Source organism: Rhamphochromis longiceps, linkage group LG23, assembly GCF_057381845.1.
Source record: "Rhamphochromis longiceps isolate RC_006_pf linkage group LG23, R_longiceps_female_GT1.1, whole genome shotgun sequence".
NCBI lineage: Eukaryota > Metazoa > Chordata > Actinopteri > Cichliformes > Cichlidae > Rhamphochromis > Rhamphochromis longiceps.
In genome coordinates this window covers 20,761,857-20,833,945 of record NC_140578.1, presented here as the reverse complement: position 1 = coordinate 20,833,945, position 72,089 = coordinate 20,761,857, and the positions used below count along the sequence as shown (strand labels likewise).

At 40.8% G+C, this 72,089-nt stretch overlaps 1 protein-coding gene across 1 annotated transcript; it reads left to right on the top strand.

The window, feature by feature from the left end:
* The first annotated feature begins 47,548 nt into the window (after positions 1-47,548).
* On the top strand, positions 47,549-49,327 carry LOC146641826 (E3 SUMO-protein ligase ZBED1-like). The gene is made up of 3 exons (XM_085398224.1): positions 47,549-47,834; positions 48,226-48,854; positions 48,944-49,327. Exons 1-3 carry the CDS (start codon positions 47,549-47,551, stop codon positions 49,325-49,327), a joined length of 1,299 nt encoding a protein of 432 aa, XP_085254350.1.
* The last annotated feature ends 22,762 nt before the right edge of the window (positions 49,328-72,089 follow it).

Sequence of the window (72,089 nt, the reverse complement as noted above, 5' to 3'; positions counted from 1 at the left end):
TGAAAAAATGAATGAATGATGATAAAAATTTATTTTACCATCGCTTTTCTGTTATAAACTACAGGAAGTATTTGGGTGAATTAAAATCAGTTTTATTCATCAACAGAACATATAGAAGAATAACAGAAATAAAGAGTATTTCATTAAATCAAAATTATAAAACAAAAAAACTTTTAAAAAGAAACTTTTAAAAAGAAACTTTTAATATATTAACATATAAAATTTAATAAAATCAAGTTCAATTGCACATAAAAATAAAGCTAAAGTAAATGAATTAAAAATTAAAAAACCATAAAATGGTAAATATCTAATTATATATTATATAAATATGCAAATATATAATAATGCAATTATAGAACTTATCAGATCCAGCTTTGAGCATCACAAAAACAAGAGAAAATACAGGGAAAAGAAAATAAACTTCAACAAATTGAAAGATAAAAAGTAAAATGTTTTAAACTTCAAATTACAATCGGCTATATCAGTGCAACATCAGACTCAATAAAATAAAATTACCGTCTTTCTGGGCCTGTCCATGGTTCACCCCGCCTCTCGCCTCACTGTATCTTGTATTATTGTATGGTCTTTACTCTCCAACATAAAGCACTTGGAGGCAACTATTGTGATTTGGCGCTATAAAAATAAAACTGAATTGAATTGATAGGCTCCCAATCACAGATCAGTTCACATTCTCGAGTTGAATTTTAGAATGGATTTGTTTTATTTACTGTCCTTCACTTGCTGTTTCCTCCCTCTGACTGTTTTTCCAGACTTTTTTAGTTGGAACTCATTAAGGTTTTTGCCTCCAGGAGAGTCCGTGATGCCTCTCATGTAAGACCTCTTGAATAGCATCAAGGTCCATTTTTCCAGTCTTTTTGAAACTGACAAAGATGTGTGTAGTTAAATGGTTGAAGAACCTAGACTTCAACCATTTAGAAGAATTTATGACTCTTGCCCAAACCATTTAATGCTGTTTTTCTGTTCACATTTCCTTATGATAAATTTGTTTTCAAATGTCATTCAAAGTGCTATGAAAAAAAGTGGTAAATCTAACCTGTGGGAGCCTTGATGTACTAAATTTAAGACCTGTTACATCAGGGGTGTCCAACTCCAGGCCTCAAGTGCCGGTGTCCTGCAGGTTTTAGATCTCACCCTGCATCAACACACCTGAATCAAATGATTAGTTCACTACCAGGCCTCTGGAGAACTTCAACCCATGTTGAGGGGGTAATTTATCCATTTAAATCAGCTGTGTTGGATCAAGGACACATCTAAAACATGCAGGACACCAGTCCTTGAGGCCTGGATTTGGACACCACTGTGAAACACTTGCTTCAGTGATTCAGAGCTCACTTAAGAGCAAAAGTAAGCTTTTACATTTGTTGGAACAAACTTCTGTTACATTTCTGCAAGACTTAGGAATTCAAAGCTGAAAATGTTAGAAAATGAACAAAAGTAATGTAAATATTTCCATGGTTAACATACTAGGTGTCACGGCGAGTGAGGTGAGCCGTGTGGAGGAAATGAAGGAGGATCCAAATGCAGGCAGTCGTGAAGGTGTAAAGGTGGTTTATTGAACATGAAAGTAAATACAAACGGCAAATGGAGCTAGAACTAAACTATACTGGGATCAACTAAACTACAGAGCACAAACCTTAACGAGAACGACCAGAAGACACTAACAGCGGACAGCAGGGAGAACACACGGGTGAGACATGGTGGAAACGCAGATGAGGCAGGGTGGTATACACAGACGAACGAGCAACTACAATGACGGAGGACATGACTTAAATACACCCAGAGAAACACAGGGGAATTACACACAGGTGGTGGACACAGCTGGGAATGATCAACAAGACGAGACAGAGGTAAAACTGAACACACTCACATGAGACCCAGACCTTCACAATAAAACAGGAAATGAGAACGCCACACCAAGACGCAGACCTGACACTGAGAGACAGACAGAATGACACATGGAACCTGAACTAAACTAAACGTGAGATACAACCGAGAACAAATCCTTAAACATGAAACTCAAATAATAAACATCATAATCATCATCATCATAAACACAACAAGAGAACAAGAAAACAATCCCTGATGCAAACTAAAACCAAAACATAATAACCTCAAACATGGAATAACAAAAACATGAAACTCCACATACTGGGTCCAACGGACCCAGACCCGTGACACTAGGGTCTTGATTTGCTTTCATCTTGACAGACTGTCATCCTGACTGAGGCGAAGACCGTTAATGCTAATCAGGACTTAGCTGGTCTTCACAGGCTGTGAATGAATGAATTCCTTGACAGATGATTACTCTGTGATAAGATTTTAATGGCTTAATGTTGTAGCTATTAATCTGCTAAGAAGCGTCTTTGTGCTGATTTGATCAGCAGGACCGCCTCTGGGACGCATCAGTTTAATTAATCCCCAGGGTGTTGTTCTGCAGCCATATGACCACGACAACAGCATCCAACACGTCACTGCCACACCCCTCAGTGCTGCAGGATGGACACATCTCATCACTTATAGTCAAAGGAGATGCTCCAATGGGAGCATTTTAGTTCAAAAAAGAGTATGAAAGGGTTAAAGAATGGTCCTTTAGGTTTAATCTTATAATCCTGTCAAACGGACCCAACTCAGGCAACCCACAAATTCAACCCATTGTTGTATATGACATAAAGCCTGTTTTTCACTGTTCAAGAACAAAAACGTGTCAAATGCTGAAATTTAGAAATTTTGTCATCTTAAAAAATACTATTTTTATTAAATGGAAACTGTCTTGTGTAAATATGCAGTAACATTTTCAAATTACATCTTGCATATTTTAGCAAGACAGTGGCAAACTATATTCTGTAACCATCTAGAGTTACCTGACAGGTAAAAAAACAAAAAACAAAAAATAAATAAAATTGTTAGAAAGTAATGTTTGGCATTAAAAAGAATCCATCTTAGTATCATCATGCACATAATGTTTATTAACCCTCAGTGGTCTCAGCCATCATAGCTCAGAACCCTACAATAACTCTAGTTTTTGGAAAATGACTGAAGACTGAATAGTTTCTAATGTGTGTCAGTTAGAGAACAACTCAGAGACATTTTTTGATTTCCTGGGGTTAGAGTTAAGGATATGGTTGGGGACATCACCAATGATTACTTATGATTATGATTACTGTCAACCTGACAGTATCAAAATGACAAATGGTCCACACTAGCAGGATGGTGTTTTGCATGGTCTTGAGAGGGGTCGGGAAAAGCGTCCAGAGTCTCCAAACCAAGCACGAGAAATCTGCATACAGAGAACAAGAGTTAGCACGGAACTTTCACAGACAGAGCTCAAGACTGGCTGAGGCTAAAGTAGCACTGACGAGCGTTACTCAATAGTCCAGCGGCGAGGTGCTCTCAGTCACTGCCTTAAGTAGCGGGAGCAAACAAGGTGAGGAGCCACAGGTGATTGCCTACAGGTGGTGGAGGCCGGGAGCTCACAATGAGCTCCGCCCAGGCAGCGAGCAGATAGAGAGGAGAGAGAAAAGACAAAACATAACATGTAGCCACACAGGGCCAGCCGAGCAGGCACGGGGACCATGACACATACTGTCTCTATATTCATTAGGAAGAAGATTAAACTGAGTCTAAATCTTTTCAGCATCATATTCTTTGTCTTTTACTCTCGACACATGATTTCCTTTCCTCCTTGACGTTTTTGTTTCTTTGTACCCTTCCTATGCTTTTTGACCCTTAGTGAAGCAGAGGTTAGTGCCTCCTCAGAGGCCTTTTACATTAAGAGATATTAGAGGACCAGCCTAGAAGAAAGTAATGACCCACTTTGAATAGAGAGCCACAGTTTAAGAAACTGATCTTATCTGTTAGATTTGGCGACTGTAGAGCAATCTGGGCCATCGCATTAAACACAGGAAGGATTATCCGTATTCAAGGACCCTTATGCTTTCACATATGACAACAACAAGCACAAGCAAATAAACAACACGTGCCCCATCTGTGTTTACAGTAAAGCGCAATATCTCACACCTCTGCCAGAAGAAGACAGTCATTGATGGATTTGCTCAAAAAAATCAAACTACTTATTTATATTATTTCATTAAATCTTAAATCCTGAAATCAGTGCAAGGTAATGATTAAAATAGGTTTTAATCATCAATAGGTTTTAAAAAAAAATCTTAAACTGGTTCTTTTCTGGATCAGATATGAAAGCCAATAATTTAAGACCAATTTTGGGATTAAACATCCAGGTTTGAACTGTAATTTAATATTTTATAATGAAAAGCAAACGGTGAGTCCTCTGGTTGTAAAAAGAAACCTAACTTGGTGCATTAAAGTCATGGTTTGGGATTTAAAGCATGAGGTTAAATATTCATATTTTAAAAAGCTGAGCCCAATAACATTGCAGAACAATCGGCTCCTAGCAGAGCACAAACTCCTTATAAAGACAGAAATATAGCTATAGCTAACCAATATTGGATAGCTAACAATTTTTCCAGGACAGCAGGTAGATAATATTAGCAGAATGAAAACAATCATCTAAGCCTGTGGGGTCAAATGTGTACATGACTGATACTGGAGTAATGTTACAGTCAACATAAGTAGGACAAGTACTATTTTGCTAATGACAGTGTTGGCGAGAAAGCAAGTTAAGGTTAGCCTGATAGCCACTACCCTGGTTACAAAGATGAATTGCTAGCTATCACATACCAAAAGGCATTATTCAGTCAAACTCTCTGGCTGACCTGGTAAATTAGATGACCATTTTCAAACTACTTCATTTTACTTTAATGACTTGCAAGCCAGTTTAACCTCCTATGACCTGACATCCACATATGTGGACATCACATTTTGGGATGTCTAGACCAAAATAATAAATTCTGCTCTACAAGGGCCTGACATCCACTTACGAGGACATCATACTGCCACTGTTCTATTGACATTTTAAACATATGTCCTCATATGTGGATCTAATGTTTCTCAGAAACAAAAAACAGGTAAAAAAAAATAAATAAATCTGAAAATTCATTGTTTTTACATTCAGCAGGTCCCAACATGCCCAGATGTCAAAGAGAAATAAAAAATGCATGCTATGGAAGATTTCAGGTCTTAGGAGGTTAAGATAGTTTTCTTAAAGAAATTACTACTAAATTGAACTGAGACCAGTTGTGGTTGAAAAACCCTTAGACATCATGATTTTGTGTAAGCTTTAAATGCAGGCAACATGTGTGTGTGTCCCTCCTCTCAATGTTGAGATAAAGACCCCTTCGTGCAGAGCGCCTCGCCTCAGGCCCAACAAAAGCCTCTAATGCAGATTTAGATTTTCAATCCTGTGCTGCAATTCTGCTCGCATTGACAGGTCAACAAACATCCAACAATCTGTTCACCTCAAAAAGATTTGTCCTTCCTCAACTCCAATCACTCATTACCTTGGATTGGAGGAGGAGAAGGAGAATGGAAGGCAGACTGAATAAAAGAATAAAGAAGAAGGAGAAAAGGAGCTGATTTTGAGTGGTAGAAGTAGGAGGGGATCTGTAGAGGAAGGAGGAGGAGGCGATGAGTAAAATCCTAATTACACGTTGGAAAAGTCTGGAAGCCGAGCAGAAAAGTGCCCAGCTTAGAGGCCTCCTGTTTGTTGTGGTAATTATTGTAGCCTGCAGACTGTAACTAATCCATAATGCTCCTAACAGTGGACAAGCCGCTTTTTAGGAGATCTTTAACCAACGCACAGCCGTGTTTGGACAGTGCGAAGGCTGCCTCTATAATCAGGATGGTTGTCAGTTTGATTCCCCATGTGTCTGTCTGCATTTTTTTGACCCCGTCAAAGCCAAAAATTTGCCATCTCAGATGTTTATTAAACAAGAATGGAGTCTTATTTCTTTGTGTTGCTTTAGTAGGTACATTTAGAAACAGGACTTGCTTTTTTCTACAGGAACTTTAGAAAATATGATAACAGACATCATTCCCAGAGGGATGAAATACTGCCATTTTGTTAAACTTGGTCAGTTGAGACTGGCTCTAAAGTGAGTCAGTCCCCATAGACTCCCATTTTAAAATGTGCAACTTTACAGCAGAAGAAAACATGTTCACAGCTTCCTACAAAAAGCATTTGGTCACTTCCTATCACTTTTATAGGGGTGAGAGGGGATTATGAATAAATTACTTGTTAAACTTGTGTTAAGGCTTAAATTTAGCATGATTAGGTGTGTGGCCTCTGTATAACAAGTGGCTGAAGTCTGCCAGGCTTAACCTCAGCTAATTGAACCCCCTAAACTATACTTCTAGAATGTTTGAACTGATTTGTGTGATTTGGTAATAAATAGAATCACATCATCCGCATATAGTGATAGTTTGTGCTCAGTCTGTCCAATTTGGTGTGTTTTTCATGCAATGGTCTGAAAAATAATACAGTTTTCTTTGCAGTTAATCATTTTAAAAGATCATCCAAGAAGTCTGTGATCCGGTTTATGTCTGTCACTTCCTAAATAAGCTAGCAAGTCTGGCTTTTGGCCATGAAAGGACAACTACGGCCTTGATCTTGACCTTTAGCACAGTTTGGTTAAAGACTCCTTTGGTCACTTTTGTTAGCAAGTTTCATTAAATTGCGATAAATACTGCAGGAAGAGGAGAGATTCTTGTGAACTGTAAACAGATAAATGGACAGCAGACTTGTTGTCATGGGATGAGCTTACTGATTCTAGAAGGTATCTAAAAAGGATACAATATAGCCAGGAGATCCAGTGAATGTAGCTATTATTTCTTCAGAAAAGAAGCTGGGTCCATGGTGGACACTGAAAATATGAAAAAAGACTTTCAAAGTCTTCAAGGTTTCCATCCATTGCAGTGGCAAAACCTTTCTGACCAGCAGAGCAGCATCTGAGCACCAGGGTCTGGCTGGCTTCATCGTGTGTTTGAGCAGTTTTCATTTTCTATTGTTCTACAACAGTTTTCCATTAGGCCAATTTTGGGATGAGCTGCTGCCAAGTTGCCATTAGCAGAGAGAATGCAGTACACAAGCTGAGACACAGAGCTCATGCTACAAACAAACAAATCTGACAGTGAGCTGGTTGTTGGCCTGAGAGCAGGAGTATATTCTGGGATACTGGGCAGACTAAGTCAAATTCCACCAAGCCAGGAGTTTGAATTATCATAATTGGAGGCCACAGCAGTACATAGAGAGGGGTGGGGGGGTGAAGGGGAGCTGGCAGACAGTTCAAAATGTGATATTATGAACACTGAGTGCGCAAACAATAGGCGTGATGTATGATTATGCATGACTCTCCTGTGGGGTGGAGAAGGAGAGTCCAAATCTGGCATCGGTTTCCTTTTCTTTGTTGTCAGTTTTCTTTTTCTTTTTTTGAAGAGTGGGCTTCCACTCCCCCCCAATCGATGGTCTTTCCAGCTCACTAACCATGAAACCCTCATGTGGCTTCAAAGGTTACAGAGGATGCACTGAAGAATTACTGAAAATTTGTTCTCAGCTCCGCCTTCTTTGTTGTCATATTTCCGACAAAAAGGAAATTAGTGACTTTTCTCACTCTGCATTCAAACTGGGAAGTGAATCCACATCAGTGTGATGCCACTGACCAAAACACATATCCTCCTCTGGTATATTTTTTAGGGCAGGATCACATTAACACATGTTCAAGCTGGGAGGAAACCGGGGGATTTGAGGAACCATCTGTTAACCAAAGCCTTTGGGAAGCACACTAAGATGATCTTAGGATATTGTTCTCCCCAGGTGGGAATGGTAGGGGCTCCGCGGGGCCCCTTGCGTCCAAGCAAAAAAAGGGAGGGAAACGGGGAGATTAAAGATGCCATAATCTCATTTTCATTCATAACATTTCAGGTTAGAAAAGGCGAAATAACAGAACATAATCAGAACTGGACTTGTCTCTCACGTCACATGTTTTGAGTTTGCCCAACTTTAAAATCATCTCCAGAAGCAGAAAACAAGGGGATTAACTACATTTTTAAGCATTGCACACGCTCCAACGGGAGACTGCTCACAGGTCAGGAAAGAGAAAAGAAGAAAATGGTGGGAGGATTCATGTGATCGGGCCGCATCCACCCTTCATCACCTGCAGGAAGCTCTAGCACAGGTCATCTAGGTGGAGGTGTCTAACAATTTGAGTTCTGCTCTACTGTGAAGTCGTGTCCTGTCCAAGCTCCCAATGTTAGATACATGCTCCTTCCACACAGGAGTAAATTCTAAGAATGAGAACAAATAAAAAACACAGAACTCTATTTTTTTCCATAAGTATGTGGACACTGTGGTATGCGGATGCACACATTGCAGCCATATGTGATAGTAGCCAAGCTGTAGGCATTAGTGCATTGCCTCCACTCGTGTGGTTTCCAGCAGATGTTGAACCTGGCAGTAGATGTTGGCTCCCATTCAGAAGCAGAGGAATTAGTGACATCCAGCACTTGTTATTGATCAAGTTCATTACAAAGGTTTTGGATAGGGTTAAGACTGGAAATCTGTGCATGCCAGAGGAGTTCTTACAAGGTGTGATCATTAAAATAAACACGATTAAATTTGCATCTTCACCGATTAGAGATGAGGCAAGGGTAAGGGACGTAGACAGTGTTGCAGGGTGGCTAATATCAATGGGGCTGAAGAGTTGTTGTGTTGTTGCAGGCAGGAGCTATCTGTCCACAATATTTCTTCAACCTTGAATCAGAAATTTCTAAATTGCTGTTTTTATTTTAGAAATTCATGTATAAACTGCAAACCTGCAACTTGCTTTACGAATGAATCAAATTAATCTAACTTTTTCCTTATCATGATGATGCCTGGGAACCTTTTATATTGGCATGTTGCCTACATCTGTGCCTAATGAGCCGTGATGGAGGACAAACATGACAGCTTGTTGATGATAATTCGACCCATCAGTGAATGCCGGCATTGTTCCCGCTGCCGATTTACGCTGTGCGTCGTTTCCAGTTCACTTCATATGTGTTTCCTGAAACAAAGGCTCATGTTTATTTGCTCACCATTGCTGGCTTAATGCATCGATTGTGCTCGGGTACTGGGTGTTTGGTGATAAGCCCCTCCCTACCAGCATCATCCCCCCACTACCACCGCCACCACAACCTGCTGCAGCCAATTATTTCATTATTAGGAGAAGAACGCCACCCACGCTGTTCACTGCCACTTTTCACAGGGTTTAGCCCCAATAACACCAACAGAGCTCCCACTTTGATTGAGTTTCCCACCAGTTACAATCCTTAATACCAGACAAATAAAATTTATATTTAAAACAACCTCTGAAAGTACATTAAATATACATCACATACAATGAGAAAATACACGAAATAATAATATTGATAAAATAAAACTAACCAATAATCAGTAAGATTTAAGAAGTTCAGAATAAACATAAAATATTAAATGCCTAAAAAACATGTAGAATAAAATTACAAATGAGTTATGAACATAAATTTAAAAAAAGAATGTCAGAAAAGACAAAGCAAACAAAACAGATCATTTTAAGCCTGAAAATAATGGCAGGTGTTCACACCTAACCCCAAAGTTCAGCCTCTGGCAGCAGAACTCATGTCGTTCAGGTATCAGAGTCATGGACAGGTGGAGCATGGCGGTGTTGTCAGCCGGCCATCCTGCATCCTTTATGATGGCAGCATATGAAAAGCGATACAGTGAGCTCATCAGCATGAAGGCTGGGCCGTCACAGGTGTTCTGTCATCCCTGACGTCTCCACACCTGCGAGGGCACCGAGGCACCGACACCCTGCTCATCTTTTCAGCAGCACCTGTCAGCGAGCTGAGACCTTTTCAAAAGTCTGCGCTGCTCCTCCAACTGCCCGACAACGTCTATTGTCTGTCCCAGCCCACCTATTCAAAGCAGGGTGGGGGACCTGTCATTAATAAAAGCTCGCTGTCAACCAGCGAGGCCCTCGGTCGCCTCCACCACTTCCTCTCTGAGGCAGGAATTCAGCTTACAGTGACATGCTGCACAATTGGAGCAGGAGGGGGTAAGCAGGAAAGGAAAAAGGGAGAAGAGGGGAAGGAAGACCAACATATGTTACAACAAGGACCGATATTTAGATAAAGAAGAGCTGAAAATATGAATATTCATATGTGCAAAGAGGGTGGAGCTGATGATGCGTTCAGTGCTCTCTGCTTTGGTTTGAAAAGAGATGTTTGAAGAGGGCCAAGTACCTGAAGACAGAAGTCTATTTTGCACAATATAAAAGACATGCAGCTTTCAGACTGTGTGAGATGGATTGTAGGGATGGGAATACGGCTTTACATTGATTTCATGACTTGACATCATAAATTGTGGGTTAAAAAATCTTCATGTTAATAGTGCAATACATTAGACATGGTCAAGGCAACCTGCTGAAGTTCAAACCAAGCATCAGGACAGTGAAAAAACTTGATTTAAGAGTCTTTGAACATGGCACAGTTGTTGGTCTAAATATTTTAGAAACTACTGGTCACAACCTTCTCTAGGGTCTACAGAGAAACAGTAGCTCAGATAACCACTAGTTTCAACCAAGGCATGGAGAAGAGCATCTCTGTATGTACATATTGTACCCTGAAGCAGATAGACTACAGCAGCAGAAGACCACACTGGGACCCACTCCTATCAGCTAAACAGGAAACTGAAGTTACAGTTTACTCAGGCTCCCCAAAACTGGACAATGGAAGATTGTAAAAATGTTCCCTGATCTGATGAATCTCAATGTCTGCTGTGACATTCAGATGATTCAGATAGAATTTGTTTGGTGTGATGGTGTGGGATTCTTTTTTTTTTTTTTTTTACACACTTACTACCAACTGAGCATCATTTAAACATGAAAGCGTAGCAGAGTAGGGTTGATGACCATGTCCATCCCTATATCAACTAGAGATGGACCGATCTGATATTTCGTATCGGTATCAGTCCGATACTGACGTGAATTACTGGATCGGATATTGGAGAGAAATAAAAAATGTAATCCGATCCATTAAATATCAAAAAAGCACCTCACAAAACTTGCTACATAACCGTAGCACGTGGGAGCAGTGTGCTCACGTGATAGAGCAGCTGTGTATATTTGCTACCAAACCAGCATTTCATCTCAGAGGAAGTGATCCCAGAGAGAAGTAAAGCAAGTGTGTAAGCTTAACAACCGATATATGGAGCGACTGCCTCTCTCTCTCCTGTTGCTACTTCAATCATGAAACTGCTTAATGATCAGCTGATCGGCTTTTCTGTCGTGAGTCCATCTCTCTTGTTTGTTTTTGGCCCACTTTGCACCAGAAAGAGGAAACCAGCGGCTGAACAACAGCAGCACGTTTAAGCTTGATAAGCTGTTGTTAGAATTTATTTAATTACTTTCTACACCAGGATCTTTTTCTACGTAGCTGACGGCTGGTAACTGTGCAGGGGCGGCACTAGCAAAGTTTAGCCAGGGGGGCCGATAGGGCATTAACAGGGAAAAGGGGGGCACAAAGACATACTTTTCTTTCTTATTGTCATTTAAAATGTCTAGCTTTTAATAAATAATTATCAGAATCTTACACCCAAAGTTTTAATCTGATGTAAACTGTATAGAAGTCCATTACTGTATATAGTAACTGTTAAGTCTAATATACCCTAGTAAGCTATAGTACTTTTTCCTTTGGGAAGACACCGTCTGTGCAGTCTGCAGTTCTGTTGAAGAAAGATGTTGAATCTATTTAATTATTCTTGAAAAATAATTTATTTCTGTGCATTTTTTTTCACACTGCATCAAATTAAAGTTGATTGTGTCGATTAAGCATCATGAGGTGGAGGGTGGGGGATGGTTCCCTATTTTGTTTTGCTGGGAGTTTGCAACCCTATTAGTTAGGTTGCTTAATATTTCTGCTAAGTACTATGTAAAATACCAGAATAGGGAGGATGGAATAGGTTTAAGTTTATTAGATTGATCAGTATTGCTGAACTATGAAATATTTTGGGTGCAGTGTATTTTTTACATACAGGTATAACAGAATAGCTTTAGTGTTCTTGTTTATTTAAACTTGAGTATGAACTTATACAAAATGCAGCAAGATATTTAAAAAACAGTTTTATTGATTGAAAAACACACTATATCAGATTCATATCGGTATCGGCAGATATCCAAATTTATGATATCCGTATCGGACATTAAAAAGTGGTATCGTGCCATCTCTAATATCAACACAATGTACTCATCTTCCTATGGCTGCTTCCAACAGGATAACACACCAGGGGTCCGTTCTTCGTACCTCGCTAAGTAAGTTAGCTGGATTTGATTGTTGACGATTTCGCGTGATCCTGGATCATCCGGGACTTGCTGTCATAGCAACAGAGCCGTAAGCGTAAACCTGCTCGGGAGCAGGTTTACTTTATGTAAACAGGATTAGATCGCGGCCACGCAGGTATGTCCGCTTCATGTATACGAAAGCAACAGCGATATTTTACCACTGTTGTACCATAAATAAATAACATCAATGTAACTAAAGATAATGCAGCACTTGATCCTTTTATTGATGTCACACAGATACATACAGGTCATTTCCTAAAAAAGGGAAATGTACTATTAACATTCTATTACATGTATGTGATTATTACAGATGTAATTCATATTTCAGAGTAGTAATTGTAAATTACTTCGTGTAATCAAGATGAGACCACGGCTATAAAAGCGAAGGTGGATTTGGGAAGTCTGTCGCAGCCATGTCCTGTCCGTATACGCGAATCACCCATTGCGGAAGGTGCAAGATTGATAAGGAGAGTCCTCAGAATCCAGCATATATTGCGGGATAGACAGGATCCTTTAGCTCAGCGCGACAGTGTGCTCATTGAGAGATATCGATTTTCCCGTGAGGATATTATTTACTTAACCAACTTGTTGACGAGGGGGTGCAGGACCACCACCTGTCTTTTTTTGCTCTGCCCTTTTCTTGGTTGCTGTTATAAACAAACAAACAGATTATTTCAGGGTCTCTTTCCAAGAGACTAAAAGCAATATAAGTGATAAATATTACCATTCTATAGAATATTCTTATATTTCACTTTTACTTGTTCCCATGTTCTAGTGGGTCCTGTTGTGGCTCTAATGTGAAAGGGGATATAACATAACATATTATAATATAATATAATGTAATATAATATTGGATAATATAGTGTGATATGATAAATCTACCCTACCGCCTACTGGTGTTGGCCAGAGGGGCCGATGGCACGATATGGCAGCCTGGCTTCTGTCAGTCTGCCCCAGGGCAGCTGTGGCTACAACCGTAGCTGCCTCCACCAGTGTGTGAATGTGAGAGTGACTGAATAGTGGCATTGTCGTGCGCTTTGGGTGCCTTGAAAAGCGCTATATCAATCCAATCCATTATTATTGTTATTATTAAATTACTTACGAGTTTAATTTGTCAGCAACTTTCTGCCAGCCCTCTCTCCTTGCTTTTGCAGCCTTTGCAGTGTTCCCTTGCGTTCTGATTAAACTCTGAAACTCCTGAGATCCCTCACTCAAGAGTTCTTGCTCTGCTGCCGAAAAATACCGAGCGCGCTCCTTCGACATTTTCGCCGACCAATCAGAGGGTTGCCGATCAATGTTTCTACTATCGATGCGTAGCCCCTTTTACGACACCCAGTGATCTCACATTACTTCATCCAGCTGTACTAATCGCCAACAGCAGGTGTGTTCGGAGAACCGGATTAGCGAGCTCACGGTTAGCGCGATGATTTGGTCTTGGATGTGTCATTTGATCTTGGATGTAGTAAGCGACGTACGAAGAACGGGCCCCTGGTAACAAACAGATCATCTCAAACTGGTTGCCTGAACATGACAATGAGTTCAATGTACTCAAATGGCCTCTACAGTCACTAGATCTCAATCTAATAGAGCACCTTTGGCATGTGGTGGAACAGAAGATTCACATCGTGGATGTGGATCTGACAAATCTGAAGCAACTGTGTGACACTGTCATGTCAACATGTTCCCAGGACCTTGTTGAATCTGTACCATGAACAATTAAGACAGTTCTGAAGGAGGTTTAATCCAGTAATAACAACATGTAAATAATAAAGTGTCCAGTGAGTGTAAAATTATATTATTTCTGCACACAAAAACCAACAGCCATCAAAAATAGAAATTTAAAAGAAGGAAAAAATTGGAGTTATAAAGCAGAAAATAGACCTACCTTTTGCTGAATGTGTACATACTGAACAACCTAGTCAGGGTAGAAGAAGGGAGAGTTTTCCATATTCAACCACTTTTAATGGTTCTTTCTCTAAACCTAGCCAGGCTATAGGGTTACGGTTTCTTTTATACCTATTTAACCAACTGGTGAAAATAAGTACAAACTAAACAAAGTTCCCAATGTTCCCCTCCAGCCGCCTAACATGCACTTTGTAGGTCTCTAAAACAGTACCATTATCTCCTGATGTGCATCAAAAAACCAATGCAATAAAACATCCTGGGCAAAATCTGAAAGCCAAAGATTAAAACACAGCAATATCAGAAATGGGTCCTCAGAGTTTGACTTTAGGATCAAAGTAACCACACAGGAAGAAAAGCTGACCCATCCATCAACCCTGACCTCCACCCTAAATACCCCTTATGACTGTGTAACAACATCCAGCTGCTGTCTCCAAAAGACGTAAACAGCCCCATGTTCTAGTGTATGAAAACGTAGTCATGCGGAGGTGTTAAAGTGACAGAGGTCTGCAACAACCGCAACAAGAAGAGTCAACGTCACCAACGCTGGTTTCCCACATCTTCCTCAAGGCCATGATGTCACTGGGGCGGGGTGATCTGAGGATAATAACGAGCTCCATCAGCTCGAATTTGACGTGAAATACAATGAGGATTAACACACACATATACATACACAGCTCCATCACACTGACCACCCAAACCTTAAATTCACGCTAAAGTGAATCATTTCTTCTGTGGGAATTTTTCTTAAAAGCCCTAAACTGGAGGTGGCTCCCCACACTGTGCCTGAGTAAACAGATTTATGGTCCTACATCACGAGTTATAAACACTCTATACACTCCACCACTCCCTCCCGCTCCTCATTCAGAGCGCACACACACATCGAAAGAATAGGGAGTAGGAGCTTTGTGGGGAGCGGAGGATGTCATGCGCCCCCCGCTGTGCTTCACAGTGATGCTGCAAGATGGGACATTGCATGACTGGGAGCACAATAATGTGTGTGTGCATTCCCGTATCTGTGTAAGGGTGTGTGTGTGTCTTTCTTTTAATGTACATACACTCACGTCATTGGAGTGCTCCCCTGCTGTGTTCCTATCAGCATCAACAGTGAATCGGTGCGCTCAAGCAGCAGTAAAATCCTCCAAAATCTCACTCCAATGACCCTGCGTGGACAATAAACTGCATCTAATTACTGGCGCATGCACTCCCAGCACTCCCGGCGCGGTGCTCCCTGGCACTGGCCACGGATATTCACAAAAAGCAACCGGAGCGCAGGCCAACTTCTTTTAAAGATATAACGTTTTTTGACAGATTAAGCCTTTTCGGGTGATGTGCAGCACGGTGCACAAAAGGCCACAGTCGAGTTGCGCGGCGCCCGCGCTGTGGAGAACAAATTTCTGCCTCTGAGGGCTCAAAGCCATGCCAAGAGCAACATGTTGGCCCGCTACAGGCTGCCTCTAGGGGGATATAACCCTCTCACTGGTGTCTGCTGCCACGGATAAAGGTTTAAACAATGTCTTTTTAAATGAACTTTTGTAGTTTCTCTCACTATAAAAAAGCCTACAGACGCACTTCCATGACCCACCCGTCATTTTTTATATTTTGCAAGGAAAATGGAAAATAGTTGTGGTGCTTTATTAAACATGTGCAAACACACATGGAAATACAGTACACAAGGCAAAACAGACAGACTGAACTCTCTTAGGCAGCTTTCTTGTCAATTCTTTAAGTAGTCTCCAGGAATAGTTCTCCAGGTTTCTTGAAGGACATTCAAAGCTCTTCTTTGGATGTTTCTTGTTCTGTTCTCTGTCAACATGATCCCACACTGCTTCAATAATGTTGAGGTCCGGGCTCTGCGGCGGCCAATCCATGACTGATAGTGCTCCACTGTGTGTTTTTATATCCAGGTACGATTTTACTGCATTGGCATTGTGTTTGGGATCATCGTGATGCTGAAAAATAAAGCTGTTTTCAAGAAGACATTTTCCAGATGGTATTGCATGGTGTATCAACATTTATTTGTACTTTTCTGTGTTCATAATTCATCAATTTTTACAAGATCTCCAATGCATTCATCACTCCATCAGAGTGATTTTCAGTCCAGTTCTTGTGTAATTTTCACACTTCAGCTTTTTGTCCCTGTTTCCCTTCCTTAAAATGGTTTCTTTACGATGAGGCTTCAGTGAGCAGTAGATGGATCAGCTGAAAGTCTAGATGCATCTCTCAGGTCATGTGTCAGGGCTTTGCTAAATTTTTTAAATGTTTTTTAAGGTCATGACTTTCAGATGCTGTTCATCTGCTGTAGACAGTTCGCGGCACTGGGAATCACCTTTTTGGTGTAAAAATATTATTTTATGTCTCTCAAACTATGTTATCTCTGGCACTTTTTATAGATTCCACTAAATAAAATGGAACAAAATTGTTTCTTTCTTATGTGTAGACACAACAGTGATTCCTCCACTGAGTTAGGGATCTTTTTCATCCTTGAATGATTCATAGGTCAAAATAGTCTGGACTGAAAATAAGTGAAAAAGTGAAAATGTCCAAAGAAAAATGACCTTAAGAAAGTCTGGAAAAATATTACTGAGGAGCACTTCAAAGTATTACAAGTCTGGGTCATTGGAAGCAAAACATAACGAAATGAGGGATGACTCAAAACTTTTGCACAGTCATATCAATAAAATAAAGCATTTTTTAATAAGTGAGAAGATGACAAGGAGTGGCTTATTGAAGGTAACTTTACGTTTCAGTTGTGTCAGAGGATGCTGAGGGATAAGAATGTCTTTTAAGGTGCAAAATCATCAGGAGGTCAGAGAGGTGACAGTGGGATAAATGAGGTTTTTGGCATTTTTAGACCTTTTAAGGCCAACTGGGCTACTTCTTCTTGGCTTCCTCTGGACATTTATTTATTTATTGAAACTTTTTTTCCTGCTGTGATTCTTTTTTTGATCTAACACTAACATCTGAGATCAAAAGTCTGCTGTAACATCAGGGATGCCCACACCGAGACGGTGCAGGACTCTCCTTTGTCACTCTCTTATTGTCACTCTGCATGCACGCTTGTTTAATACATTGTCCTCCCAATCGCTTATGGAAATTGGTTCATTTTCCAAACACAATGATGAGCTGTGCCTAATGAAAGGAGCGCTCAGTGCCAGGACTTTTTCATCTTTTTGTCCCGCTGCTCAAAGAGCCCATCTCCTTTGCCATCTCACCAAACTGTCGCCGCTGCATGCCTGCCAGTCCTTTCTCTCCCCAACTTCACCAATAACTCAATAACAAGATCCGTGACTGCTGCCCTTTGTTTTGCCTGGGTAAACAGTTTAAAATGAATTTTAACTGGCCTGCCCTGGGAATACGTGTCATATTAGGAGTGTCGGCCTTGTACGAGATGAAAATAATGAATTGCGAATTGGGGATGATGCCAAAAGAAGGCCGAGTAATCAAGTCTTCTCACCGAGGGCAGACAAAGGCCTCCACACAATCCTGCAGACATTAGCTATGCATGCCTTCCAGTTGCCGTAGTTAGGATGGTAGAGGTGGAGGTAGAGGGGAACCCATTTCCGGTCTATTAATTATTAATGATTTTACTCCTTGTTTACCTTTAAGTGATGCTTCTACCGTTTGAACTAAAGACTGTTTCTCACCTTTTGAGACTTCGGTTATATGTCTGCAGACTTAAAAGAGTAATTTTTCATATGTAGGAGTGTACAGATTTTAGCTTGGGCTTATACCACCATCTGTGATGTTCTTTAACAAAACTTAAACATGTCCTGACAAACATGATATAACATTTAAAGCTTCCAGGTAGCAGGATAACCAAGGCAATAGAGACCCAAATGTCATCTGCTGTTTGTGAGGGGCAGCCAATCAGGGGAGGGGCTAAAGGACACAATAACATCATATTTTGAAGATCTTGAATCTTTTCTTTCTGGGGCGAAAAACTGGCTCCTCCACATTGTACTGTATTATAAGAGCAAAAGTGGCAGGTGATTTGGCACGTGAAGGGGGAAACCTGAAATCAGGTGTTGGTAGGGATGGGTATTGATAAGATTTTAACGATTCCGATTCCATTTTCGATTCTGTTTAATGATTCGATTCTTTATCAATTCTCTTATCGATTCTTTTTAAAAAAGGAGAACACTAAGGTCGATTAGCTTAGAACTTTGTTTTTTATCTTCTCTTTGAACAAGATAGAAATTTAGGAGTAGCATGGCCTTACAAACCCAACAGTGAGATCTTAAGAGATCCAGCCTACGGCTCTTCAATGGGGTGTCACAGGGTCCCCGGGGAAAAAAATTGTAAATGTAAAATAATAAAATAAATATTCTTCTGTAGCAATAACAAAGTATAACATAAATTATTTGTAGCAATTACACAAGAATATCCAGTAATGTCCCTGCCTACAATTAAACACATTCACTTACTGAAAATCATCTGCTGTGGCAAATGCGTTCAAGCCTTTGACCACAAACTTAGTCACTGCTCGGTGACATTAGTCTATCCTGGCCTGAAAGGAGACGCTACCGGTAGACTGCAGCGAGAACTGCCAGCCAGCGCAAGCCAGACTCTGTCTGTCTCTCTCATCACGGTCACCTAAATGCACAGTAATGGCAGGTTTTGTAATAAGGCATATCGCGCTAACATAATATGCACTGTTAGTTGATTATTTACCTGCCGCATTAACGGGAGAGGACGTGCAAACGTTACCGCTGCTGAGATTCACGAGTCCGGAGCGGAATTAAAAACACGACATTCATCTAAGGTCATCACGTTGTTTTGTGAGCAAATGCTTTTGCATATTCGTAGTGTTTCCTCCTTTAAATGAAATATCTACTTTGCAAGTATTGCAAGTTGCCCTGTTGTCATCCGTTCTCGTAAAGTATAACCAAACTTTTTAGCGTTTGAGCCGCTTAGGCGCTGTGTTTCCTGCCAGGTAAATGACGCTCCACAACGTGGTGACGTCATTCGGGGCGACTGGAATCGATAAGGGAATCGTTTGCAAAAATGGCAAACAATTCCAAGGAATTGAAACAGTGGGAACCGGTTCTCAACAAGAACCGGTTTTCGATACCCATCCCTAGGTGTTGGGGAGAGGAATCACCTATAGTGACTATGGCAGAGTAATCAGAGAAATTTAGATGGTAGATGGCAGCCTGGATAGTTGATGGAGAACTCTGCAGTGTAGAGCATGAACTGGAATGGACCCTGCACAGTTGCCTGTGAGGCCCCCGTACTGCAGACACAGCCCTGTATCCTGACATACCATTGGCGGCCAGTGTGATAGTCCATTATCCACTGGGACCGGTGGTGGCCCACTCCTGACAGATCCAGCTTATCCCTCAGAAGTTTAGACTGGATGGTGTTAAAAGCACTGGAGAAATCAAAGAATATGATCCTCACAGTGCTTCCAGGCTTCTCCAGTTGGGTCAGAGCCCGGTGACCCCTGATACCCTGAGGCTAGGCTGCTCACCAGTCCTCACCAAGAGGCGAAGATGCATGAGGACCAAGCTCTCAAGGGTCTTCATCAGATATGACTGGTAGCTGATAAAAAGGTAGATTTTGGTGATACTGAGGAGCATCATCAGCTTAAATTCACGTCAAACTAAGTCAAACTGGAGGAAAAACCTCGAGAATCAACCGGCTGTAAGTGTGGTTGGGGGTGATGGCAAATTCCTAACCTTCTAAAAACAAGTCCTATTACTCTGCAGCCGCACTAAAAACATATGTGGGCAGTTACCTTGAGCCATTGTTTAAGTCAAGATTTAAAACCTCCCACGGACAGTATATCCAGTCAAATGTGAAAATAAGGTTTTAAAATTTTTATCTCCCCCCTAAGCTTTATTTTTAAAATAACAAAAGAAAACTTTATTTAACTATGAAAATAAATTAATATTGAGATGAGAAACCTCTTTTATGGTAGTGCCCTGGCTAATAAAGACAACAGTAAAATCAATAGTTGTTGCATAAACTGGTAAAACACACCCATACACAAACATACACTGAACAAAAAGCAAGAACAAAATGAAATACAAAAACAACCAAAACTGATCAACTTTAGTGGCAATAAAGCCTGAAACACCAATAAAAGTCTAATGCCGGGAACAAGAATAACAGTGTGTAGGAAAAACATTAGCAGCCTGAAGTAGATCAGCTCATGAAGTTTTACAGGATTTAGATTCCAGCAGGAAGGAGCAGCACATCTGAACGCTTTTTTCCAGATTCAGTCCAAACTTTTGGGGCAGACAGAAGGAATGAGTCGTGGGACTGAAGACACTAACTTCCCACACGTCTGACTGTAAGTCAGTAAAATGGAAGCAAACCAAGAACAGCCTCATAAATAATAACATACCAGTGGTTGACTCTATGAAATGGCAAAGCAGACCATGTGACCCAAGTAAACGTCTTACAGCAGTGGGTAAGAGCTTTAGGTTTGTAATAAATCTCACTGCTCCATGATAGACAGAATCCAGCACATGCAAGCACATGAACACATATACAGTGGGGCAAAAAAGTATTTAGTCAGCCACCGACTGTGCAAGTTCCCCCACCTAAAATGATGACAGAGGTCAGTGATTTGCACCAGAGGTACACTTCAACTGTGAGAGACAGAATGTGAAAAAAAAATCCATGAATCCACATGGTAGGATTTGTAAAGAATTTATTCATAAATCAGGGTGGAAAATAAGTATTTGGTCAATAACAAAAATACAACTCAATACTTTGTAACATAACCTTTGTTGGCAATAACAGAGGTCAAACGTTTACTATAGGTCTTTACCAGGTTTGCACACACAGTAGCTGGTATTTTGGCCCATTCCTCCATGCAGATCTTCTCGAGAGCAGTGATGTTTTGGGGCTGTCGCCGAGCAACCCGGACTTTCAACTCCCGCCACAGATTTTCTATGGGGTTGAGGTCTGGAGACTGGCTAGGCCACTCCAGGACTTTCAAATGCTTCTTACGGAGCCACTCCTTTGTTGCCCAGGCGGTGTGTTTTGGATCATTGACATGTTGGAAGACCCAGCCGCGTTTCATCTTCAAAGTTCTCACTGATGGAAGGAGGTTTTGGCTCAAAATCTCACGATACATGGCCCCATTCATTCTGTCCTTAACACGGATCAGTCGTCCTGTCCCCTTGGCAGAAAAACAGCCCCATAGCATGATGTTTCCACCCCCATGCTTCACAGTAGGTATGGTGTTCTTGGGATGCAACTCAGTATTCTTCTTCCTCCAAACAGGACGAGTTGAGTTTATACCAAAAAGTTCTACTTTGGTTTCATCTGACCACATGACATTCTCCCAATCCTCTGCTGTATCATCCATGTGCTCTCTGGCAAACTTCAGACGGGCCTGGACATGCACTGGCTTCAGCAGCGGAACACGTCTGGCACTGCGGGATTTGATTCCCTGCCGTTGTAGTGTGTTACTGATGGTGACCTTTGTTACTTTGGTCCCAGCTCTCTGCAGGTCATTCACCAGGTCCCCCCGTGTGGTTCTGGGATCTTTGCTCACCGTTCTCATGATCATTTTGACCCCACGGGATGAGATCTTGCGTGGAGCCCCAGATCGAGGGAGATTATAAGTGGTCTTGTATGTCTTCCATTTTCTGATGATTGCTCCCACAGTTGATTTTTTCACACCAAGCTGCTTGCCTATTGTAGATTCACTCTTCCCAGTCTGGTGCAGGTCTGCAATACTTTTCCTGGTGTCCTTCGAAAGCTCTTTGGTCTTGGCCATGGCGGAGTTTGGAGTCTGACTGTTTGAGGCTGTGGACAGGTGTCTTTTATACAGATGATGAGTTCAAACAGGTGCCATTCATACAGGTAACGAGTGGGGGACAGAAAAGCTTCTTACAGAAGACGTTACAGGTCTGTGAGAGCCAGAGATTTTCCTTGTTTGAGGTGACCAAATACTTATTTTCCACCCTAATTTACGAATAAATTCTTTACAAATCCTACCATGTGGATTCATGGATTTTTTTTTCACATTCTGTCTCTCACAGTTGAAGTGTACCTCTGGTGCAAATTACTGACCTCTGTCATCATTTTAAGTGGGGGAACTTGCACAATCGGTGGCTGACTAAATACTTTTTTGCCCCACTGTAAATCACATCACCATAATCCAGCACTGGCATAAAGGTGGAAGCAGCAAGTATTTCTTTTCTCAGAGGACAGACACGACTCAATTCAAAAATAAAAAGTCAGTTTAAATTTTCTCTCCGTTTGCTGAGCGTGACGTATGAAAAGAGGAAGTCATGAATTATAATTCATGAGCATTTCTAGTGAGATAATAACTCAATCACAGAGCCCTGAACTGCAGTGACACATGTAAAGCTCACCATTAGTTTTGTCAGCATTCAGAAAGTTTTAAATCACGCAGGCTCTGCTGTATTAAAAGTTTCTACCATAATAATAATAATGATAATGATGTCTTTGCTGGTATCCATGCCTGAACCATCAGTGATTACAGATACCATGCAACCATCACTGTAAACAGCCCATAATAACCTTTAAATAGCATGATATTATTAAGCTTTGATAGGTTCTCAAATATGTTCTCCCCATGCAGACACTTGCTGAGCAGTTCTTGCCTCTGAAAATAACTCTGGCTTTGCTGAAGGTGCTGGAACTCCATTATGGATCGTTCCACTTCACTTCCACCCCGGTTCTTGCACAACATTACTCACAAACAGCACTGAAAACGCGCCAAACTCTCAAGACACCTTAAAGAAGTTGAGTCTTTCTTACAAATGACAGTTTGAGCTCAGTTAAACTCATAACAACAATATTTAGCTTGTAATAACTAGAGGGGTGGAATAAAGCCATTTGCAGTTGAATTTAAATACAAGCCCAGCTGATTCAGCTGTATGGATTTGAAGTTCTCCACATCCTCCCTGGGTAATTTCCAGCCTTTTTCTCACGTCTTCTCAGCCTCACTTTAAGGATGGTTTCTGTTTACTTCTTAACACGTAGCCAGAGTTCAGCCGAGGGTTGTGTCACTTGCTGAGCCATTTATTTTAGTCAAATTGTACTAATTGTGATGTTTGTGCAGCTTATATGATAATTCTGCTTTCCAGAACAATACGGCTAATAACGGGTGTAGGGAGGTCATGGGAAAAAGCACAGTCGCTTTCCAATTAGTGCTCTTAGCGCTGATTAACCCTCTCCTTGCCATGCTGCAGCTTGAATGACGAATCCTATTCTTAATGTTCTGAAATATGCTGTTTGAGAAATGTCTTTAGGTGAGGCCTTTTGGGGCAGTGACACCCGATAAAAGTGAGGGCGTCCCGGCTGCAGTAAACTTCTAAACCCCTCGTTTGTCAAACGTCCCATAAGGGAGATAGATTATCTATTCATTGGATTCTTTATGGGCCTCTTTCATGTCTTGTTTGCCCACATTAAAGTCTGGCAATCAGCACCATGTGACGGTTCATTATGGTTCCAGGACACTTAAAGAGGTTGTTGTTGTTCTCTTTCCAGACCATAGCTTCCTGGATCTATTTGAACTTGTGTCGCCGCGGCACGGCCTCGTAAAAGGCACGGCGAGCAGGTCGCTCCGTACACTCTGAGACTAACATCTGCTCGTATAAACAGCATCCGCAAACACATGCATGCAACCGAGAAAATGAAGGGTTTGTCTACTAATCTCTGCTCTGCTGCATCACAGACTAACATGGGCCTTTGTAGTGGTTTTGGTGCAGTGGAGTAACCTGTGGGGATGTAATGCTGCACAAGCTTGAAATGTATTTAGTAGAATTCAGCAAACAAAGACCCTGCTTTAGTGCAATCAGCAAAACAATTCAAGGATTAAGTATCTAGAAATAAGGACATATCTCTGTGTTTCCTCTGGTAAGAAAATTATATTGTGAGTCTGAAAATGATAAATATATTTATAAAATTCCCATCTTGGACTTAAGTAGTAAATATATCCCATTTTTAGGGCATCTTGTTTCCACAGCTGAAAAAAAAACTCAGTTTGACTCAGTTTGACTTAGTTGGATGGATCTTATGAAAGGAAACAGATTGTTTTTCTTCATACATTTTGATGCTACTTACATCAAAGTTACTGCTCCCATGACTTAATAGACTCCAGTGTTAAAATGTCCGATTTTACAGCACAAATAAACATATTTACAGCCAGCTAAAAGCTGTTTTGGTCTCTGGAGCTAATTGACCTCTTCACGACAACTCAGCAGGGAGTGGAATTACTTATAACTCACCCATTTGAATTGTATTAGGTCTTAAATTTTGTATTATTGGGAGCTTGCCCTCTTTGACTGACAGGTGGATGGCAACAGATGTGGCTGTAGGTACTAGCTATCAGCATGGCTAATCCCTAAACTGAACCACTGAACTATGTTTGTCCTGAATTGTGTAATTTGGTGTTAAATAGAATCACATCATCAGCAATTGATGATAGTTTATGCTCAGTCTGGCATTTCTAAAGCATTTACAGTACAATTATCTTATAAATGTTTCACTTAGTGCATGGTTAATTGTGTAACAGTTACTGCTAATTAACACTAACTGAAGACAACTGGAGGCTTTCTAATAATGATAGCTAGTGTTAGTTGCTAACACAAGGACATTAATTTGGACGTTCCCTACAGCAGCACTCATTAACAGGAGCATTAACAGGTGTCTGTTATCTGTCAGTGTGATGCACCCATACAGTCTATGACTGCTTGCTTAACAAGCTAGCTACCTATAAGCTAGTTATCTGCTTTCTGTTCTGTTGTAAAAAAAAACAAAAAAAAAAAACCTCTGGTTTTAAAGTACTGATAAGAAGGCAAGCGGAAATGCTTGAATCGAAGCCTCAAAACTTCAGAACTCTATTGTTGGTATCACACTGGCTATATCTAACTTTGATATGTAGTCCTAAAACCCTGACAGGTAGTTCTTTACCCCCAGTTCGCACCTCCAAAAGAGAGGAGGATTGTTAAGTTGTTTTTTGTGTGTAGATGCTTTTAATATTGTGTGGGGCCGAAGCATTGTCACATTTGGTTATACATCGTTAAATGCATCTGAAAACAACAATAAAGATTTTAAAGTTTTTTATGTCTTGGACAAGGTGTGTGCTACGAGGCAGTTAAATGACACTAGAGTAGTTGTCAGGGACTTTCAGTGTCATCGTGGTGATTAGCTCAGTGGTGGTGCAGTTATTCTGTAATTACACCTGGAACTAAAATGTTATGTGTATCTGGATGAAGATATCTTTGTATGCTCAGTCTTTGTATCTTTGCCCAGAGATCTGGTAGTTTATAGGTTAAGTTTTTTGTGGGAATTAAAATCAAGTCATTTTAACCTTTAAGCTGAGTTTGAAGCCTGAAACTAACATTACAGATATGAATAATGCTGTTTTGACTAAAGCCTGAATTTTACTGAATCTAATCAGAGGTTTTAGTAAGCATATGACTGACATCACTCCCACCAGTCATAACCACAGATACAGTATTTGTAATTCAGTGTGCAATACCAGTCCAAATAACATTTTCAGATCTCTCAAACTTCCTTATGACTCTATTCTATGGCAGCCAGGATCCCCCCACACACACACACACACACACACACACAAGATGCATCCTTAAACTGCAAATTAGTTTGATGTTAAATAAAAATAAAAACAAAGTCGTAAAATTTCACTCACCAAAACAGAAGTGTGGACTACATAGATGATTTGTGAGTACAATTTAACTGCAAAGAGACCACATCCCACATTAATCAAAACCAGACAAACAAACAGATATCAACAGGTCCCCATTAAAACAATTCCATTTGTGCATTTAAAGAAGTTTATATATTTATTGCAAGCTGCTCTATATACAAACTTAACACTCAAACAGCATGCTTAGATAGATATCGAACATGGAATTGGACCATCATTTGCAAATGAAACATAATATATTATTCAGTAAAACAACAGAGAAAACAAAAAACAGGGACAACAAACTCATCTGTAAACTGTTAACAGAGATCATAAATCTGCTGGTTAAAAGAAAGAATGCAGCCAGTGCTACAGCACCCCCCCCCCCCCCCCCCCCTCCCCATTCATATTTGGAGGACTATTGTTCCAGACTAAATGCCCATAATTCATCCTTTTTGATCAAAGATAAGGGGATCATTATATTTGGTAATTAAAATTACCCCCCAAAAAAGAGTGCAGCTGCCAGAGGACCGATGTGGTGTTTTTTAAGGCTAATATGGGGATGTGTAACCTCATTTTAAAAAGTCAGTTTATCCTCCACCCAAAGCATCGTCTACATGTTTCGTCCTTGAGATAACGTCCCTCTATCTTTAAAGGCCTACTGTGAAATGCGGGATTCCCACACCACATATGTTTTGACTCCCCAAACTCAACAATAAGACCGTTTCTCACAAACTGCCTCCGATTTTTGGAAACTAATGAAAGACGCTGAGGAGCTCTGATTAACCTTAGCAAAAAGAATTACTTAGAATTTTAATTTCCCATGAAAAGATCAGCTTCCATCTCTTTCTTTTATCTATTGCCCTTGTTTACATCCCTTCACCTGCTATTTTTTGCCCCTCTGCCTCTATCTTCTGTAGCTTTGTATACCTTATTTGTCACTTTTCGCCTCTGCGTCTGTACATCTTCATCCCCGCTCTCCCAGTGCTGTAGGTGGAGCACAGAGAGTGGAAAATAAAGCCCTGGAAGCCACCAAAATGTCATGTTAATGTTTCATAAATCTTCCCCCATCTCAGGATAATTGCTGAGGGGAAACAGGCTGTGTGTCTGCACACACTCAACCCAACAGTTGTGGTTTGGCTGCAGCCTAATGTGGTGAATCTTTCATCATTTTGTCTGCTGTTGCACTACGGAGCACTGCAGGGTCCAAAATAAGGTTTTCTCTTGTTGCTGTTTAAGTGTCTGCCTCAAACCCCGTGACCTCTGCATCTCCGCCACTCCCTTTGAACCCGGGGGTGAGGTGGTCAAGCATAAATGTCAAGGCTAATTCAAGGTCAAACAAATGCGACCTGATAATCATCTACTTCGTGTTGAGCTGTGTCAGGGCCTGGCTGCATTTAACGAGGAGTCGGAGCATAGTGCCCCTCTCCCCCTCTGTCCTCCACCTCCTCCTCAGAGGCTTTTATTGTTCTTGTTTGTAAAATGTGAGGCTGAAGACGACTGGAAAAGTCCCATCGCTCCTCCGTAGGCTTCAGCCACTGCACTGAAAGCAACAGGCAGACCCCGATCATGGAGAGGAAGTTTATTCTGCCTTTTTGGAGGTTTTTTGAGAGGCATTTTTTCAAGTATCAGGTTGGACATGAATTATGAAATATGCCATAAAGGTTAGACTGGCCAGGAACTGATCCAGAACTAAGTCGAAGTAAATTAGCCATCTTTGCACTGCGACTTTTACAGGGACAGCCCCACTAATTGGTCCTTTCAGCTTCAAATGACAGAAGTCATTATTCTTTTCAAACTGATAGACGAGCTGCTTTTATAATTTACCATTAGAGTTTACATTTCTCATTTAATCCCTTTCCTCCTCCCTGTTGACCGTTACTGTTACTGTGTGTAATAGATGACATTTCAGGCATAGCAAACAGATGATTGGTGCTTAGAACCCCGACGATGTAACCTGGCATAACCGGCTGTGAACATACCGACGCAGCCCACAACCATCATGACTGGCCTGTTGAGTACTGTTGATTCCTCCCATATATTTTTGTAATCTAATCTTAATGACTAAAGCATCATGAATGTGTATGAATGGTTGTCTGTTTCTCTGTGTTATAGCCAACCTGTTAGGTGAACTGTCCAGGGTGCACCCCACCTCTCGCCCTATGGTAGCTGGGATAGGCTCCAGTCCCCCCACAACCCTGACAAGGATCAACTGTCTTATTTTATACATTTAAATGTGATCAATAAGACCCTGTTGAAGGCTTGTATTGAAAGAAATCTGAGGTTAAACATGACCAGACTTTGAGAAAAAGAGGAAAAACAAGAGAGACTCTTGGAGTTATTTGATTTATACGCCAATATATGTGCTTCCAAAGAGCGCTTTAAAAGGAAAAAACAACTCAAGTACTGCTTTCAAGTCAGATTTACAATATTCAGAGGTGGACTGACACCTTCATGTTAGGTGGCTATAGCTCAGGTGGCAGAGCAGGTCAGCCACTAATCAGAAGGTCGGTGGTTTGATCCTAGGCTGCCCCCTGGCTGCATGCCAAATGTCCTTGGGCAAGATACTAACCCCGTGTTTGCCTACTGGTGGTGGTCAGAGGGCCCGGTGGCGCCAGTGTCCGGCAGCCTCGCCTCTGTCAGTGTGCCCCAGGGCAGCTGTGGCTACAATGTAGCTTGCCATCGCCAGTGTGTGAATGTGTGTGTGAATGACTGAATGTAGTGTGAAGCGCTTTGGGGTCCTTAGGGACTAGAAAAGCGCTATACAAATGCAGGCCATTTACCGTATGTCTGAACAGGTTGAAGCTCCAGCAGGACCTGTACAGTCACGTCCAAACATTTCACACACTTTCCTGCTTCACTTTCTTTATTTAGATGATTTTTTTTTGTTTTGCAAACTCGATGTTTCTATGACAGTGAAGCGCAGCCATCAGGAATTTATAAGGTTCAAAGACTTTTATTGGAAAACACATCAAATGTGAGTCTTCTTGCAGCTGGATATCAGCTTCTGGGCCAAATCCTGATTGATGTTGGTCCATTCCTGCGCTGTCAGAGCTCCAAGCTGTTCATAGTTTGTGCACTTCTGCTTTTTAAGGAGCGACAACACTAAAAGGATTTTAAAAAATCAAAGACAAACTTCTTCTAATGATCCAGGAGCAATTTAGAGGCAATGTGTGCAATTTCCAGTGTTTGGAGCACAATGCAAAAGTGAATCTGTGGTCAGTCCTTAAAAGCAGAAGCTCACAAACTGTGATCAGCCTGCAGGAGTGAATCTCCAACAATCAGGATACAAGCTGATATCCAGCTACAAGAAGAAGATCCACACTGTAAATACTTGCTCTTTGCATACATTTGATTTATTTGCCAGTAAAAGTCTTATGAAATGGCTATGATTGTTCTTCACTATATAATAAAACATGTCAAAAAAAATCAAAACAAAAACTGAAGTGGGAAAGAGTACAAAGCACAAAAACTGTGTCACTGCCCAAACATTTGGTTTGATTGTAGTAGAAAGAGTACCTTTATTGTTTGGACTTATGGTTTCATCCGGTTCATCATAAAACATATTACAGACAACATTTTTTAAACAGGATAGTAAAAAAGAAAACATAAAAAAACAGTCATACACATTCAGCAGTGCGGCAACATGAAAGGACAAGTCGAGCATGTGGTCATGTGGTTTGGAGCCAAATCATTGTCCCTGGAAATAGAGCTCAACAGTGACCACCTGCTGTTTAATGGTTGTGGTTTCCAGTTCATTTTCTTCACTGGCATTTCAGAAAATCCTTGTTTGAAGACTTCTAATCCTTAAACACAGCCGATCAGCTATGAAGTGAAGCATGATCATAAAAATGTTTGTTTTGGATTGAAAAAAGCAGGAAAACAAAAAAAAGGAAAAGCTGCCAGACTGTGTACATAATTACTTTTAACAGTCAGTGAACTACTCTTCCCATAAGGCACTGCAAATCTCAGCTTCATTCCCAACTGCAGTCGCTGCTTTCAGGGTTTCTGAAGGTTTACACTCACCAGTGCTCACAGGTTTGGACATTCCAATGGTAACCACAAACATCACCAGTTAAATGTCACTGTTTCACTCAAGGATTGTGGGTAGAGTAGTTCTTTTCCACAATATTGTGGAATTTGTTAAACCAACATTAATACCAGGGGTGATTCTGGGATCAAACCAATCACAGTATCATTCACAGAGTGCACCGCAATTTAAACATAAGTTTTTAAAAAAATACTTTTAGCATCTAGAGTTGTGTTGTCTGCACATTTATTCAACCCATTTTCACCCCTCAGCTGTAAAAAGCTGAGGGTTATTTTCATCAGGCGGGTGGTGTGGACACCCATCTTTGTCAACACAATAACTCAAGAACAAGGTGACGTAGAATTTTCAGATTGGTACCATAAATGCATTTATTAAAAATCTCAGACAAGTTCAAATCTCAGGGAAATGATTGTGAATGCGATAAGAAGGAAGAAGGAAGTCATCTAGAATTTTCATATTTATGCCATAGGGGCATCTATTAGGAGGCTGAGAGGTGGTATATTTAACCCTGCAAACTCAGTTCAGTTAGGTACACATTGCAAGAGTCTTTCAAAAAGTGTCTTTCAAATGCAACCTATTCAGTTGGATGGCTGATTGTAGTGTTCTTAAATAATTCAAAATGAATAATCGCAGAGTTCAGTTTAGTGTTTCTGGGTGGATTTTCCAGAGAAATTTAAAGAGGTTACTCCCAGAAGGACTGTACACCAAAGTATCAAGCGATTAAAGTCACATTATTCAGGAAAGACGGTGGAAAATCAAACTACTACTACATACCTCCGGAGGAGAAGCAGATTTGCTTTTACACAGAAAAAGTTACATTTATTGTGCAAACTCAGCACAGAGTGTCAGGCAGCCACGTTTAGAGTGGTATGAATCCTGTAAAATGCAATCTGAGTCATTCATATCAGTGAAAGTATTCAGTTTGTTTTTGGACTATTGGAAAGCACGCAGATTCTTGTTCTATCTGCCACTTTGCTCACCTGTTTCTACCTCCTCAGTCTCTCTGTGCATGCAATGAGAAAATAACACTCTGCTGTGAATCAGACAAATAAACAGAGCATTTGCGGCATTAAGTTTTTTATGAGAAGATTAGTGATGTAAAGGCAGCAGAAGTCATCCATGAAGTGAATCCAACAATGAAGCAGAAACTCCACAAAAAAGTTTTTAACACCATCCTAGCTGAGAGCTGAACTGTTGCCATCCTTATCACTTCCTCTCATCTGTCTTTATTTATATCCATCAATCAAAAAAAACCCAACATATTTAATAAGTCAGAGTTTCTTACAGTACTTCAGTTCACTGTCCATAAATGTACTTTAACTACTTTACTAAGTTCAATTGATCGACAGTAGGAAATAAACTAATATAATAAAGTACTTCAGGTCCTTGACTGGCAAGTAGCGATATGTTAGCTAATAAGCTCTAAAAAGCTAGCCTGTGGTAGCACATATTTAGAGAAGAAATGTAAATATCCAGACATGTGTTAAGTCAATAATGAGCCACATCATCATAATAGTTGGCACTCCGACTCGATTTCAGGTCAAGAGTGTTTCAAATCTGCACCACTGGTTGGTGCCATGTGATGCCTCTGTGAGTGCGCTGCATCATCATGACTCAAAAGCACTTAAATCTGTATGTGTGCGCATCTTGCTTATAAATACCAGAATCCAGGACATCAGTTTACCATCCCTCACTCTTGTTTTGCTTTAAATAAGCTGCAGGAAACCCGTTAAATTGGCTGCTCCCTCAGTGTTTTGCTGACACTCCTGTAAAGCGTACCTGGAGGTTGCTTCAGGTCAGGTAAGGCCACTTTGTCTCCATTCAGCCAGGCGATAAAGGCCACCATGTAAAAGGAGAAAGGCTATCAGATAGTTGGGGCCAGCCACCGTGGCAGAAATCAAGAGTTTCTGAAAGGCTCCGTCTCGGAGCTCTCGGCCTCAGCGTGAGAGAAACCCTCACGTCTTGATGGCCAGAGATGGTTTTTAAAAAGACGCCAGATTACAGCGCCTTATAGGTCGCAGTCGCCCGGAGGTACACTCGTTTTTCCTTCCCTGTTTGTCTCACTTTCAATCGCTTGCAGCCACTCTTTCCGAGCCACGCTGAGCCCTTCCTTGCACAAGCTTGTCAGCCCTTCAATAGCTTTTGTCTCAAACAAGATAGGATGCCTTTGACTCCTTCCACCTGTCACTGTAAGGGAAAAACTTTAGGATCTTAAAAAGGAGGCCGAGGTCATTCCAGTTCAGAAAGTCTTGATGTACATGCTGCAATTTGCATAGCCTTTCATTCACGTTCTCAGGCTGAAATCTCACTGTGCTCGTGGTGATCTATTGTAAAGCCATCTCCAACTTAAAACGACTCCCCGTACAAAGCTGCCTTTTGAGCGCAGCTTCCCTAATGAGTGATGGCATAAAAGGACGGAGGCATCACTTTATTTGAAACGCTTTGATATTTCAAAGCCCGTACATCAGTAATCCTCCTCTCTCAACAGCAACAACGGGGAGAAAAATGGCTCTCACAAAAAATAAGCGAGCAAAGTGCTCCGCATTGGGGCTCGGGATAATACCGGAGTTTGATCTGCAAAGTTTTCCCAGGTGCTCCAGAGATGAACCAGGTACAAAGGTGACGCGAGCTTCAAAGACAGGTGGCAGGAGCAGCAGTTAAAATGTTTCACCATCAGGCTTTTTTTAATGGGTGGCATCAAAATCCAGCGTCTACTTGTCTGTGTAGTGTTCTAGTGTTGACCACCCTGATGGACAACCAACTCTGACAATCCGAGAGACCGTCAAAAATTCAAGTCTTAAAAATTTTTAAGTTCAAACCATTGCTGCTAACTGTTTATTGTATTTATTAAATCTCAATGACAGGATACAAGAAAGGTTTTTTCAGTTTTTTCAAGAAATGAGCCCTCAAGTCTAGAGTTCAGTCAAGTCTAAGAAACATTAACAATTTTCCTAGAGTCTTGAATTGTGGATTGTGGAGGTGCTCCATCATTTAAATGAAGACGTAGAAGTCTAGTTTCATATAGAGTGTGCTCTGCTGAGTTAATTGTTCTGGTCCATTTTGCAGGACCTACAAAACCAACTCCTTGTATGTTCATCAATCTACGCCAACATAAAGTATCCACATATACAGAAAGTCCTCCTGACCAGCGTGGTTCTGCATTATGAAAGGTTCTAGCAGGTTCTGATGTAACAACTGTTTCAGAGTAAATGTAACTCAGTAACCATGTTCTGCACAGGTGTAAGGAAAAGAAGGGTGCTGCTGATTAATGGTTTCAACTTGGCTGCTGAGTGTTTTCTTACTTTCTGATCTGTTTTTAAGACCAACTACTTGAATAATTTGGAACATCCATCCATTTTCTTCCCCTTATCCAGAGTCAGGTCGGGGTGGTACAAGGTTATTCACTGTATTCCAGGCGTCCTTTTCTTCAGCAGGATTTCCCAGTCCCTCCTCCTGTGGCATTCCCACACCAGATGAGATACATGATCCCTCCAGTGACTTCTGGGTCTATCTAGGGGCTGCTGGCAGGTGGTAGATCTCCATCAGTCAAAGATGACTTTGGATAGGGTTGGTCTAATTTCCCTTGCTGTGGCTGTTTGTCTTGTTTTTACTGAGGTATTGTTGAGTCTTTCCTCCTGCCTGGCAAAAGTCATCTAGGTTTGGCTGCTGACACAAACACTGTAGACGATCATCTTAGTCTTTGTTGTCTGTTCAGTTTTCATCCAACTGGTTTTAGTGAGGCTTTGTTACCGCCTTTCTGATACATTTGAGGGCGATGTTGTGAGGCAAGTGAATTGATCAACAGCCTCCAGTGATGACTGGGAGTGCCTTTACATCCCGCCCCATCACACTTGGGTTTTATTTTTTCAGACTGGTGCTCAGACCTGTACAAAGGTGACCCGAAAATAAGAACAACAAAGCTCAAGAGGCCCACTACAGCACAAATGCTGAAGAAGCAGGTTTTAGTGGAATGAAACCATGAAACATATCTCTGCTCTTCAAGAAAATTGCAGCTAGTTAACGTCTTCTTATCCACCAGGTCTTGGGCAACCCATCTAGGGTAAGGGTTTGGTTAATGTCCTCACTCAAATTTAGTTTGTTTTACCATGAAAACTCGTTTAGAACTTTACTTTTACTCATTTCACATGTGGCTAAATCGAAACCCTAAGCCTAGGTCAGATGAAGATTAGTTCCACAAACCTTTTTGCGGACCTGAAGGTTTTCCCACCACGAAAACAAAAGTCCAGTCCACATGCTCTGCTAGCCATCAACCTTCCCTGGCAGGATCCAGTTGAAGAATCCCAAATGACCCAACCCACTGTTTTACTGCACATTTTCATGCATTTACATTTTAGCCGCTTGGCTGATGTTTTTACAGCAGCGGCGTGGGCTTCCCATTCCCAGATCAGAGCCTTTAATGGCAGCAGCGTCAGGGTCACACTCTCAGCATCCTGACAATGGATTCAGGCTATGATTGATGAATACTGTATGTGCAGCAGAGCTATTCCCAACCCTGATGTGTGGGGATAAATTTCAACCTTTGTGTGAAGCGAGAGCAGAGGCCTGTGAGAATGGGGGGCCTGATTAATAATGTTTGTGAAGGACACTCTAAAGAAGGGCCACTCAGGTCCCCATGCATGCTAGCAGGGACATTTAACAGCTTGAATTATACATAAATTATGTACACCCACTGAGGTTTGGTCCCCCTCACAGTCAATGCATAAACAATCCTCTCTTTTTTTAGGAAAAGCCATATACTTCAAAAGAACAATTTATAGCCAAAATTCACCAAAAAGTTTTCATATTTTACTTTTCCACTTTGTCAAACTCAATTATAGTTCAGAGAAAAGACAAAGAAAACAGCAGTGAGTAAAACATGTGGAGGGCTGTGTTCAAAATCATTTTTTCCTGCAACAAACTAAAACATTCAGGCTTAAATCTGGTGGTCTAAATTCCCAGAAACACCGAATATATATTGTTTTTGAAGGATTTGGCAAGCCTGGTCTCACAGTGTCCCATCACAGAGGGACATTTGGTTTGGATCCCTTTGCATCACATTTTAGCACTGAGAATCATTTAGTGTCTTATTTTTACTTATGAGTTTAACACTGCAAACAGGTTAAGGAGCAAGCTCAAGGCCCAGTCCTTGGCGAATTTGTTTACTGCTCTGTCCAGACTTTCAACTAAAATATGTGTGGCTAAGACTAACAAAATATTTGGGCACTGTTGTGGCAGAGAAGTTAAACTTGGTTTCACAAACAGCGGCTCTATGTAAAAGGTTTCGTCAATCTGCTTTTAAAGGAAGATTTGATTTAGAAATATTCCTCTTTGGTAATGTCAATCTTAAAAATGGGAGCAAATTGGAGAAAGTTGCGAACTGGAGCTGACATGTTTCTGGTGCATCTCTATTAAATGAAGGTCATGTCAAAGGCACAGCCCAGCACTCGTTTGTTCCCTCTGCTCATGATCTTTTAAACAATTTTTTTTACTCCACTCTACTCTGCATACACTCTGCAAACCAAGCTAAAACCAAAAAACCCAATGTGCATAAACCAAAAACCAAAATGTAAACATCAAATGAAAAGTAAAAAGAAAACAGTAATTAGTCTTGTGCATTTGGGCACAAGCTGCGTCATTTTAGGACGCTTACTGTGCACAAAACACCAATCAAGTTTCTCTATGGTTACATACAGATATAACAATTACAATTAAATGAGTCAAGTCGAGTTCAGGACCTCCTGACCTGCTCCTGCAGCACAACAGCAGTCAACATTCAGTAAGCATCAAACACCAAAGAAGAGTGGGTGTTTTTCACTGAAAGAGTGAAACAGCAAAGGGCTGACCTCTGGTTTCTCCTCTAGCTGTCGCGCAACAAAACAAACGCCCACCTTTACGGCGCATTCGAAGGTTTCCGATGAACGTGTGCAGCTTTTTTTCTAAATGTCTTCATAGTGCAGATGTTAGTCTTGTTTCAGGAATGAGCTGCTGCTGAAGATCACTGGCTTCTTGCAGGTAAACACAAAAACTTCCCCACGATTCCACATGCAGCTTACATGGTGCAGCTTGAGTACTAAGATTATATAAAATGGAATAAGCTTTAAAAATAGTCACGCATACCTAGAGGGTACATTACTGATAAACAGTGCCAAACATTTGACAACATTCAGTGGATGAAAAACATTAAACAGTTGTAATGTGGCCTGATAGATGAAGTGCCAGCAGCTGTGACGGTGCTTTTGTCACATTTAAGAGCAACAGTGGTGAGCATAAACTGCCTTTAACAAGTAGGAAACTTGGGATACTTGGGAAATGGCCTGCACGCCAAGTACTACTGTCTAATTAGAGTTCACAGCAATGAGATTTAGCTAAGTTTTTGCTCTGAAATTATTATTTCAGAGCAAACTTTCTCTATATTTGCTCTTTGAAATTGGTAGCAATTTTTAGCTGCCATTATAAAGTATTAGCTAAAGATTGCCACAAGCACAGCCTACAGCTCTAGCAGTACTGTGTGCATGCAGCATAAGAAGGGGAGAACTTCTGGCACCTTGCAGTATAAATAAATATATGCATGTTTCATTGTTAGCTAACTACTTTAAAATCACCTCATAAGCTCCTGGGATACACTGTTCAGAAATATTTTCAGAAGTTCATTGTACCATATTAACTGCTTGTGTGTACTGCATCATTTCAATACTTAATATTTAGAAAATACCTTGTGTAGGTCTCCTTTCTTATATCATGTAGATTCACTGGTATTTACTAGGTATAGCTTAGAGTAGACTTAGACTTCGAACTTTTTATTGTCAATTTGTTTGTTGATTTTCTTACAAATTTGCAAATGCACAGTAGCAAGGGCGTAGATTTGGCATGGACGGAAGGGACATGTCCCCACCAATAATTTGATCTCTTCGAGTTAAGAAAGACAAACCCGATAGAAAGAAATAACGATCTGTCAACGTCTCATTCACCCAGCGGTGCAGAAACAGTTAAATTATGTTCTCTACTGGAGTCCTACCTCATGTGACAAATCTGGCCAATGTGATTGGCTGTGCCTTTCAGGGAGCTCTGTTTAATTTTAGCAGCGGCAAACCTGCGCTGCGAGGAGGAGAGGATGATGGCAGCAAAAAGGAAGAACCTGGATATAAGAAAGTATTTTTCAAAGAAACCTGTAAGTCACTCATAGTCAAGCTCACTCATAAAATGTGTCCATCATAATAACGTTACAGGCTATGCTAGGCTTTAGCCCACATCAGTCTAAAATTGTATGTAACCATGAATAACGTGTTCAGGAAACTAACTGCACAACAGGCAGCACTGTTAGTTATCTCAGTCTCCAGTAGTGTTTCTAATTTTGATTGAAACTGTCAGAGAAAACGGCAGCCTCGAGCAAGCCAGGATATTAGTTTACAGAGGCTGTTAAAATTATACGTCTAACGTTAACATTTCAACCCAATGGTACTGACATATTCATGGGGTTAATTTTTGAGACAATATATCATGAGGTAGCCATGATTTTGCAAATATTCCACCTTGTAGTGCAGTTCGCACAAATTGTTTTAAAAATGCACTCAGCCTACAAACATTACTGATGAGTGACTCATCAGTAATGTTTGTATAGTGTGCCTAAAATGTTGCATAATTTTGCTGCTGAGAGATCTTTTACTTTGTGGTAATCTTAGATGAGTAGTTTTATAGACAAAACCCACCAGGTCATTCAGTGTTCCCTTAGTGCTAATGTATATAACAGATGTTGGTGTACTATAACTGAAGTAATGTTGTTAAGTCCTTAAAGTCATATTCTTTTATTGTCATGACTGTATTTGAAGCTATTTTTATTTTTGTATGATACCTGATTTATATGGAATATGGCTGAAGTAAACTAAACTCTAAAATATTTAGTCAGTCATTTGTTTAATAGTAATTTAACATTATATAATTCACATATAAAACTATGAATTGTAATTTTAAATGGTTTAAAAGCATGTAGAGTAGCATAAGTAGGCAAGTATATTTCTCTCTTTTGTTTATCAAGAAGCAAAGACAAAAAGGAAAAAAAAGAAACAGGGCAGGGTTCGGTGGTTGAATCATCCGTCCCCACCAATGCCAAAACCAAATCTACGCCCTTGCACAGTAGGCTCAGAAGACATACACTGCATATGTTGGAAAATAACCCCCTACTCTACAAAATTCAAATCCATCTCACACAAAATAATAATACAAAATAAAGAATAAGTAGTTATCATTTAAAGTAAATAGCATCCCTGCTATAACTGGATAATTGTACTGGGACAATGGGAATATGTTGGGCAAAAGCTTTGTTGTGGAGGAAAAGATGAAAGCCTTCATACACTTTATGCACACTGTTGAGTCCCTGGTATCATTTTTGTTTTCAGAGGGGACATAATTTGCACAACAAAGTAAATTCTAATGGTAAAACACAATAAAAGCATTCTGTAAATTAGCAGTTGCATCCTAGCTGCTGCAGGTGGGTGAAAGAAAACCCCAAACACTCCCACAGCTGTGGTTTAAACCCCCAAATCTTCCACCTTGGAGAGCATCGGCACTGTCCAAACACTGAGATGATAAGCCAAGGATTAGCTATCTGACTTCATCGCCGCCCGGGTTTCGTTTGAAAAAGGCTTTCGTTTCACACTTTTGTTTTCTCTGCTGTGTCGGTTAGAGCCAGGAGCCTCATTTACGCTGAGACCACCTCGTCTAACCCCAACAGTGCATTCGTCTCACAGAGTCATGTTGCATACCAGTATAATCATATCTGAGGAAAAAAACACAAAGTCTCTTAGATCAGGAGTTTTGCTTTCTGGGCGGCTGAACTATCCAAGCATGTTGGAGTAACCCGAAAAAAGAAAGTCTATCAAGATTCTGTCTTCTGCTGCAGCTGTGATCAATCACATCTATTAACCCTCCTGCCATCCTTTAAAAAACTCACACCCATCACCCTAGGGACCATTCTCAGCCACGCCATAAAAAGACCATATATCCATATTTTATTCCACTTTAAATTAGCCAACCTTGTAAAACTACTTCTCCCTGAAATATTCATGTAAAGTTTTAATTATATTTTCGTTGTTTTAACCCTTCAAATCCCAGTGTTATTACATGAGCGCCCTGTGTTATAAGCCCCAAAAACCAAAAAACGAAACTAAATATTTCCACAAAAAAACAGTTGAAGTAATATGTGATTGTCATTATAAGTAGGCCTTTAGATGGACCAAAGATTGGCACCAACATACATTTTGACCTGCCATTATTTTTTTTGCATTTTTTTTGCAATTTAAAAATTAAAACTTCAAGGCCCTGAGTCTTCATTGACATCCAAGAAAAGAAGAAAAAATAAAATCATATGATGATAATTTGGGGTTGAAAAATAGCGTTTATAATGGAAGTCAATGGGCAGAAAATGGTCCCCAGGGTGATGGGTGTGGGGATTTCTGCTGCTCAGCCATTTTAGGCTGATTTAAGGAATTCACACTGGAATATTAACATTGACAGGTAAAAACTATCCTGTGGCAAGTTTGGTTATATTCCACTGAACACAGTGGAAATGGCAGCCATTTAACACATAGCAGTGGCACAAAAAGGTCCCAAGAAGGCAGGAAGGTTAATGACACTCTGGACTGTTTAACTTTTACAGTGGTCAAACTTGAATGGTACCTGTTCTAGTTAGTTGTATCTCAAAGACTTTAAGAAGGACCCAAAAAAGTGTCTTCTGGTTTCACACCCCTATCATCAGCACATCATTTGTCAGGGAAAGCTCACAAGCTATAGTGACAAAAATAACACATTCTCACTTCAAAGTCATGACATGCTGGCGCCTGGTAAGGATCCTCGTCTCATCATAGTTTAAGCCAAGGGGTGATTCTAAGCATCATTTTATGAAGCACAGGCATACCTCTTAGTCATTTTCCAACAAAACTCCACCCAGCTGGGTTAGCAGATGGATCAGGTGACTTTTAATCAATAAACCTTTAATTCAAGCCATATCTAGAACAGCTTTCTGTACTTTGTTTCTCAAGTTGTTTTGACTTTTCTGACAATGTTTGTTATGTCTGGTATTAAATTACATGGTTGGTTTTAGGTGCTTAAACCTGTTTGGTGAGGTGCAAACATCAAAAATAACTTCTGTAGGTGTACGCACTATAACAAATACTTGGACTTTTGGGTGAAAATATATCCTTTCACTATCCTGTCACAACATTTGTAATAAGAGTCTCCAACTTTTCTTCTTCTCCTTCTTTTGGCTTCTCCCTTTAGGAAAATCTTAGCATCTTAAACTCTACCATCGCCTGTCTTTCTCTAAGCCCTACATACTTGCAGGTCTCACTACCATCTTGTAGACTTTTTCTTTCCCTCTTGCTGCCATCCTTCTCATCACGAATCATCCCCACTTTTCCATGGTAAGCATATTGCATGTGCTTCAACAGCAGCGTTGTCAACATTTGCATTGTTGACCTTGGAGTCTTCATGGCTCAGAATGAGCCTTAGAGGGATGACCCATCTAAGCACCATCTCTCTAGGTTCTGCAGGTGTCTTTGATCCAACACAGCTGATTTTAATGGCTAAATTACCCCCTCAAAATGTCTTGAAGTGTTCCAGAGGCCTGGTAATGAACTAATCATTTGAAGTGTGTTGACCCAGGGTGAGATCTAAAACCTGCAGGAAACCGGCCTTTGAGGTCTGGAGTTGGACACCCCTGCTCTAGGTAAACCTCAGTAGCTATATCTCCTTATCAAACATAAATTGTTATGTTTCTGCCATTTCATATACAAAAACACACCCTGTACTTACTAATGAATCCAAGAGCAATGATTCCTGAATCCTCCGTCAGGTGACTGTACAGTATTAAACCACTGATTTCGGCAGAAACTATACAATGAAGACTCCATCAGTCTAAACTACAGCAGCCGTTTGCCTGAAATTAGAGTGTATGTTGGATCAGTGGTGAAGGAGATTCTTTCCTCTTAGTTTCTGACAAACACTTCCACTTAAAAAGAGATTAACCCTGTCAGCCCTGATGTTAAGGATGAAAAGAGCTCCATTCAAAGCTTAATTGTGCTCTGCCATGTACCAAATCAATGGCAGAGATGGGATCAAAAGCTCTCCTTTAATGGGTGCTCACCTGTTTGCCAGACAACAGCTCCCAGATCAACAGCTTCCTCAGCTCTACAAAAATAAAGAGAAGACAGAAGCCTGGACCAGCATGTGAAACCCAGTGACTGTGTGTGCTGCTGTCAACACCCCAGGGCTTAGAAATGGGAACTGGACCAGAAAGGCAAACACACAGGGAGGGCAGGATGGAGGATAGAAGATGGAGGAAGAAGGGAGGGGGGAACCACCCAGAGATCATATGAGGGTTGATTTAAAAAAAAAAAAAAAAAAGGCCTGTTCCAAATGCAACACGGTGGGGAGCATTCATGTTTGACAGTTGGATGATACCAAGTGGGGGTGGCTTCCTTTACTGAATGGAAGCTGTAATAATTTCTGTAGGATTCATGAGGAAAGAAACCTTTAGAGATAGATGACTGATGGGGTTTTGGGCAACTGCTCTGTTTCACCAGTACATCATTTGGGTAAATTCAACCTGTTTCCTCCAATTCAACTGGCTAGTTATCCCTAAGGTAGCATTCTGCTCCACCGCCCCCTTAAAAACCCCAAAGTCGAACAGAAGATGAACTTTTGTCTTTCTTCTCCACAGGAGGTTTCTCTCTATCGATCTGCCAACCAAGCAGAATAAAAACCTCAGACACAGTAAATCTTATTCTAATAAAAGTCAGATTAGAGGCCTTTAAAGTTCCCTTACCTGTAAACTAGAGTAGCATTGTGCTGGTTTTAAACGATGTGAAGACATGATGACAACAAAAAAGATGTTCTAAAATCTTTTGGATGATTACAGCTTTTAATATTGCATAAGTTTCTCTTTATATGCAAGCTTTAAGAAATATTATATACTCTTGCTATATGTAGGGATGGGTATCGTTTAGGTTTTATCCAATACCAGTACCAAACCGGTACTTTTGAAACGGTGCCGGTGCTTAAACGGTGCTCGAACCGGTGCTTAAGGAATGGAGAACACAAAATTGGTCCAAAAACCTCTCATGTTCAGCTGTTTTTTTGTAAAAAGATAACAATGTTAGCCTTTTCTGCAGCTATAGGGGATTTATGGTATCACTCTTGGCTGGAAGCAGTGCTTAAACAATTGAAAAACACAAACTTTGTCCAAAAACCTCTCATGTTTAGCTGTTTTCCACTTTTTCTTTGGTCATTTTAGCCTTTTTGGCCAGGGTGAAGGGAGTATCTGCCATCAAACAAGAAGTCAGCCACATGTAACTACGACGGTGTTTGCTAGTTCACCTTACATGCATTAATTTAATTTAGCCTACTCAACGTAAATTACACACGAACAACATTAAGCTACTCACGCAGAGAAGAACGGCTGCTGCTGCCATCATCATCCGTCATCATTTCTGCTACACTGGCAGGGCTAGGGGCCAGGACTCTAATCTTCGGGTTTTTGGGGGATGTTGCTAACTCCGGGTCCGATAACAGGCAACCCACCCGCAGTAGATGCGCTCGGTGTGAGGTCTCGCAGCAAGCTATCAAATACGGCGCATTTCTCGGCTTTTAAAAAACGCTATGGGTCGCCAGGTGTTTCATCATATTCGAGGAGTTTCCTCCTTTGCACAGTATCACCTTAAAGCACTTGTTGCAGGCTGCTGAATTTGCATCTTTTGCTGTGAAGTACAGCCAGACTTTGACCGCTTCACCTTGGGCATTTTTAATCTGTAGCTCTGCTCTAAAAGAACGTACGCACCCGGGCCCGCCTACTACACTTGCAAAGGTAAAATGATTGGCTTGAATCCAGTGTATGACATTTCAGGGAAAAAAGCACCGAAATGTGCGCTGCTTTTCGGTCTGGTTACTACCGTTTATGCCATAATGGTACCGGATACCCATCCCTAGCTATATGTTCATATCATTCAAGTGAATTCCCAGCTCAAAACCTGACTCATTAAAGACAAGCTTTATGACATCTACCCAGTTGATTTGTATCCCTGTCACACTGCACCTGATGGCCTCCATTCAGCATCCCTCCAGCCTCCTTCCTGTTCCTCTGTGGTTGAGTGTGATGCTCATTGGCTTGATGTCGATGGCGAGCTCCACCGGCCTGCCAGCCCCCAGGTCTCTCTCTCTCAATCAGGGGACAGAGTAGGGGGACGAACCCCATGCTGGGCGAGGGAGAAACCTGCTGTGTGAGTCGTGGAGGTTACATTACAATGAAGAAGGGAAACTAGTCTCACTGTAAATCGTTTTCTTTTCTAATAAAAAAAGATATAAAAAAGGATAATTATAGATAACAGCAGGATGAATTAGGATGAATTAATGTCAGCGATGCAGCCCGTTGGATGAGTTGTTTAACTTTGTAAAAGCATCCTTCATAGAAAGATTATTGGTTTATTGCTAAATAAACCAAAATGCCTTTTAATTTTTGTGTGCAGAAAAGCTGTGCATTATACCCCTTCACTACTTCTTATGTTGATGAAAAAACATCAGTGGAAATCAAGATCAAAGCTTGTTTCTGGCACTGAAAAATATATTTTTGCTATCAAAGTCCAAATTTTATGGTATTATCTCAACATTTCTATTTTCTCATTCAAAACTCTGAGGGAAACAACTCAAAGTTAAGATAATAACCTAAATTTTTAGATTATGGATTAAATTTTTTTTTTTTCAGTTATAGAAACAAGCTTTCATAGGGAGTTCAAAGACAAATCAGCATCATATAGCCACTTGTGTCTATATCTAGACCAGAAGTGATCCAAATAAGTGATCATATTTGGATCAGAGTGGAGTGCTAAGTTATCAGCTAATGACAAGCTAAAATCAAAAATGGTATATGTGCATCATGTAGTTAAGTTGGTAAAGCTAAACATGAAGCAAGAAATATTGTTTGTTGAATAATTACGTTAAAATTCTCCAAACGGGATAGACTGAGCATATCATTATATGGTGATGATGGTCCAGAGGTCCAGTTCAGGCAATCGAATTAGCTGAATCTCCAAAAGTTGATTCTGTTCATCTGGACGTAGCGTTTTGTGGGAGAAACGTTTCGTCACTCATCCAAGTGACTTCTTCAGTCTCAGCTGACTGCAGGTTTCCCCAACCTTATAAACAGCACATTTGCATAATGACTGAAACCAGACCACTGAAGGAACAATGGGCTGGGAGGTCAGTTCCTTAATCTACGAAACGCTTCTCCCACAAAACGCTACGTCCAGACGAACAGAATCAACTTTTGGAGATTTACTTACCTGGATGATTGAGCATGCATCAAGACGAATTAGCTGAAGTGACACCTAGAAGATAGCTAGCAGCTGCAGACATAAGTTTCCATCCTTGAAAGAGTTATTTCTGTTGTAAATTTGAACATTTCAACATGGGGTCCATGGGGACTGACTTACCTTTGACAATTGACTGCGTTTTGGGCATCAAGTGGACATTAAGCCCCTTTTCCATTAGTACCTACTCGGATCGACTCGCCACAGATTGCCTCGATTCAACTCGGATCAACTGGTTCCATTACAATCCTTTACTACCTAAGTTGTGTGGTTGTCATCATACCAACGCATCAAAGCGTCTTGTGAAGTAATTAATATGTGACGCAATTAATTTTTTACCTGCTCCTCAGTCTGTGGCTTTTCGTCAGACTTGGGGATCACTGCATTGTTTTTTGCAGACATTTCCCCCATTGCCAGGTTTCAAGAATGGCAGTTTTGATTTTCGTGAACAAGTTGATCTCATGATTCATTGAGTGACGTTACTGACCAGCCAATTGGTTGCATGCAGTCTGATAACATCACAATTTAGTACCTTGTCGAATTGTTTGGAACCCCGGGTGAACAGATACTGAAAAATTACCTCCATCCAAGTAGGCACTAATGGAAAGGGGGCTTTTGAGGGATTGCAGATTTTGTAATTTTTCACCCCAGGAGTTTACCACAATAAACACTGAATCAAATTAATTTAAGAAACTCTTAGTAAAAAGTTTCAGCACAATTTTATAATTTTAAATTGTCACGTTAAAGGATGGGATTGGTTCACTTCGGTTTAATACATCATCTACTATGACTTTAATCGTCCTAAGTACTGAAACCACTGATTGTCACTAATACTAACAGTAAGGTTCCTAAACTGTCTACCTGTACTCTAAATTAAAAAGATCCCAGTAAGATCCAATAAGCACCAACCCAACAGCTTCTCAGTAGGCCTGGGTATCATCACTGATTTCTATGATCGATTTGATACCGATTCACAAGGTTCCAATTCGATTCAATTTTGACTCAGATAGTCAGAAATACTTTAATTATGACCATTTATCAGTACATCTGTATTTTTATATCTGTGTGTAAAAACAAAGCTGACACTTGTGAGACTTCATCAGAAGTGTAAGCATCATAGCAGATGTCTTTGTGTCAAAGTAACTGAGGATCAAACAGAAAAAAAATGAAGGAGATTTTCATGGCCTGGCTTTTTATAGCAGATAACCCGCTTGAAAATATTCTGCAGTAGATCAAAAACGGAAGAAAACCATGACTCAACATATGAACATTAACTGATGCTGCTGAAGTGAAGCAGAGCAAAGTTACAGAGGTTTTATCAGAGACCCTGATAAGCGTTTTGCAATTTGGCATAATTTTAAAAAGTTTCAATTTCTTTGGTATTGAAAAGCAGAAATTAGACTTTGTTGTCAGAGGTCATTTTGGAGAAAAAAGAAAAAAGAAACAGCGGCCGACAGCGCTGTACACAACAGTAGACTGGTACGTAATAAACAAGCCAATAATGCAGAAAAAAGAGATTTGAGATTGGAAACTGTTTTTGAAGTTCACTGAGAGAGACAGACAGCTGTGCAGGAAGTGTGATTTTTATCGTGGTGGAAACAAAACAGCAAGAGGGAATTAATGACGATGTTTATCAAACGTGAAACGTAGTTTTGATCTTCTTTTGCTGCTGGTTCAGTGAATTTTAGTCGGCGAGTGACGAAACCTGCAGCATCAGAATCTGTGAGCTGTCGGCTCTCAGCCCCAACGGTGTGTCCATGTACGTGGGTGAACAATCTGCGCTTTGTGTTTACTGCTCTCATTTGCTGTTTTAGCTGTTTGGCGGTTGTTGAAATAGTTTTGTGAGTTTTAACCTGAGATTCTGGCATTTCTGGAAAAATACATTTATATTTAAAAATCGATTCGAGATGTAATGAATCGATTTTGCTTTATTCAAGCTACAATTGATTTGAATCCGAAAATCTATTTTTTAAACCCACCCTACTTCTTAGTATAAATGATGAAATGATGTGTCAGGTAATTGGCGTAATGCTGCAGTAAGCTGGCGTAGTTAAGGCAAGACTGTGAAAAATTATGTCCAAAAACCTACAAACTTGACCTGAATATTCAGATTGCATCCTAATTAGGGGACCCAAAGAATTTTCAAGGCCTTATATCTTGATAAAACCACAATTGAAATAAAGGAATAGTGTAAACATCAACATAATTCCAAATTGTAATGAAAGTCATTAAATATATTGGGGTTTTTACATTATTGGAAGTTTTTGAGTGTCCCAACCTTTATGACCTATAACTATGTTGAACAAAGTTAAAGATATTTCGTTGATCACTTCCATGAACTTATGTCTATGTTTCCTTTCATTTTATGTTTCCTTTTAGTGTCCTTCTATTTCTTCACTTTCTCACATTGATCCCTGAGAATGAAAAAAATGCAGAAACAGCTCCAGACCGAAGCTGTTTGTTGACTTTAAAGGATTCAAGTTCAGATTTAAAGGGGGTATTTACTAGGGCTGAACGATATATCGCATTTGCGATAATATCGCGACATGATCAAGTGCAATTTTCTAACCGCAAAGGCTGCGATTATACTCTGTTTACGTGACAGGCGCGAGTAAAACATGTGATATGATCAAACGAGATTGTCTAACCACAGAGGCTGCACTCTGGTCACGTGACACGGGGAGCAAAGTTTTGAAACAGTCTACTGAGAGTGAACTAGCAAGCAAAGCTGTAGCCTACACAATGGCCTCAGGTTCAACAGAACCAGAGCCTGCGGGGATGCTAGTACCAAAGAGGAACTGCACATCAGCCGTGTGGGAATATTTTGGGTTTAAAAGAGATGATGTCGCACAGAGTCAGGTACTGTGTAAAACCTGTCTTGGTAGAGTTTCTACATCTCGGGGAAACACTATGAATTTGTACCAGCACCTTAAGACTCAGCACAAAACAGAGTATGATAGATATATGGCTAAAAAAATCTAGTAGTGTGCAGAATAAACCTAGTAACGTTACTCGGCAAGGATCACTGACCGAACTGTTTGAAGGTGTTACGCCATATGAACGCACTTCAAAACGGCACGTGGAAATCACCAAAGCAGTAACCCACTGCATCGCGAAAGACATGATGCCCGTCAATACGGTGACCAAGCCTGGGTTCAATAATTTGGTAACTACACTGGATAAGAGGTACAGAATGCCCTCCCGCACGTATTTCAGTCAGACTGCAATACCCGAGCTACATATGCAATGTAGGCGGAGGGTTGCAGCGGAGTTAAAGGCTGTTGAGTTTTTTGCGGCGACAACAGACATGTGGTCAAGCCGTACAGCAGAGCCCTATCAAAGTCTGACGGTGCATTACATTACCGAAGACCTCCACCTCGAAGCTCGCAGCCTACAAACGGCCTACTTCCTCGAAGACCACACAGGGGAAAACATTGCTGCTGGCCTGAGAGAGGGGCTTGCGTGTTGGGATCTCCCTGAAGACAACCTTGTCTGCATAACGACGGACAACACGTCAAATATGGTGAAAGCAGCACAGCTGAACGAATGGACCAGGCTCCAGTGTTTCGGACACAGATTACATCTTGCTATTGGTAAGTTACTGCCGTGAGAGAGAGAGAGAGAGAGAGAGAGAGAGAGAGAGCGTGCGTATGCATGTGCGAGCCTGTGTATCACTCTCTCCCACAAACACACCACACTATTATTTATCTTGTTCTTTACTGCTGTTAATTCTAGATATGTTATGTCAACCCCACCCTGATGTACCCACCTCTTCTTATGTATTTTCTTTTTTGTTTTTGTCTTATGGTCTTATGTTCTTGTATGACATGATGTATGTAACAATAGCTTTGGCAACACTGTTCCCATAGTCATGCTAATAAAGCAACTTTGAATTTGAGAGAGAGAGAAATGGTGAAACCTTGCATCATAACTGCAATTGTATGTCTAACACTAATTTTACTTTTTACTTTTTTTTCCCTCCAGAAAATGCAATCAAAGATGGTAGAGTAACAAGAGCAATTGGGCTGTGCAAGAAGTTGGTGGGGCACTTCTCGCACAGTTGGAAGAAAAAGGCAGCACTCACTGAGGCACAGAAGGAGCTTAAGCTTCCTGAGCACTCTCTCATTACTGAGTGCCCTACAAGATGTGGGTCCAAAGAGAAAATGATTGCCAGAGTGCTGGAACAGATGAAAGCCATATCGCAGGTATTGACAGGTGACCGACATGCATGCTCCCTCATCCCAACCTGGCAGGATGCTGAAGTGTTGGAGTCCATTCATAAGGCACTGCATCCTCTCTCCGAATTTACTGATGCTCTTTCTGGAGAAGAGTATGTGAGCATCTCCTACCTCAAGCCAGTTCTCCATCTTCTGGCAACATCAGTCTTGGCTGAAAATGCTGAGGACACTGATCTGACTAGATCAATTAAAACCAAGGTCCTGGCATACCTCAACGACAAGTATAGTGACCTCAACACCCAGGAGCTTTTGGATGTTGCGTCGTTCATGGACCCTAGGTTCACAACGCAATACATCAGCGCAGACAACCTTCCTGCCATTAAGGCCCGACTGAAGACAGAAATGGTGGAATCGGCTAGATGTACACATAATCAGGTAAATCCTTGAAAATTATATTTCCACAAACACATAATATTTATATATAAGCTAACTGCAAAACTAATGTCTCTCTTCCCATCTGGCAGGAGAAGAGGTCTCGCACTGAAACTGCTCAAAATTCTCCAAGTGCACAGGCCTCTGGGGGAAAGGCTCTTGGTAGTCTTTTTAAAACCAGTGCGGCCTCTTCAGCTTTGCCTCTGCCACTTGAAGATGTCGTGGAGGCAGAGTTGAATAGTTACCTGTTGACCCCTGTCATTGACGGAGAGGATGATCCCTTAGCCTGGTGGAGGGTGCACAACATTCACTTTCCACAACTGTGCAAGATGGCCTGCAAATATCTGTGTGTGCCAGCCACAAGTGCCCCCTCAGAGCGTCTGTTCAGCACTGGAGGGAATATAGTGACCTGCACTCGCTCATCCTTAAAGCCAGCAAAAGTAGATATGCTGGTCTTCCTAGCAAAAAACCTGTGAGCTAGGATGATTATGGCTAGCTGAGCCATACTCATTGTGCACTTTAGTTTGTGCTGTGTTGCTGTTACTTACTGCAGATAATCAAGATGTTCAGCCAGTTTTAATTTAAAGGCGTGTTTGTGTGTGTGTTTATACAATTGCTATTATGTTTGCACTTTATGTGTAATGTTACTGACTGCAGAGATCAGTAAGATGTGTGTATTTTTTATTTATTAGTTTTATTTATTTAATATTATTTTTTAATTTAATGACTGTCTAGTAGTTCACAGATGTCGAAAAACTGAGTGTGGTAAAGCCACTGATTTTTTTATGTATATTTCTGCAATCTGCACATTGTACTGACTTTCATTTTAATGTTTACACCAGGGTTCCTTGTCAGCACTTTATGCTCAGATGTTTGTAAGCTAAAAATAAACTATTGTGTATGTTCAAATATACTGTTGTGATTGAAGAAGTTAAATAAAAATGTCAGTTATCAATTCATGCATCACCTCATGTCATCATAACAGAGGTCTGTCTTCCAGGAAAGAACAGTTTAAAATTAATGTAATATAGTATTGGCCATACTATATGATGTATTGTTTGTCTTTGTTTAATAATACAGAAGACAAAGACCTTAAAAAATAATCGCATATCGCATCGCAATATTGGGGCAAAAAATCGCAATTAGATTATTTTCCATAATCGTTCAGCCCTACACCACCAAAAACATCTCTCTTAAACCTTTTCTCAGGCGTAACGTCTTCAGAGCTGAATTGACTCATTACATCTCCCCTCAGTCGAGAAGACTGGTAGTGGCGGGGATGGGGGCGGAGCTTGCAGTTAGTGGCACTTCATTCATCTGGCTTGAGGCTTGCCTTTGTTTTGCTGGCAGGTGCTTCTAATCCCGCTGTCAGAATAGATGTTTGAACAAGCCCATGCTCAGAAGCCCCTGTTTCACGTAATGCAGCCACCCCCACCTCCCAAACATGTGATATGATCCATACCACATGGTATAGTCATGGCTGATTATCCTGTGAAAGAGGCTGAATGAGTATACGCCACGTCAGTCATCACTTCATGAGCTGTTTTCACGTTCACTGAATTTAAAGAAAGGAGACATGCAGGAAAGCTGTGGAGTCCAAATTCAGTTTAAGATGCTTAGAAATCAGCTGTCTGATGTTTTATTGCTTTCACAATTATATTCTTTAGATTTAAATCACTTTTGTTAAAACTGGCTCAATTTTGGAGCTTAAAGTTAAATAAATTATCCAGATTGTTTCTCTTGTCAAGTCAGGACAGTGTTTTTTCAGATTTTTAGAGGATTTACCATGAACGTGCCAACAGGATTCTAACTTTTGCCAAATCCTGAATTGTCCTCTGCTGTCACCGCAACATTGATGTTTTTGGCTTTGAATGAAATATTTTTAAATTTTTGGATAGGTTGGCATGAATGTCATTTGATACCTTCCTGTTTGGCGATCAGGCACTTTATTTATAGACCATCTTTCTGTGAAGTTCAAAGAGTGTCAGAGATGACTGACCAGGGAGTGGCTCAGAGGTCCTCGTGGAATCACCCTTAAAACATAGATCAGCTGAATTTTCTTATTTAGACACGTACCCACTCGTCCCGAGGACCTGCCTCATAGAGCAAGCTGCTAGCATGACTGTAGCTTCTATAGCAATGACATGTTGACGTTAAACCAAAAATGCAATTTTTTTCATTGCATTCTTACACCAGTGGCTGTCTCCAGTATTACGACTTCAGAGATTTTAGCCTACTAGCTTCCCTACTGCACACATATCTAACAATAAGTCTAGATTATCTAATGCTGAATGCAAAACTCCAGCTGCTAGATTAATGAACACTAATAATTATGTATAGATATAGATGGAGTTATATAAATAGATACACAGATTTATAGAGAAGGATAATATAGCTAGATATAGATGTATATAAATGTATATTTCACTTTCTTTATCATATATATTTCTTGGAGCGTGCTCTGAGAGGAAACATCTTTGAGATAAAGACTTTTTTGTCTGCGGGGCAGATGAAGTACCAAAGAAATAACTGACACAACCTGTTTTTGGTAAAATGGGTTTCACATTTAGTGGCTTTGAATGAAAAAATGATCTCAGTCCTTTCAGTCTGTCTTGACCTTCCCTCAGGCGTCATATCTAGAAGCTTCTCCATCCAATAAGCATCACAGTCTCGGACTTTTCTATTGATGACCGGAAACTGTATTGTTCAGGTTTGAGATTAAGTGAAAAGGCCCACTTTCTTTAAATCTCTCTGATTTAATGTAATCTTGTTGTTCACAGTTATAATAACGCCATTGATTTTGCCCTCAGGGGTCAAACCCTGACCTCAAAGTGGGCCTCCTTTGTTTGGTCCATGAGGTTGAGGACCACGGTAGAAGCTCACCTTTTAATCTCAGGGGTGAACTTTGGGCTTGTGGAGGTCAGGAGGACACGTGGAGGATACAAGCTCGCTGAAAATCCTTGGGAAGTTTTCTCTCAGCATTAACCTGGTTTCTGCCTGCCAATGATGGTCTATTTTTGGGGGGGAGAAGGGGCCGCTGCTTTATTTTGGATTCCTGGTGGCCCGGCTGCTCAGCCCGAGGTCTCCAATAACCCAATTTGAGTTGACTTTGCCCGTTCAGGGAGAGCCGTGGCCCGGGGCTACGCGCTGTTATAATTCAAGTAATACAATGAAGTGAAACATGACAGAAACCACCCACACATGCACGCATATATGCACACGAACACACACGATCACACTAATTCAGTTCATCTCTGAAAGGCTCTGCCAGGAGGATCAGGATCGATAGAAGAGAGGAACTTCCCCTCTCTCCACAGATATCACGCTTTATTGAATATTTGAATGTTTTAGGAGGACAGAGCTCTGTTCTTCGAGCATTGTATCAAATATCCTTTTATTTTTTCTTATGTTCACTAATTTCATTGTCTGAATAAAAGCCCCTTTCCTTGACAATTCAAAAGGTAAGGAGGTTATACAGGAACAAGAAAAGTCATCCTTTAAAAATAGCAGTGGCATTTTATTATAATCAGAGAGCTATTTAAATATGGAAAAACCTAAAATTCATTGGTATTATTGCATGATTGCCAACAATCAAAGGCTTGTCTGACCCTAAAAAGAGTAGAAATCTTTAGCAGCTATCAAAAATATTTGATTTTAGAGGATATGGGCAATTTTCTATGTATAGGTTGCAAAACAGTTATGATTATTGGTTATTTTAGTTACCAATTAATCTGTTTCAATAGCTGTTAAGTTATTGTTTCTTGTTCTTTCCAATATCTTTAAGAAAATGAAAAATGTTTATTACAATTCCAATTAGAGAGACTGATTAAAACCCTAATTCTTTTAATCAGTGTAGTTGGTTTTTACTGTTTTTCTCCTTTAACTGAAGCAAAATCGTCTTTAACTGAGTTTAATACAGTTTATAAACCTGACGAGTCATTTACACTAAAAGGAATCAGAGGATATTGATGGAAGAAGAAAAGCTTTCGTGTATTTGGTTGTAATATTATTGTCTAACAGCCCACTGTTTGCGGAGTCTGATCCTGGTTATTCAGGCATATATTTGGAGATAAGAGAAAGCAAAGTGACCTATATTTGATGAATGTAAAGACAGCGCTGAGGTTTGCAATACAGCAAAGCATAAACAAAACAAAATGGTAAATAGCTGCAGTGATTTATTGAAACGTGCAAACATATATGAACACAGAGTATGTCAGGCAGTTTGTACAATATAATGAGCTTGATAGTCAAAATTTCTTAAGACCACCTTTATTCTTCAACACAGCCTAAAGAGTCTTTCTGTAATGACTGTTAAAATGTGTGTTTTTCTATCGAGGTATGCTTTAGTACATAGAACAGTCTGTTTGGGATCGTTGTTGTGCTGAACAATGAATCAGATCCTTCCCACATGGTTTTTCATGGAGGATCAAAGTCTGTTGGTACTTTTCTGTGTTCATAAGTCATCAATTTTCACAAGATCTTCCACACGACTAGTACTGAGTAGTACTGATGTTTCAGTGCCTGAAATAACAGTTCCTTCAGATCAGTTCATTGATAATTAAGCAAATCATTCGCTAACATAGCATCATTACGTATAAATAACAAAGTAATCATAATTATCTGTTGTTAGGTGTTTCTGAAGCTTAATCTCAGCATGTTTAAATAAAATATTTGACACATATGGTTTATGTCACTGTCATTAAATTAAATGTTTTCAGGGGAACGCTTTGCGGCTTACCACAAATGCATGATAATAAACTACATTCATCATTATTTTAGTAGAAAACAAAGCACAAGCTGGGTTCTGTTTCCTTTAAAACATATTAGCCGTTGCAAATTATTTTCAGGCCAGGCTGAAACAATAACTCAGGCTGGGAATCTGACCCCATGCAGGACCACCCTGTTCATGGAAACTACCAGATTGCTTGACCAACAGCAACAGTGTGGCTGAAAGATGAAACTGCAGTTCATCCGGTGGCCACTGGAGGTTGGCTCCAAAACTTATGATGAAAATGGAACCAAGCGAAGGGCCTGGAGTCAACATACAGAAATCATTTCCAACTTTTACTTATTGTAGATAGATCTTGTTGACCAAAAGTATTCTTTCAGTCATCGTGGCTATTTTTATAACTATAAGACTGATTTATCCCAATTTTCTGGGTTTCAAACTCTTTTGAAGCTTAGCTACTAATGGAGAGAGAAGAAAAAAACTGGATGTTCTCACATTTCTAAACTCCTTGTTCGGATGAAAGCTGTGAGATGACTGAAAGCTGACGTCGGTCTCTAGCTCAAAGTTTCCTGACAATCAGGTACACTGACGAAGCTGCTACTTCCGGAGCGATATGTGCGGTTTAACCCACTCTCGCTGTTTGGTGTTTAACAATCGATTTCCATGCATGTCCCAGTCAATATTCATTAATATCTTGATTAATTGCCCAGCGGCCCCAGGAACCAGGTTCAGAGTGTGTTTGTGGACGAGCCGGCCGGGGCTGCAGTGTGCTGGGAACTTAATGGTGCATTGAAGGGCTGAGATGTGCTTGCTCAGAGCAAGAAGCCATTGTTTGACTTGGCACGGCTCACGGCACCCCGGGGTCCATGCCATGAAAGACTTTCTGTTCGATGCCCAAGTGCGTATTGTTGGAAAAATTGTCCCCCCAAAAAAATTTGCATAGAAGAATCCAAAATGCATAATGTTCTGCAAATGACAGCTGCTTAGCTGAAACAAAGGAAGCAAAATGGCTTTTGGTTGCACTGCACTTGTTATGCTAATAAACCCCACCACCACCACCACCACCGCCTGCCTTTATGGGCCACACCATACAAATCATGGATCCTTTTTTTTTTTTTTTTTTTAAATTTTGCATTGTTCTGCTTCACTTTCTTTATCAGGATGTGAAAGTAGGCCCATGCTGCAGCCTATTTGATTCATCACTGCTCATAAAAAAGCTATTTTAGTCGTTTAAACTCCTATTTGTGACGTCTTGTTGTGAATTAATGCTGGTGTGCAGCAGCTAGACAAAAGGCAAAAGGTTTATTTTGAAAGAAACACACGTAATGACCCCAAAATTGTTATTGAAGTATGTTAAAAATCAAGCAAAGACTTATAAAAACAGACACCTTCTCATTATCTTTGATGTGCTCTCAGATGTAAACCTGACTTCCTGAGAAAAGGTCGTAGCTCCTCTCTCTCTGGTATTTAGTATGCTAATGTATTCTCGCTTCTAATTCACCACCGAGGCTGAGAAACAACAAAAAGTGAGCAGTGAAAAGGAGGATCGGGTTTCAGCACAGCCTAATGACCAGTAGATTAATCACGGGACACGTGGAGCAGAGATGGTGATGGCGTCAACGCCGCTGTCAGGGCGAAAAGCTTCACCTGGCCAAAAAGTCAATGTGGCGGGGGGTAAGAGGAAGCTTTGGTTTCCAAACATTTTTCTTAACTTTATGAAAAAAAGTTGATGGGCAAGATTAAAAGTCATCAAACGCCAGAATCTCCATTTCTTTCTTTTTTTGTTTAGAGCCATCAGGATGTTGATGTTGAGGATCACTTATTTATCACAGAGCACTTTTTCTGCAAAAATGTGACGGCTTGTATATCACAGTCAGATGGCATTAGTTGTGCATTTGGTGCATCAGCAGTTGCAAGCAGTAAACAGGTTAAGCCTATCAGGATTCAACCTACATACAGTGTCATCAATATCAAGCTACATGTTTTTGGTGTATTGGAGAATTGCACGTTTACATATGTTGCAAACACCTCTGTAAAGGCTCTGCATAGGCAAATACCTATGCAAATTGACCAATGGGCTTCCATTTTTAAATGTGCAGCTTCACAGTAGAAAAAAACCCGTTTACAGCCTGATAAAAACAAAGCGTCGCTCCTGCAGCTAAATTATCCCCCAACTGTAACAGCTATTTAGATCTTAAATGATCCAGAAATCACACTGGACAGAAATTCTGGCATCAAACAACCAACTGTGTTTTTAATTTGTTTTCTTTCTGTGACAGTTTATTACAGCTACAGTTTCTCTTGTTAAATTATGTAACTGCTGTTGAGTTTTATGATTCTGCGGGTTTTGCACAAACGTGAACATTTTTTAAGAGACAGGAAACATCTATTTTCTCAGAATTTGTTTTGTTCTGGGGTTTTCTTGTTAGGACATTATGTGTGCCTGTTTTATGTCTCGCACACAACACAAGCATGGATGAAATGGTATCCAAATCGGTTATTTTTCACTTGTGTTATGGCCCTAGCAGGACCTCCTTTGTAACTGACCTTGTGTGGGTGTGTCCTGCCAGCTCTCCTGTCTTAGGCGCCACCTTTTTTGTACAGCTGACTCCCATCAGCATTTAAGAATACTTAAGGCCAGAAAAAGGAGAGCTCTAGTGCCAGAGAGCCTTGTTGGGTTGCAGCTTGTGAGCTGAGTGTGTATGGTGGTTGATTGCTCCTGCTCTGTGGAGAGGAGTATGTTTCAGTGATGAACCCTTTGTGACTTATTTTTCAGTTTATTGACCAACACCTGAGTTTTGTTGTTTTCTTTCCTTAAAAGGTGATAGTGTATTGTCAGTCTCTTTTAGTTTAGTTATTAATAGAAACATTAATAAAACCCATTAATTTAACCATTTTGCCTCCCTGTCTCCTTTTTTCAACCTGGGCACCTTTTATTACTTTTCCCTCATCCCCTGGACCTATTTGGGGTTAACATAACAACTTGATTTAAAATGGAAAGTCAATTCTGCCGCAAGTTTTGTGAAAATCACAGATTTTTCTTACTTACTGAAACAGACAAAATAGACCATTCGACTGCTTTGTATGTTTTGAGCCATCTAAATGGCTTTTTTCAGTTATTAAGATTACATTACTTATGATCCTCCTCTATCATAGTTGGCTTAGTTGATCATATAGTTGGTTCAGTAGGGTGTTATTTTTATATAGTGGTAGCTATATAAGGTGTCAGGTATATAATTAGCATAAATGGTGTACAAAAATTAGCCAGCTAACGCAGCACTCAAGTGCAGATCCTGTAATGATAACTTGTTGTTGTTTGAAAAAACTAAAGTGTTGTAATCTTTATAGGGGCTCTGTTTGCGCTCCTTGAAGTCTAATTTTTTTTTTCAGTAGATACCATAGAAACAATTGCTGTAATGCTGATACCATTATGTCACCCACTTGGTTGTGAAGTCCTCTTTAAAGTCTTGCGATTAGCATTTTAGCTGCCACCGTGATTTCCGTTGAGCCAGAAGCGATCATGTTTTTACAACAGCGTAAGGAGGTTTTGCAGACATGATCACTAACCATGTGATGTTAACTTGTTGGCCATTTTGACTATATAGATTCAAATGAATAAGGCCCCACTCACACCGACATAAAGACCATTTTTGCCCTTGAAACCTTCCTGAACTAGGGAAAAACATGTATTCCCCAAGTGGTGCAACAACCTCCTTGTGATTGCATATTGTTATGGTCGTAGTTTGAGTCAAACTCACTGCCTTGTCTAGCATGTTTTGGTGCAGCAACTTCTTTGCAACTGATTTCACTCAGCCAGAGCTAGCAACCTCCAGGAACTACTGCCAGCCATTTGAAAAATATCAATCATCTGTAGTAACTAGTAGTTGTATTACATCCAATATGGGAGACATCTCTGATACAAATACACAAAGCATGAGGAAACCTCATAATAGTGCTAAGTTAACAGGTAACATTAGCCAGTGTGTTTAGCAAGCTGCATCTATGGACCATATTGGTGCATCACATAAACATAGATACCTGCCCAGTAAGTTGTGTTATTTCACCGATAATTGCATTAAAGGTGCTCCAAATACAACAGACTGGAAACGATCACTTTATGCTGATGATGTGATTCTGTTTATTAGAAAATTAGACAAATCAGATGAAACACGAACAAAAGCCTAGCAAACTGCTAGTCGCTGTAACTGCCTGTCAGTCAAAGAGGCCATGCCACTGCAAACTTTAAGCCTTAATACTGTTTAATTAGGTGAGTTTTATAAATAAATCGCCACCTGCACAGTTGTTATAAAGCAGTAGATTAAGCTACAGAGGCCAAAAGGTTTTTGTTTTGTTTTTGGGGGGTTTCTAATCAGACTGTGAACAATGTTTATTTCTGCTGTAAAGTCAGACTTTTTAATATCGAAGTCTGTTGGAAGTCTGGTATCGAAGTCTCAATATCACCTTTTTAAATGTTAAGTGTAACAGAATACAGTTACTCATATTTTGTTTTTTAAATACGTAACGCCAGTACATGTATTGCATTACTCCCCAACACTGGTGACAGGGGACAAAAAAACACTTTAAGTTGTAAGTTTTTTGGGTTTTTGGTTTTTTGGTTTGTTTGTTTTTTCAAAAACAGTCAGTTTGATTCTTGGGGTTTTCTGTGTATTTTTGTAGCTTTCCTACCTTACTCTATGAGGTGGTGTTATAAAAATGTAATTATATTTAATCTGCATTAGTAAAAACATACTAAGAGTGGACTTGTTTTTCTCTTATTATTATTATTAATACTGTGTAGGTTGTGAAAACAGTCCTCTGATGGCTTTTGCAAATTCAAAGATGAAAATAACCCTCTTGACATAACAGCAATATCGTCAAATTTATAACTGAACGCCTGGATGCTTGGACATTAAAAGACATAGCCATGGGATCTGCTGTGCCATCATGGAGTGTTTCGGGAGACTGAACCACAGCAGCTCTAAAAAAAAAAAATAGGTTTAGTGTAATACTAAATGTTTGGACTTCCCATTCAGATTAAAACGAAAGACCTGCCAAAAATAAAAATATTTCAACATGTTCCTAATTAGAAGCAGCTTTTAGCTTCTGCAGAAGTGACTTTATGTCAGACTCTGGCATGTTTAGAGCAGAAAGCATTCCAAAGTGGCTGGTAAAGGCTCCAGACTTGCATTTAGCTGCATTGAAGTGCTGGCTGGTGGTGATTTCCCACCTCGCCATAAATTGTGCCTGGGCTTGGAAGACGTTTGAGAGTTGGTAGCGGTTTAATTCCCTGACTTCAGATCTTGAAGAAGGTTTGCGTGAAAGCACGGATGGCTCAGTTTCTGCCACGTCCACAGTATGTCTTTATGCCACTTGGTTCTGTTGCTCAGCGCTGAAAGAGATGGGCAGCGCTCGCCTCTCGCTCTTTGAGAATTAAGCTGCCATAGCACGCCCATTGGCTCATTGTCCGCCGAGCAGGGGGCCAGGCGCTTGGTATTCCCGGCACAGAGCGGCTCTAAACTTTGGCCTTCGTTGTGTGCATTAGGAACCCGGCCCACTGCCATTCCAATTCTCCCCCTCGCCTTTCCAACTCAATCTCGCACCGTGCCCTCCCCACCCGCTCCCTCCATTTGCCTTTTTACTGGCGATCCCCCCGGAGGACATCTTGTTCTTGTTATTCTGAGATATGGGAATGTTCCAGCATCCTGAAACATCTCAACTACTGTACATGTGACCCCAGAGCTGCTGCTGCTTATCCTGATGCAAGGCTGCAAGCTCAGAGTCACCACGGGGGGGAAAGACATTTGTATTGTAGTCATCAAAGACGGCAGAGAGGCGTCTCACCTGTTTTCTCATGAAACGCTCCCTTTCATATTAGCGGTGCAGCTGGTTTCTGTCCCTGCTCTCAGGCTTGATTAGAAGGCTGCAGAGGAGAGGCCCGCTCCTGCAATGTGATTGGGAGAGTCACCTCTGATGGTGATTTATTTCCACAGCTTGACATCTTGTCCAAAGTGTTTGCACTTGAGGTTTAGGAAGCTCTCAGCCTCTTGTTGGGTTCTCTTTTGTCTTGATCAGAGTCAGCTCTGTGGTGTTTCTAACTGTTTCCAATCTTTTATATCCTACAGGTTTTGTAAAGACAAATGTCTCTCTTAACTTCTTATCAAACATATAATATCAAGAGATGAGGTATGGATTTGTCAATGATTGGGGGCGGGTGGGCTTTTTTAATATAGCAGCTACTTTACCTTACAATATAAAGTCTCTTGGGGTGACTGTTGTAGTGGATTGGTGGTAAATATAGTCAATAAAAAATAAATTTAACTGAATAGATGCATCCCAACACCACATGCATCTCTACGTGTGTAATAAGGCATCCATATGTAACCCTGATTGAATTTATAGCACTCAGAAATACGGGTTTCCTTGAATGCATCGTAGTTTTCCCATATGGTAGCTTTCTCCTCTGGTAATTTCATTTCCGGGCTTGCCCTGAATGCATCACCTGCAGCTCCAGTGGGTGTGAAGGTGTGGTGCAGAGGAAAGAACACAGCAAGGAAAAAACTCCATGCTGGCGTGAAACACGTTTTCTTTTGTTTTTTCCAGTTAACAGAAAAAGAGAGCTCCATGAACATTTGTAGGAGAGCTGCTGTTAGCGATGAACCACAAACAAGTACATAACTCAAAGGAGTCGGAGTCCTCGAACTTTTTGAACTATCCATCTTTAAGTCTGACGTCATTAGCCATGTCTGGGCCCAAACTCGCTGCAGGTCCCTAAGTCACACGATCACTGCAGCATCACTGAGAGTTAAAAACTGTCTAAATCCTTTGATCTGTAATAAAATGATTAGCGTTGCTGTGTGCAACAGTGACATTTGTAGGGTTACTGAAGTTGGACTAGCTGGTATATAATGATGTGCTACGTGATCGCTAGCGACACAGCTATGTTAGCATAATATAAACAGTGAAGCTGGAGGATGAACGCTAATTTTATTCCACTCAATAAAAGTTATCATGAGGGTCCCCAAAGGTTCGGGACAAATGCAATTGCATGGCAGGATGCTCTAAACGGACCGAACTTCAGTCGGGAGAACAACTGAGATAATCCACAATATAAGGTTAGTCATTAATATACTGCTGCATGGGCTGGGCTGTAGTTACATCGTAAGGTTTTAAAAACTGAGCTTTAAAATGATTTGTGGTACTAAAACCCGAGAGAGGCCGACAGTGATCACTGACTGTTTTTAGGGGCTTTTTGAGATTACATAGAACAAGATACAAAGCATTAAAACATGCAGACTGTTTTTTGAGAGACAATTCTGTCTGTGCTGTGTGAGGAACTGCCTCATCGTGGTCCAGGATGCCATTGCTGTTGTGGATGTTTTCTGCGTGTCAGGACATCGACATGTGGATGTTTGCCATACTGGTAGGGTGGAAGACGAAAAACAAAAGGGATTCCACCTGAGAGCCACCTTATTATTTTCTTTGCTACTTTTCTCCACCTGAGACTAATTTCGTTCTTTGTTCTTGGACCAAGATAAACTGACATCATAAGGAAACTGGAGGTTGACAACCAGTAAATAGTGAAGTGGTACCACATTTCCTTGTTTTTCCTTTTCTTTGGGGGTGTTGAAAAATTGTATTGTATCCATTTTTGTTGTTTAAATTATTTTTGTGGTATATTTGCAGATTTAAGATGTGTCTTTGTTCCAACAAAGCTAATTTAAATGGTTAAGTTACTTCATCAACATGTCTTGAGGTTCTCCAGAGGCCTGGCAAAGCACTAATCATTTGATTCAGGTGTGTTGACCCAGGGTGATATCTAAAACCTGCAGGACACCGCCCCTCGAGGCCTGGAGTTCGTGACCCCTGCTTTAAGGTATTCCAAATTCAACAAAAACGCAAATGGAACTGAACAAGATATTTGCATAAAGCTAATTTTCTGTTTCACAAATCTGTGGTCCTGTGTGTTGTTCTTACAGAGCCTGCTACTGCCAATCTCCTTCCCAAATCTAGTAGAGCGTGAATCTGAGCAAACCTGTGATAATTCTGTACTGGAAGGCCCTAGGTGTAAGATTTTTGATGCAAGCCCTAGATTTCATATATTGTACACATACTATTGTCTTCTGAACTTTAGAAAACGTGTTTTGGCTGAAATACAACACATTTTTGTGTCACATGGTTGGTGTTGGTAAATACATCATTCCCTGGTATGAGTGAATGGAGGGGCAAAACTGCACATTTACCTGCAATTGGAATAATATTAGAGTCACACTAGGGACATCATTGGTTGAAGACTCAGCCGCAAACAAAATCATCGAAAAAATGTCCAGTGAACAAATCTTGTTGCGTTTGTAATTGTGGCTTTAAAGACGGGGACCACTCACAATCAGATACCATCGTCAGCACAACTGTGGTGCATCAAAAAATTAAATCAATAAATATAAAGTCAGTCTAATATTAGTTTGATATTGAATGAGGTCCAGTTGGCACTTACATTTAACAGATGATAAACTGGCAAAAACTACAAATCAGCTGCCATCTACAAACTGCAAAATTCAAAATCACAACTAGTCCAATTAAGAGACCAGCCAGAAATTCACAGACCAGAAATAGAAATTCTGAAATTTCTCCACAAGTAGTGACGTAGCAGGTTTTGCTTTTATATAGGAATATAACCAGAAAACAACCATTTTGCAACCACCTGATGCAAAGAGGCACTCAAGTTGTGCTCATTAGCACAGGCTCAGATTGATTGCAACATGTTGGCAATTGATCTGCATTAATAAATAAGTCTGTGAAGGTTCTCAGTCATCCAGGTCATCGTAGTCAAAGGAGCTTGCAAAGAAAAGCGTCTGGACTTCTTTAAGTTGCTTGAAGACGTTTCAACTTCACACCCGATCAGATTTGCACACTGTTAGACCTCTGCCTCACCACAACATACTTCAAATACAACGAAGGCTTTTACAGACAAAAACATGGCTGTGCCATGGGCTCCCCCGTGTCACCTATTGTAGCCAACCTTTACATGGAGGAAGTGGAAAGGAAGGCTCTTGGCTCTTTCAAAGGAAGAGTACAGATATGTGGACGACACCTGGGTCAAAATCAAGACACAAGAAGTGGAATCCTTCACTGCGCACATTAACGCTGTGGATAAAAACATCAAGTTCACCAGGGAAGACACAAAGGACAACTGTCTGCCTTTCCTGGACTGCGCTGTGCACATTGAAGAGAACGGCAAACTCAACATCGAAGTTTACCGGAAGCCCACACACACGGACCAATACCTCCTCTTTGACTCCCATCACCCTTTGGAACACAAACTTGGAGTAATTAGGACCCTACACCACCGGGCAGAACATGTTCCCTCTAAGCCTGAAGGGAAAAAGAAGGAACACACACATGTAAAGGAAGCACTCAAAACGTGCGGCTATCCTAAATGGGCGTTCTTAAAGTCAGCAAAGAGGCACAGAAAAGAAGACCAGACACCAGCGAGGGAGGATAAGAAGGACAGATGCAACAACATTGTCATCCCCTATGTAGCCGGTGTATCAGAAAAACTCAGGAGAGTTTTCTCCAAGCATGACATCCCAGTGTATTTCAGACCCAGCAACACGCTCAGACAAAAACTGGTTCACCCGAAAGACAAAACGCCAAAACACAAACTTAACAATGTGGTGTATGCTGTACAGTGCAGCGAGGAATGCCCAGACCTCTACATTGGAGAGTCCAAACAGCCACTTCACAAGCGCATGGCACAACACAGAAGAGCCACCTCCACAGGACAAGACTCAGCTGTCCATCTGCATCTTAGGATAAAGGACACTCTTTCGAGGATGCCAATGTTCACATTTTGGACAGAGAGGACAGATGGTTTGAAAGAGGAGTGAAAGAAGCCATCTATGTCCACTGTGAGCGACCATCTTTGAACAGAGGCGGTGGTTTACGACACCAACTCTCTGCCATCTATAATCCAGTTTTGAGATCCCTTCCCAGAGGCCTTAACGCCCACTCACATCCTGGGCCATCTGATCTCAGGAATTCGCATGATAAGGTGGGGCCAGGTTTCACAATGAACACACCCGAAACTCTGGCTGATTGGGACCCACACCCAATTTCACACCTTGGCTCAGGCGATTAGAGGATCATCAGGGGGTCCTTTTGTCCCTCTGTGGGGGGTTACTCCCACTAGGCTTATATCTGGGACTCTCCACCATTTGACCTTAGAATTAATAAATAAGATTATTTGCGATTATTTCGAAACCTGCGCAAATTTATCTGATATTGCAGACAGCCTGAGTTATATCACAATTGGCTGGATTTTATATCCAGAATTTATTGGGTTCTTACATCGGTTCTGCTCCACTGTGACACCAAGTTTTAGAACATTTGGTAGTTTCTGTATAATTTAACTGACTGCTTTGGTTGGCGTTTTCTCATGATGGCAGAAGATTCCAGGTAAATCAGTTGTACTATGTTTAAATATTACTCAGTTGTACTTTTACAGTTTCCGTGTAAGTTGTAAGAAAAAGTCATGCTCAAGCCAGGCCTCCTGACATGACTTCATTTGATGTTTAGTGATTGATAGTTCGCTAGCTGCTAAAACAACACCGTACGCATAAGAAAGTTGGTGGTGTTCAGATGTTGGGATTCCTCTGAAGACGTGACAAAGCTCCTCTGTGCTAATCGGTAATCTGGGCTCGTCTCTGGCTGATGGGCTGACATGCTCAGGTCTCCACACGCCGATCACTTTTCTGTGAAAAAAATAAATCATACCTGAATGAAAACAGGAGGGAGTCTCCACATGTGGTGGCACAAACTGGGGTTATTTAAAGAACTAAAGACAGTAAAAGAGTCTTCCATTTTTTCCACTTTTCCAGCCTGAACCTCGTCTGAGCCTGAGTTCGTCTTTGTATGTCACATTTAATGTGGTAAAAAGGCAACAGGTGGCAGGAGAGGAAAAAAGTTCATATTGATTGCTTTCACGGAGTGTTTTTAAAGCTTTGGAGGCAATTATTGAGGACGTCTGCACAAGCAATCACACCTCTTCTGTGCAGAGTTTCATCCAGATAACACAGCTCTACCTACGGAAATGTTGATCGATTCAGTTTCATCTGTCTGCTTTATTACCCTGCAGTCCTCTCCAGCTGTCATAACAGGAGGAAAACTGCTCTGGTAATATTAAAACAAACCTGCTGCAGCTTAAAATTGGACCTTTTGACAGGAGCCCGCGACTGCAAAGGCTCACAACAGGCCAACGAAAACTTCAGGCCTGCCAGCACCTCCATGAAAAGGCCAATCAATCTCCTGTACCCGAAAACCGGACCATCGCTTTGAGAGTTTTACTCGCACCAAGACGGATAAATGAGTTGCTGAATAAAAAGCAAAAGAATTCGCCCGAGTTCAGATCTCAAACAGCTGAGAGAAGCTGACGGATCACGTGTGAGGATGAACCCTCTCGTTCATTCAGTCGTTCATTCAGTCTCTCATTCATTCGTTCACCCGGGGGACTCGGTGCTCTGATGGACGGCCTTTGAGTGATGGACGGAGCCTGAGGCGGAGACACTGCCTCAGTGTTCAGGCCCCACGGGGGGTCAGCGGGGGCCTCCAGAGCCCCGCAACAAATCTCCCAATTGTGTTCCCCAACGCTCACCAGAAACATGCCACATGATCCTTATCAGGCTGCCTTTAAAGTAAATATACACCCCGACCATATATTACCATAAATTATGGCTGCGTGTTCGGCTGTGATGGTGATTGGAGCCAAACAGGGTGTGTGTGTGTGTGTGTGTGTGTGTGTGTGTGTGTGTGTGTGTGTGTGTGTGTGTGTGTGTGTGTGTGAGGAAAGCTGCGAGTTAAAGCTCCGTCCTCGCTGCCAATATTTGTTCAAGCTGCCTCCAGTGAGATCTGGAGATTTGTATGAACACAAGCTGCGAGTGATGTCACTCATTGAGCGACGTTTCACATTCAGAAAGGAGTAAGCTCTCTTAATAGCTGCCTTCTTGAATGGTTGCCACCTCTCTTGGAGAATACGGCGACTCTGTGTATGTGTCTTTATTTTCACACATGTTCACACGTGCTATTATCAGGTCAGCCAGTAATCAAAAATACCCCCGAAACAAAGAGAGGTTAAATTAGTTCGCTTGCAAGTTGGCTCGGATGCTTTTTTGGCAATGATTCTTTATGCAAATACGTCGACGGAGCCCTGCATCGTGCGGTTTTTGCTTTGTCACTCTGATTATGTAAGTTAGATCCTGCTCTGAACTTTGTTTTGTGGGTTTCATGAAGCCATAAACCTGTCATGTCATCATCAGGATGTGAAACTGACAGCTGTACTGAGGGAAGCTATTTTGGCACTGCTCACTATGAAAATCGCCAGCACTCTATGATGAAATAATTATCTCTTTAGCTAATTTTCTTAAAGTTAATTTCCTTTACCCAGCAGGTAAGCCACAAACAGCCAAAAACTGTGCAGTATCACCACAAAATTCTGTCTGCAACCTGCAATCCTGCGGAAAAAATAAAAACAGGGTGTAAAATTTTGTGTAATATAGGCAGCTTTGAAGATTAGCACTGAATTTATTTCCTGTTAAGGACACTAAAGAAAAGTGTTACAATTACCAGCTGTTTCACTTTACCCTGTAAGGCTTTTTCATATGCACATAAATCTTAAGTAGAACAGTAACAATTTGGCTGTTTAAAACCTGTAACACTGAAAACAAGAACACGGTAATAAGTTAAAGTTCGATCACTATCCTTTTTGTTTGTTCTTCTAAAATCATGTATGTTAAACCTGACATTTATAACAGAGTTAAACATTTAGTTTCTCATTTATACATATTAATGTGGTTTATGTCATTTACAGTCTGCATCATGCAGCACAAAACTTTTCCCACAACCCTAGAACACAACTTATCATAGAAAAAAGTTACACAGAAGTTGTAAACACAACAATTTCTTCTTCTTCACAAACAGCATATTGGCATAAAGAAAATGTTACACATATCCTCTAAATAACATTTCCTCAGTAATTACAAACCATATATTTATAAAGAAATTGTAAGAAATACATGACTCATCCAAAAAATCTGGGGGGAAAACTAGATGGTGTCGATTTGTGGAAAAATGGCTGCAGATTGTGTAAATCTTGTCACAGTCCAGTGTGCAAAGGCAGTAGAAATATCAATATTAACATTTTATCTCCTTTGGAGATAAAAACTGAACAAGCATTAAACACCTACCGTTTAAAAACTGATATCACAGGAAAAGCTAACGTGCTACATCATAATTTGGACGATATGTGCATGTCATGCTTGAAGTAAACAACAATTTCAGGATTTAGAACCAAAACCAGCTTCCCATCATCGACATCTCCTCATGTAAACTTATATTATTTTCTTGTGTGACACAGCTAAATCCAGTTTTACCATTTTATTAACCAGGTAGCCACAGTGGACATTTTTTATAGAATAAGAATAGAATAGAATAATCCTTTAATTGTCATACAAGGGGAAATTTGGGTGTAATGTGAAAATGTCAGAAAAAAGACAATTGGTTCATTATGTTGTGCAACAGATTGCACTAACTCCCAGATGTAGGAACCAGGAAAACCTAAAGTTTATTTTGCAGATTGTGTTTGTTATATGCAAAACATATAATTCAAATCTTAGCTTAATTGCACACCAGTCACAGGCCACACCCCTAATAATGAAAATGCAGTTCAAAAAGGTAAATTATAAATAAATTCAACCCCAGTTCAGTTTTTTTTTTCAGTGAAATCAAGACCAGAATCTGATAAAAGTCTAATTAAGGACATTTAAGTCTCAGTTAATTCTCTTAAATCGTCGTTGGGAGTGTTTTCTGTCCAATCAGAGCTGCAGCCTCACTGATCTTTCCAGTATGTGCTAATAACCAGCTCCTGGTAAGTATTCGGTCTTGTTGATTCAAACCTCCAAACCTCTGCAGCTGTTATTTCATTGTAAGGACATAATCTCTGAGTTTTGGGTAAACTCGACCACGAGCGGCGCAGCCAGTCCGCTTCATGTATTTTGCACATCTAAACATCACGACTCTTGTGATTCCTGGAAAAACAACTGTGCTCATTAATCTTTCAGCTCTTGTTCTTACTGCCCAGAACTCCGAGGTGAGCTCACACATCCACCGCGCGGCCTCACGGCTATTCAGAAAAATAATCTTCCAAGTGTGCGGCCGTGAGGAAAATAATTCTGCACCAAAATCCCCGTTAAGACGATAATGGCGTTTTGTACTCCCGCACAAATTCATCTAAGCCTCTTAATTACATGAGTTGTACATTCTTTTGGCGAGCGCCTTCTTAACTGATGAAGTCACTCATACCAGGAGATTAGCCGGCTGGGAGGCCTCGACCTCCAGCAGGATGGGCTGCTGCTGACCCATGATGTGAGGTAGGTGAAGTGGGCCCAAATCCACATCAGGTGTTGGGCAGAAAAACAAAGAGGAGCTCGGCAAAATGAGCAAAGCAATGATTAAAAATGCAGAAAGTACATGGTGTGCACGGAGCAGCGGCAGAGTTATGTTTCCCCGGTTTGACAGGCTGACAGGAGGAGGACTGACGAGAAACAAGCGGGACTCAGAGCGGCGAGGGAAGCCAGCAGGTGGGCCAAAGACTCACCTTGAACTCCAGAGTCTTCGGCTTCAGGGGGTCAGTGAGGGCGTGAGCTCAAGTATCTCAGTGTTTTTGCACATTCAGTTACCTCTGGTAGCTCTACCTCTTTTCCTTCTGTCTGCGGCTAAAACTCAGACTGGAATTGAAACAAAGGCACTCTAATCACTTAAATATGAGTGAGCTGGTCTCACTTGGTGAGTGTGGGTGATCTGGACAAATTTACTTCAGGCTGCAAATGCTATCCATGAACATTACTGCCACTGTTTGGCCTAAAATGACTGTGACACTGATTTAATCTGATTTTTAAAAGTTTTCTTACCTTTGAAGTTCATCATTTTGGAGGTTTTGTTTCAGTAGCAGCTCCTGACTCAAACATGAACCAGTTCGAAGAAAAATGAACTCACCATGTGGTGTTATTTTACATTATTTGCCTGCTTCTGTCCACTTTGTTATGGACAGAGTAAACTTAAACAGCAGCATTGTTTCCTATATTTTAAACTCCTTTTGTGTCTCTCAAAAATTAGACGAGGAGTAACCTACTCTACCTCAGTGGACCAGCTGCCATTGGTGTATACTTATCTTAGTGTGTATTTGTGGGTGGACTAATTGTCTGTTTCAGCCAGGACACTCTTGCAAAAGAGACTGCTATTCTCAGGAGTCATGTTCTCCATGTTGAATTAACATTTCCTGAGTCAAAGGTCAAAGCCAAAACAGCGATCTGTGTCTCTAGAAAGCATGTAGCCCGTTACAGCAGCTACGTGATGCAGTACTTTACAGGAACTCCTATCTTCACTTTGGTATAAACTTTGTTCATTAACGCAGTCGAAACATGATGAAAAACAGTGACATCTGTGCTAACAAATACAACATTGAGTCAGAAACAGCAAGAAATGAAAGAATGTGGGGTAGGTTGCAAAGCGTTTTGCAGAAGGAGCAGCAGCTGGAAATTAAAGCCCAGCTAGTGCTTCTGCAGGAAATCTACATCAACTTCCGACGTAACCAGAAACCCATCTTAACCCGACAAAGTAATCTGGCAGGAAATGTAACTACACGTCAGGTCAACGCAGCCCGCAATGACTCTGGTTGGCATGGAAGGTGTAGAACGTAACGGTGCAGGGTTAAGAGGGGTTACCGGTAACCCAACATAGATATCATCTATACATGTGGACACTAACGGATGAAGACTCAGTGGTTCCTGAAGTCTGCCTGAAGTTCACCACCTAGGGTTCATAGTTGGTGTATTATAAATTCTGACACAACAAAAGGCAGGTGTGCAAACATCCACACAGATCTTTGCACTCATCATGTGATCATAAAGGTTATGTCATGTATAATCAAAAGTTAACACTACACTTGTTGTTTACTTACTTTTCCTCAAAACAGAACTAAAATAATGGTATTAAACGTGAAACAAATCCCAGTCCTGAGATTTAAACCAGCTTCTTAACTGACAGCATCTGTTGGCTTTGAACATACCTACTACTCAACCACATCTGCTTGTGATGGTGCTGACATTCATGAGGTTCATTCTAAGTATTTTTTCCTAATTATTGTTACTCATCCCTGCAACATTTACCATCCACTCCTTATCCTCCATCTGCCCTGGCCATTAATCTGCACAACTCCCACATTAATAATATCTGTTATTGCGATTAAGAGTAACATGCAATCGGTTAATCATAGCCTCATGTACCCAGATAGGTTGTCCTCATACAGTCTGTTTTGTGAATGATAAAGCTAGGCTTAGCTTTGGATCTTAATTTCAAGCCTTTAAAGTGTCTTTTTTAGTGGATCCATCCTGGTTGATACAATCACCAAACAAGCAAACGACCCTTTGGGATTGCGTCACAACGGCCGTCTGGTCGGAAAAAAAACTCTTGCAAATCAAGCAGCCTGCTGTGGCTGAAAGTAGCTTTAAACTTTCAGTTCAAGTCCAACCTGCACTCAGTTTGGTGTTTGACATCATTTTATTGACCCTGGGGTTTAATTCTTGTATTTAATCACTTTATTGATGTCTAATAACAATTGTCTTGGCATATTTAGTATTGTCTGCTTCCCACGCTTACTTAGAACCCCGTCCTGCCCACAGCTTGTATGAGGTCATATATATTTACCCATAGTTACATACAAAAGCACAAAGACAGGCTTGCATGCATCTACAAACCAACTAAAATGTCAAACAATGTCTAAAATTTCACCTTTAAACCAAATTTATTCCACCAAAAATGAACTGTTTGGATGTCTTTTGGAGCTCTGATCAAAAAAACTTCTCTGTGGATGAATTTGTGGTTCAAATTAAGTTTAATGTCTGCCTGAAACCACACTCTTTCCTCTCAATTTTCAGGCAAATTTAGACGTAAAGGGACATTGGAAAGTCATGGCCTTTAAGAGGGATGTCTGTTTTCAGACCCACCAGATTTAGGCCAGAAAAAACAGTCTGTGGACATCTGGTGCTTGGCAAGAATAATCAGTGTCATATTCTACACTTTATTAATGATCTTTTGATTGGACGGGCTCTTTGGCATACGATGGAGACAATTATTAACATTTCTGAAGGATTTGCAGCTAGAAGATGAGCCTCGAATCAAAAAGGACACTTTTCAGATACGGTAACTTGCTTTGAAGAGCCATCTATCCCACACGGTGATATGACCCTTTAAAGCTTACCCAAAAAGTGCAGTTTTCTTCAGTGAAGTATCAGAAAACACATCAAACATCCAGGATGCTTCTGCTCCTCACATTTATTCATACTCATGATACTGATCCTCACAGTTGGCTTTGAATTGTGACACTTGGAGTGGATTTAGAGCTGATATTTCTTCAATTCTATTCACGAAGGTGTAGTGGAAAAATAAGTTTAAAAGGACCAAATTTGAAAATATTGGACAGCATTCAGAGCACGTAGGCTAAGATTTTGCACTGATTTATTAAGTTACCTTTGAGGATGGTTAGAAAAAAGGAATAGATGGTTAACTGAAGAAATAAAGCTCAAAAGCTGCCAAAAGCACCAGCACATATCCGCCTCTTCGGTCTGGCTGCTGATCAGCGCTGATCATGATCTCGTGATGTTCTCCCATCAGGTGCTGGACAGAAAAATTCCTTCAGTCACTCGGGGGGTTGGCGAACAGCGGCCGGCGAGGGCGACAACAACAGCTCAGTGTGCCGCGACCCCCACCTCCGCCTTGCCTCCCCTTCCTGCACCGCCAATTCATCAGGCCGGGCACGACACAAGAATTGCAGCCCCCTTAATGTGGAGGCAATCAGGGACTCAATCAGAGCCGCGGAGCACAGTGGGAACCGCACTCCTAGCACATGTGCACAGGAGTACCCCGAGGGCCCCAAAGCTGCAGAACTAATGAGAGAGAATATATGTGCCCCACAAGTATGCACCCTAGAGAGCGCGAGCGGCAGCACAGGGACCCAGCACCCTTAGAGAGAAGGAGGAGGAACAAGGAACAAGAAAAAGTAAATCAAGGCAAAAGCCGCTGTCGTAACGCCTTTGACCCTTTAACTCAGAGACCCTTTAACTGGACACTACGTTTACAAAAATATCAGTCGAGGGCACCGAGGGAGAGCTCGGGAGAGACGCGAGGCCTGATTTAGATAATGGATGTAACTTTTCTTTCTTTCTTTTTTCTAGTTAAATTACTGTCAATTATTCAAACGAAACATTTGGAGTAAGAACAATGCCTAATTGGGAGTTACCAAGAAAAGCAAACTGTCCCCCATCGTGCCTTTTGCAACTTGCTCTGTCCTACTTTCTCCGGTGCTGGGTGCAACAATGAAAATGCCAAAAAAGAAAAAGAGAGAGGGGCAGTGTGTGTGTGTGTGTGTGTGTGTGTGTGTGTGTGTGTGTGTGTGTGTGTGTGTG

Bases quoted from the DNA above. Each gene is read 5' to 3' on its own strand.
- LOC146641826 (XM_085398224.1), top strand. From the start codon at position 47,549: ATGTGGTCAAGCCGTACAGCAGAGCCCTATCAAAGTCTGACGGTGCAT. The intron at 47,835-48,225 runs GTAAGTTACTGC...TTTTCCCTCCAG, and splicing joins CAGATTACATCTTGCTATTG to AAAATGCAATCAAAGATGGT. The intron at 48,855-48,943 runs GTAAATCCTTGA...CCCATCTGGCAG, and splicing joins CTAGATGTACACATAATCAG to GAGAAGAGGTCTCGCACTGA.